Below are 72089 nucleotides of genomic sequence, written 5' to 3'. Positions count from 1 at the left end.
CTTTTTACAAACCATGGTTGGACTTTCACACCTTCTTTTAGCCAAACAACTCCGCTCCCGCTATTGATTGTGTAGAGTCGGGTATTTTAACCTTTTCTTACCCGCTTTTTACCAACTATGGTCGGACATTCACACCTTCTTACAGCGGAACACCTCCGCTCCCTCTTTTGATGGTGTATGTTCTGGCATTCGAACCTTTTCTTACCCACTTTTTACAAACTATGCTCGGACATTCACACCTTCTTGCAGCGAAACACCTCCGCTCCCTCTTTTGATTGTGTATGTTCGGGCATTCAAACCTTTTCTTACCCGCCTTTTACAAACTATGGTCGGACATTCAAACCTTCTTGTGGCCGAACACATCCACTTCTGCTTGTGATGATGTATAGTTGGGCATTCACACCTTTTCTTACCCATTTCTCAGTAATTATTGGTGGACATTCAGACCTTCTTGCAGCTGAACACCTCTGCCCCCGCTTTTGATGGTGTATAGTCGGGCTTTCGAGGCTTTTCTTCAACGGTGTTTACAAATTATGGTTGGAAATTCAGACCTTGCAGCCGAACACCTCCGCTCCCTCTTTTGATCATACATTGTCGGGCATTCGCACCTTGTCTTACCCGCATTTTACAAACCATGGTCGGACTTTCACACCTTCTTGTAGCCGAACAACTCCGCTCCCGCTATTGATTGTGTACAGTCGGGTATTTTAACCTTTTCTTACCCGCTTTTTACCAATTATGGTCGGACATTCACACCTTTTTACAGCGGAACACCTCCGCTCCCTGTTTTGATCATTTATGGTCTGGCAATACTACCTTTTCTTACCCGTTTTTGAGTAATTATGGCTGGACATTCACAGCTTCTTGCAGCCGAACACCTCTTCTCCCGCTTTTGATGATGAATGGTACGGCATTCTTACCTTTTCTAACACATTTTTCAGCAATTATTGTCGGTCATTCACACCTTTCTCATCAGCTTTTTGCAAATTATGATCTGACATTCACACCTACTTGCAGCCGAACACCTCGGCTTCCGCTTTTGATGGTATATATTCGGGCATTCGAACCTTTTCTTACCCGCTTTTTACCAATTATGGTCGGACATTCACACCGTCTTACAGCGGAACACCTCCGCTCCCTCTTTTGATGGTGTATGTTCGGGCATTCGAACTTTTTCTTACCCACTTTTTACAAACTATGGTCGGACATTCAAACCTTCTTGTAGCAGAACACATCCACTTCTTCTTTTGATGATGTATGGTTGGGCATTCGCACCTTTTCTTACCCATTTTTCAGGAATTATGGGTGGACATTCACAACTACTTGCAGTCGAAAAGCTCTGCTCCCACTTTTGATTATGTTTGGTTGGATATTCGAACCTTTTCTTAACTGCTTTTTACAAACTTTGGTCGGACGTTCACACCTTCTTGCAGCCGAACACCTCAGCTTCCGCTTTTGATGGTATATATTCGGGCATTCGAACCTTTTCTTACCCGCTTTTTACCAACTATGGTCGGACATTCGCACCATCTTACAGCGGAACACCTCCGCTCCCTCTTTTGATGGTGTATATTCGGGCATTCGCACCTTTTCTTACCTGCTTTTTACAAAATTTGGTCGGACGTTCACACCTTCTTGCGGCCGAACACCTCCGCTTCCGCTTTTGATGGTATATATTCGGGCATTCGAACCTTTTCTTACCCGCTTTTTACCAACTATGGTCGGACATTCGCACCATCTTAAAGCCGAACACCTCTTCTCCCGCTTTTGATGATGAATGGTCCGGCATTCTTACCTTTTCTAACACATTTTTCAGCAATTATTGTCGGTCATTCACACCTTTCTCATCAGCTTTTTGCAAATTATGATCTGACATTCACACCTACTTGCAGCCGAACACCTCGGCTTCCGCTTTTGATGGTGTATATTTTGGCATTCGAACCTTTTCTTACCCGCTTTTTACAAACCATGGTCGGACTTTCACACCTTCTTTTAGCCGAACAACTCCGCTCCCGCTATTGATTGTGTAGAGGTAGGTATTTTAACCTTTTCTTAACCGCTTTTTACCAACTATGGTCGGACATTCACACCTTCAACATGCCCTTCAATGTCCACAATTTTGGCGTCACGAACAGGATCCCTCGACTGGTGTCTCTGGACCGGACCGCAGTGCATGGCCAGCCTGGACTGAAGTAGCTGTTCCAGCCTCATACCTCCAAGGCCTTTTCTGAGAGAGAGGACCCTCAGGTCCTTTTCCTGAATACCAGCGCTGGGATCATTTTTTAAATATGATAGTCTGAGACGATAGGACTGCTTTTTAGTTTTTATTTGAATAAAAGAGGGTTTCCCGGTTGTGTCATTAGTGAGACAGAGATTTCATGGGTAAGTGAAACTTTTGAAGCAGTCCGAAGAAGTGTGAGTACAGATTAAGGTCCTCATTGGAGACGTCCTTTGAGTGAAGGAATATATTTCCCCATTCCAAGTCTGAGAATGGGAAACAGTAGGTCTCAGACTTTTGACCCTACCGGGGGACCTAAGCATGTTGAAATGAAAAAGAAATATGGTCCAGAGGTTTTCCACCTGAAGGTTCTTTTAGTATGTTAGAAATAAGAAAATTAGAAGAAAAGTTTTGCAAATATGAGAAAGAGATGAAGCAAAAAAAAATAATTAAGTTTAAATAAGAAGTAAGAAAGGTATAGAATGTTGGAAAAAATAAAGTGTATTAAGAGAAAGAAAGGAAAATGTTAAACAAATGCCATGACGGAATGATGATAATAATTTAGTATGTGGACGAAAAGATAATTCAGCTCTGATTAAGACTGAATCTTCTTTTAAACCACCACCATATTCCACTGATAACACTTTTTCTCCTTCTGCACCTCTTTACCCCACCCTGAGCGCTCTCGCTGTGCCGGATCCAGGCCTGGACTCCTGCCCTCCACGTCGCCTGCAACAACAACAGCCAGCCCTGCCACAAGCCTCTGGCTCTCGGGAAGAAGGGACTTCTTCCATCCACCCTCGGGAAGAAATTCCATCATCCTCACAACATCAGCTACATAGGTCTGATGATGAGGAAAAGGAAGACGTTTGGTTCTCCAGCGTACCTGCCCAAGAACTTTTAACGCAAGTGACAAAAATCCTTTACCCACAATCTGGACTTCAGAGATCTAAACGTGAGAAAAAACAAAACCAGATTCAAACCATGCCTATGGTTAAAGTTGCAGTTCCCACTGGACCATTACTGGTTTATCGACCCTGGACTGAGACTGACATCATGGAAGCATAACAATGCTTACCAGATCCAGAGATTTCTGGACCCCATTTTGCTGACGAGTTGCGAGATTTCTGCGCACAATTCTGCCCGACCGGGGTTGAATTGCGTCGCATATTGGCAAAAAAGTTCAAACTGACCGACCTCTGCAAAATAGAGGCCCGTATGCTACAACTGGATTTGCGACCTACCAACAGTGAACGAGGACATAATGTTAACGCTCAATATGAAGCAGCCATCCAAAGACTGTGTCAAGCCATCACCACTCAATTTCCAACCAAAATCAATATGTCCCACATTTACACCTGCAAACAGAAACCCGGTGAAGGGACTGATGATTTTGTACACCGCATCCTTGAGGAAGTCAGCAAGCACAGCGGTCATCAGAGACCAAGGGATTTGGGTAATGAATCAGGACCATGGGAGAGTATTGCATGCAATGCAATAATTAAAGGCCTCATGCCAGATGTCGCCACTGAAGTAAAGAACATTTACGTGGGATGGTGTGAGGGTCCTCGTTTGGCTGACGTTCGCCAATATGCTCGCCATGCTCAGAACCAAGTTGAGACGCGTAAGATATAGGACAAGTGTGAAAAGGAGCTGCATTTGGCAGCCATGACCATGTATTACGCAGTTGGTGTAAACAGAGGACGAGGCCGAAGTCGAAGACGTGGACGTGTGGGAGAGGAGGTCGAAATGGGCCACGCCAGAGCTATGATCCGAATATTTGTTTTTACTGTGGCTGTGTCCACAGCTGAAAAGTGATGAAATTGAGCAAAAGGCTGACTGAGGGTGGGAGGCAGGTTCTGGACGTCACGCGGCAGCGGAGCCTCCACTAATGGGTGATAGCACAAACACACTCACACATTTTTCCTGCTCTGTGTAGTGAAGAAACGCTTGCCGACTGTGATTCACGTAGTAAAGTTTTGCATGCTATTTCCGTCCTAGAGCAAAGATATTTCTCTCAGAATATAGGAACTTATGTTCATCAGTAGTGACGTCAGGGGAGTTTGATTGTCCTCCAAAGTTAAGTGGAAACCACGTTTACTCTATGTCTGCATCAGGCCAGGTTGTGAAGGAGAAAATGACATCGCCCATTGCGTGTGTCACTCCCGATGGGCTCTCCTTCAAACACTCATTTTTGTTATCAGAGTTGTGTCCCATTAACCTGATGGGCCGTGATCTCATGTGTAAATTAGGCATTATTTTAACTTCTACACCAGAGGGTGTTAACGTTATGTTACAGCCTGACAAAGTTTTCACAGCAGTGCAGTTTGATTCATCTGCACTTACATATGCTTATGAGTGGAAACTTCCCAGCTCTCCTTTTTCACAACAACTAGTGGAAGAAGCAAAAGCGTTAGTTTCAGCCCTTTCTGATTTCATGCAACCTGCTGATTTGCACTGCACATCACACATTTCTTTGGGGCCTGACAATGACAATGAGAAGAAGTGAAAAAATATGTGCGCCTACTTTATTGGCTGTGTCGCTCACTCCAGAGCAATGTTTGTGGTACTCGCCCTCACATTTCCTTGGCCAAACCTACACACTGGCATTGACAAGGTGTGGGAGAGTTTGTTGCTACATGTCAGAAAGAAACAGATTGGACCGTTTCACCTGCTGATCCAAATTTGATGTTTTCTGAACAATTGTCAGCATACAAAAAAACATTTTTGAGTACAATGCATTGTCAAAGAACTGTGGAATTAATTCCTACCACAGAATCACATTTTGAAGCATGTTTTTAATCTGAAAAAGATTTGTCTTCGATACCCATGTTGGCTGAAGTGCCCAATGATCTTTGGGCGAAGAGCAAATATGATGTGGGGTTGTTTATTGTTGAAACTAGATTAGAAGTAGATAAATATGAAGGACAAAGCAGTTTGAACTTGGTTTGAGAGAAGGAATTAATTTTATTGCAAAATCCGAATTCATGCATAACTCGTCAAATAGATAGTGATGTGTCGTTCGTGAGCGATTCGTTCGATATGAACAAATTTTTTATATGACTCGGGAGTAACGAGTTGTCTCAGTGAGTGATTCGTTCATTTTCATGCAGTACCCTTCCTCACCACATGGCAGGCGGCAGCTTCATAAGCTCAGTCAGCAGGACAGGAAACAGTATTGATTCGTTCATGACTCAACTCCTCGACTGACGGGTCCTCGCACAGGAAACAGTATTGATTAGTTTACGACTCAACTCCTTGGGTCTTCGTTCATTTGTCACGTTTTAAATTCTACGTTTCATTTGACAGGCTGAAGAGCAGTAGGCACAACAGTTCGTTCACAAACCGGATCATTAATCTCATAGACTATTCTACCATCAACAACTTGGAAACCACAATCGACTCTCTAGATGCAGAAAAGGCATTTAATGGAGTGAACTGGAAATTTTTATTCGCAGCATAAAACAAATTCGGGTTTGGGTCACACTTCATCAACTGGATAAGGATATTATATAGCTCCCCAAATGCAAGTGTCAGGACAAATGATCAAACTTCTCCAAGCTTCAGTCTGCAGAGAGGTACAAGACAGGGTTGCTCACTTTCTCCCTCACTTTTTTCTATTTTCATCAAACCTTTAGCAGCTGCTATCAGACAAGATAGAAATATTAAAGGCATCCAACCCCAAAATATTGAGCATAAAATAAGTCTTTATGCTGATGATGTATTATTTTTCCTTCAGAACTCAGAGACGTCTCTCACTCACACGATCACACTCATAAATAAATTCTCGGCACTTTCTGACTACTCTATCAACTGGTCTAAGACCACAGTTCTGCCCATTAACTGTAGGGTCCAGAATATACCTGCGATCACTTTACAGTCAGGAAATATTAGATATTTAGGCATAAAAATTTCCTCCAGGCTCTCAGAGCTAACAAAGCTAAATTATGTGCAATTATTAAAGAGAGTAGAGGACGATCTCTCTCGTTGGAAGTCCTTACCTATATCACTTATGGGGAGAGTTACAACCATTAAAATGATGATACTACCAAAAGTTAACTATTTGTTCTCAATGATCCCCATAAAACCATCTGCTACTTTAAGTAGCTAGATTCATGCATCACTAGATTCATGCATCTCCAAATTTCTGTGGAAAAACAAACCACCACGTATTAGTTTAAAAACCCTACAGAAGACCAAGGACAGTGGTGGATTAGATTTACCTCATTTTCAGCACTATTCCTTAGCCAATAGGTTACAATATATATCAAAATGGTTTAAACCTTGTTGTTGTCACAGTTCCCAGAGACGTTGTAATCGTTGAGGATTCTATATTCACCCCCTCATTAGAGGCACGTGTTGCAGATTGATGACACTGAATCTTCTTCTCTGTTCATTGCTGGCATCATTCCCAGCATCGTAAGTGTTCGTGGCATTGTTAGCCTCTTCTTCTGGATCTTGATATCGAGCATCCTTTTGTATTTCTGGTTTGTAAGTCCTCTCTCTTCGTTCACCGGAGTCTTCGTCTCTTTGTCCTTGAGTTTGGTGATTTTTTCTTCTTTTGATGCCTTGACACAGTGTGACAGGTGATACCACATGGGAGATCCTTTAACTTGGACTGCTGTCCCTGTGCTGCGAAATGGCTGTGCTGCTCAAATGGTCTCTCCTTCATCATATACACAGTTATTTATACATCACCTTCCACCATGAAGCGTTGTCCCTTTTTGTTTCTCTCTTTGTTCTTAAAATGCTGTTATGCATGTCTAAACCAATCCATTAAACTAGATCATTTTGGCAGTAAAGCGATCTACAATGTGCTTGGTCGCAAAGCTGCTCATCTGTGGTAAACAGCTCTTCAGAAAGGCATTCTTCAATTGATTTCACTAATTTTATGTAATAATTTTGTGATTTCCTACAAAACTACACTTCTTCTCCCATCTGTCTGAGTATTTAATATTGTCTGGGTCCCGTTAAAACATGTATTTTTCCCATCTAATTCCTTGTTTGCTTTAAAACAAGTATTCCCCATTTTCTATCCCTTCAGTAGCCAACCAGTTTGTATGGAGTACACTGGAGTAACTTGACTGATCAGTAAAACACTGCTTTTGTTGTCACCGCAAGGCTTCCCCCGTCGGTTGTTTCATTGAGACACTACTGAGTAACTACAACTCAACACAGTTTATACACATAACATTCATATACATACTAACAAACAAACAAACAATAATTTATCGCAATTTTCTCATCTCTGTTTGAACGTACACCCAGGTAAATATTCCTGTAGTCTTCTCATACCGACTATGGACCCATTCATTGTTTAACTTCACTGTTTTGCAAATCCTAATTGAATATTACACATTGACATTGAACTTTACTGGATAAGCAGGTCTTCATTGCATTCAGCAGCCTATATGTGAGCATTTATGTGTAAGCTGTTCTTCTTTGCATTTATCAGCAGCAAGCAATTCTTCACTGCACATGCATATGTAAATAGTGAAACAATTCCAATGTGTTAGCGAAACCTTCTATATCACAGTGGTTTCTAAGGTCTATTTTAAGTTCTTTGCCATCAGCGAGATGACATTGTTTACAAAGTGTGTCAAATTATCACTGAAGATCTTTTCAGGAATTTCAAATCTAGAAATGAGTTATTTTACGCGTGATTTTGCTACTGAGAGTGCATCTGCTTGTGCACATGGAAATATTTCAGACCATTTGGTAAAAACCTCTGTTGTCACTGAGCAGAATCGTTTCCCTTAACATTAATTTAGTTCAATGAAATCTACAAAATAATGAAATAATGAAATCCAAACAAATATGTTGAAAAAGATACACTGGCTTAGGGAGTTATGGTGCAGTTATTTCCATTCTAGAAAATAAGAGTAATCACTACCATTCATATAAATTCTGCATATTCTAACAATCTGAATCTTTTTTAAATGTTCGATGAAGCCCTTTGCTGTTCTGTTTAGAGACTCAGCTGATCATAAACCAAGTTTTGCTCTCGCACCAAGCTTCTAAACTCTTCACCTTTTTCATTTCTCAGTTAGTATTCACTTTAAAACTGATTAAAAGAAAAATTAAATGAATGCCTATCAACAAATGTGGGATCTAAACTCTAGTGCTTCCTCTAAAATAATTTCCTTTCTCAATTCAGAAATGTGTGTGTGTAAGTCACAACACCCGTGACACCAAAACGGCTTTCTTTTCTCTCTTTTCTCTACACTCTGCACTGTGAGCACACACAACAAATCAGAAAGGCTTTTTTCTCTCTTTTCTACATTATGGACTGTGGGGACACAAAACCGCTCTCTCTTTTTTTTTTTTTGATTGTGTGCCAGGGTGTTGTCTCACGTATTAGATTATGCTTAAGATACGAATGGGTTTATCAGTCACATCAGAATCCATACATACTGATCCTCCCGTAATAAAATGGTCGGATCTTATCAAACACACTTTGTTTCTTGTGACAAGTCAGCGAAACAGCGTATACACGTCAAGACACTGAATCAAGTTTGCCACAAGAACTCATAAGTTTGGCAGTATTGCTCTGCCGTCAGCAATCATACACCCATTTTATTTTCATGAGACATGTGCAGGCACCTGTTCATCTACTGTTCTATCACTATAAATTAGTTTATCTATTATCAATAAGGATACTTCTACAACTACTATCAAAGTATGTCCGGACTTCTTATGTTGTCAGTTGCTATATATGAATAAGTGGGTTGCTACTGAAAAGCATTAAGCATGTCACACAGCCCAAACATATAACATTTCAGGACACACCACACAGTTAACAACCACAGTGAAGCGTGTCAAAGCCCAAACATGTAACATTCAACAGGACACTTACACAACACATTCAAATCAAACAGTCAGACAACATACAAGAACCTATACCCCAGCCGGCATTGCTCCCTGCCTATTTTCCTACAACTCACTATGTGTGCGCACACCTTTATTCACAAACTCTTCAACTTATACTCTTTTACCGAAGCTGCTACAGCTCGATTGGCCAAATACCCTTAGATCCTATTTCGGTGAATTTGACATCTGCCTTGCATGTAACAGATTAGCGGTTTAGCAGTTTTGATTTAGTTTGAGTGAAGGAATTCATTTTATAGCAAAATCCGAAATCGTGAAGAACTCATGGAAGTAAGCTTATTCTCGGATTCCTGAATCTTTAGATTTGCTCTTTCTTTTACTGCAAAGTATAACGTTGAGCAGCACTAATGAGTTGTTTCTATTTTTGGCAGGCTTTACCTTTGCGAATGAAGCCCTTTCTGTCTGTGCAAAAGAAATCTTGTTACTGTGCAGAGTGACTTCTCTGAGTAGAGTCGCCTTACTTGTTGCGACTGTGCCGATGTTCGAAGCTGGAGTGCAAAGTTGTTGCTTGAATGGTGCTCGCTGGAGCGTGCGGTAGTGTAAAGTTATACCATTTAAATTGGCTGAAGAGTGCTCAGTGCAGCGGATGGGCGGAGGTGCGGAATGCGAAGTAGACTTTAACACGGCTCTGGGAGCGAGCCGAGTGCGGGCTAACCAGGAGAATTGCTTGAAAGAAACGCGACACCGAATGAGCGGTCAGAACAAAGCCTCAATACGGTGTTCCTGTGGTGTTTTTATAAAATGCGGTGAAAAAAAAGGTGTGAATGCCCAATAGAAAACTAAAAGGTGGATCGGAAGTGTTCGGCTGCAAGAAGGTGGGAATGTCCGACTATATTTGGTGAAAAGCAGGTGAAGCAAGGTCTGAATGCCCAACCTTACATCATCAAAAGCGAGATCAGAGGTTTTTGGCTGCAAGAAGGCCATAGTTTGCCAAAAGCGGGTAAGGTGCGAATGACCGACTAAATATCAACAAAAGTGGGGGCGGAGGTCTTCGGATGCAAGTGGGTGTGAATATCCCACCATACAAGTATGGTGGAGAGGAAGCTGTGAATGGCCGACCATAGTTTGCAAAAAGCGGGTGAGAAAAGGTGCGAATGTCCAACCATACATGATCAAAACAGGGAGCGGAGGTGTTTGGCTGCGACAAGGTGTGAATGTCCACCCATAATTAATGAAAAGCGGGCAACAAGTAGGTTCGAATGCCCAACCATACATCATCAAAAGCAGGAGTTGATGTGTTCGGCTACAAGAAGGTTTGAATGTCCGAGCATAGTTTGTAAAAAGCGGGTAAGAAAAGGTTCGAATGCCCGAACATACACCATCAAAAGAGGGAGCGGAGGTGTTCCGCTGTAAGATGGTGTGAATGTCCGACCATAGTTGGTAAAAAGTGGGTATGAAAAGGTTCGAATGCCCAAATTCGGCTGCAAAAAACTGTGTTCGGCTGCAAAAAGGTGTGAATGTTTGACTAAAGTTTGTAAAAAGCGGGTAAGACAAGTTGTGAATGCCTGACAATGTATGATCAAAAGCGGGAGCGGAGGTGTTCAGCTGCAAGAAGGTCTAAATGTCCATAATTAATTGCTAGAAAACATGAAAGAAAATTTTCGAAAATCAATCCGCACATGATCATAAGTGGGAGAGGAGGTGTTCAGCTGCAAGAAGGTGTGAATATCCTACCATAATTGCTGAAAAATGTGTTAGAAACGGTAAGAATCCCGGACCATACCTCATCAAAAGCTAGAGAGGTGGTGTTCGGCTACAAGTAGGTGTGAATGTCTGACTAAAGTTCAAATATATTAACAAAAGCGGGAGGAGAGGTCTTCGGATGAGTGGTTGAGAATTTCCAACCATAATCTATAAAATGCGGTGAAAAAAAAGGTGTGATAGAAACCTAAAAGGTGGAGCGGAAGTGTTCGGCTGCAAGAAGGTGTGAATGTCCATCTATAGTTGGTGAAAAGCAGGAAAAGCAAGGTCTGAATGCCCAATCTTACATCATCAAAAGCGAGATCAGAGGTGTTTGGCGGCAAGAAAACGGGTAAGGTGTGAATGACCGACTAAATATCAACAAAAGTGGGGGCGGAGATCTTCGGATGCAAGTGGGTGTGAATATCCCACCATACAAGTATGGTGGAGAGGAAGCTGTGAATGGCCGACCATAGTTTGCAAAAAGCGGGTGAGAAAAGGTGCGAATGTCCAACCATACATGATCAAAACAGGGAGCGGAGGTGTTTGGCTGTGACAAGGTGTGAATGTCCACCCATAATTAATGAAAAGCGGGCAACAAGTAGGTTCGAATGCCCAACCATACATCAACAAAAGCAGGAGTGGATGTGTTTGGCTACAAGAAGGATTGAATGTCCGAGCATAGTTTGTAAAAAGCGGGTAAGAAAAGGTGCGAATGCCCGACAAAGTATGATCAAAAGAGGGAGTGGAGGTTTTCGGCTACAAGAAGGTTTGAATGTACGACCATAGTTTGTAAAAAGCGGGTAAGAAAAGGTGCGAATGCCCGAACATACACCATCAAAAGAGGGAGCGGAGGTGTTACACTTGAAAGACGGTATGAATGTCCGACCATAGTTGGTAAAAAGTGGGTAAGAAAAGGTTGGAATGCCCGAATATATACCATCAAAAGCGGAAGCGGAGGTGTTCGGCTGCAAGAAGGTGTGAACGTCCGACCAAAGTTTGTAAAAAGCAGTTAAGAAAAGGTTTGAATATCCAACCAAACATAATCAAAAGTGGGAGCAGAGCTGTTCGACTGCAAGTAGGTGTGAATATCCACCCATAATTCCTGAAAAATGGGTAAGAAAAGGTGCGAATGCCCAACCATACATCATCAAAAGAAGAAGTGGATGTGTTCTGCTACAAGAAGGTTTGAATGTCCAACCATAGTTTGTAAAAAGCGGGTAAGAAAAAGTTCAAATGCCCGAACATACACCATCAAAAGAGGGAGCGGAGGTGTTCCGCTGTAAGATGCTGCGAATGTCCGACCATAGTTGGTAAAAAGCGGGTAAGAAAAGGTTAAAAAACCGGACTGTACACAATCAATAGCGGGAGCGGAGTTTTTCGGCTACAAGAAGGTGTGAAAGTCCGACCATGGTTTGTAAAAAGCGGGTAAGACAAGGTGCGAATGCCCGACAATGTATGATCAAAAGAGGGAGCGGAGTTGTTCGGCTGCAAGGTCTGAATTTCCAACCATAATTTGTAAACACCGTTGAAGAAAAGGCTCGAAAGCCCGACTATACACCATCAAAAGCGGGAGCGGAGGTGTTCAGCTGCAAGAAGGTCTGAATGTCCACCAATAATTACTGAAAAATGGGTAAGAAAAGGTGTGAATGCCCAACTATACATCATCACAAGCAGAAGTGGATGTGTTCGGCCACAAGAAGGTTTGAATGTCCGACCATAGTTTGTAAAAGGCGGGTAAGAAAAGATTTGAATGCCCGAACATACACAATCAAAAGAGGGAGCGGAGGTGTTCCGCTGTAAGAAGGTGTGAATGTCCGACCATAGTTGGTAAAAAGCGGGTAAGAAAAGGCTAAAATACCCAACTCTACACAATCAATAGCGGGAGCGGAGTTGTTCGGCTAAAAGAAGGTATGAAAGTCCGACCATGGTTTGTAAAAAGCGGGTAAGAAAAGGTTCGAATGCCAAAATATACACCATCAAAAGCGGAAGCCGAGGTGTTCGGCTGCAAGTAGGTGTGAATGTCAGATCATAATTTGTAAAAAGCTTATGAGAAAGGTGTGAATGACCGACAATAATTGCTGAAAAATGTGTTAGAAAAGGTAAGAATGCCGGACCATTCATCATCAAAAGCCGGAGAAGAGGTGTTCGGCTGCAAGAAGCTGTGAATGTCCAGCCATAATAACTCAAAAACGGGTAAGAAAAGGTAGTATTGCCAGACCATAAATGATCAAAACAGGGAGCGGAGGTGTTCCGCTGTAAGAAGGTGTGAATGTCCCACCATAATTGGTAAAAAGCGGGTAAGAAAAGGTTAAAATACCCGACTGTACACAATCAATAGCGGGAGCGGAGTTGTTTGGCTACTAAAAGGTGTGAAAGTCCGACCATGGTTTGTAAAAAGCGGGTAAGAAAAGGTGCGAATGCCGGACAATGTATGATCAAAAGAGGGAACGGAGGTTTTCGGCTGCAAGAAGGTCTAAATGTCCAACCATAATTTGTAAAAACCGGGGAAGAAAAGGCTCGGAAGCCCGACTATACACCATCAAAATCGGGAGCGGAGGTGTTCAGCTGCAAGAAGGTCTGAATGTCCATCAATAATTGCTAGAAAACATGAAAAAAAATGTTCGAATATCCAACCGCACATGATCATAAGTGGGAGAGGAGGTGTTCAGCTGCAAGAAGGTGTGAATGTCCACCCATAATTCCTCAAAAATGGGTAAAAAAAAAAGTGCGAATGCCCAACCATACATCATCAAAAGCAGGACTGGATGTGTTCGGCTACAAGAAGGTTTGAATGTCCGAGCATAGTTTGTAAAAAGCGGGTAAGAAAAGGTTCGAATGCCCGAACCTACACCATCAAAAGAGGGAGCGGAGGTGTTCCGCCATAAGAAGGTGTGAATGTCCGACCGTAGTTGGTAAAAAGCGGGTAAGAAAAGGTTAAAATACCCAACTGTACACAATCAATAGCGGGAAGGGATGTGTTCGGCTACAAGAAAGTGTGAAAGTCCAACCATGTTTTGTAAAAAGTGGTTAAGAAAAGGTGCGAATGCTGACAATGTATGATCAAAAGAGGAAGCGGAGGTTTTCGGCTGCAAGAAGGTCTGAATGTCCAACCATAATTTGTAAAAACCGGGGAAGAAAAGGCTCGAAAGCCCAACTATACACCATCAAAAGCGGGAGCAGAGGTGTTCAGCTGCAAGAAGGTCTCAATGTCCATCAATAATTGCTAGAAAACATGAAAGAAAATTTTTCGAATATCAAACCGCACATGATCATATGCGGGAGAGGAGGTGTTCAGCTGTAAGATGGTGTGAATGTCCACCCATAATTCCTGAAAAATGGGTAAAAAAAGGTGCGAATGCCCAACCATACAACATCGAAAGCAGGTGTGAATGTCAGATCATAATTTGCAAAAACCTGATGAGAAATGGTGAGAATGCCCGACTAAACGCCATCAAATGCGGGAGCGGAGGTGTTCGGCTGTGAGTAGGTGTGAATGTCCGACCATACTTGCTGAAAAATATGACAAAGCAGTTTTCACTTGGTTTGAGTGAAGGAATTCATTTTATATCAAAATTGTGTAGAACTCGTGGAAATAAGTTTATTCTCGGATTCCTAAAGGTTTAGTGTTGTTCTTTGGTATACTGCAAAGTAATACTTTCTATTTTGTTGAAACCGATTCAGACATGGATAAATATGAAGGACAAAGCAGTTTTAACTTGGTTTGAGTGAAGGAATTCATTTTATATCAAAATCCGAAATTGTGTAGAACTGGCGATAAGAAGCTTATTCTCGGATTCCTAAAGGTTTAGTGTTGTTCTTTGGTATACTGTAAAGTAATACTTTCTTTTTTGTTGAAACCTATTCCGACATGGATAAATATTAAGGACAAAGCAGTTTTAACTTGGTTTGAGTGAAGGAATTCATTTTATATCAAAATCCGAAATTGTGTAGAACTGGCGATAAGAAGCTTATTCTCGGATTCCTAAAGGTTTAGTGTTGTTCTTTGGTATACTGTAAAGTAAAACTTTCTTTTTTGTTGAAACCTATTCAGACATGGATAAATATTAAGGACAAAGCAGTTTTAACTTGGTTTGAGTGAAGGAATTCATTTTATATCAAAATCCGAAATTGTGTAGAACTGGCGATAAGAAGCTTATTCTCGGATTCCTAAAGGTTTAGTGTTGTTCTTTGGTATACTGCAAAGTAATACTTTCTTTTTTGTTGAAACCTATTCAGACATGGATAAATATTAAGGACAAAGCAGTTTTAACTTGGTTTGAGTGAAGGAATTCATTTTATATCAAAATCCGAAATTGTGTAGAACTGGTGATAAGAAGCTTATTCTCGGATTCCTAAAGGTTTAGTGTTGTTCTTTGGTATACTGCAAATTAATACTTTCTTTTTTGTTGAAACCTATTCAGACATGGATAAATATGAAGGACAAAGCAGTTTTAACTTGGTTTGAGTGAAGGAATTCATTTTATATCAAAATCCGAAATTGTGTAGAACTGGTGATAAGAAGCTTATTCTCGGATTCCTGAAAAGGTTTAGAGTTGTTCTTTCCTATCCTGCAAAGTACAACGTTCTTTTTTGTTTAAAGCTATTATGACATGGATAAATATGAAGAACAAAGCAGTTTTAACTTAATCGGTTTCAACAAAATAGAAAGTATTACTTTGCAGTATACCAAAGAACAACACTAAACCTTTAGGAATCCGAGAATAAACTTATTTCCACGAGTTCTACACAATTTCGGATTTTGATATAAAATGAATTCCTTCACTCAAACCAAGTTAAAACTGCTTTGTCCTTGATATTTATCCATGTCTGAATCGGTTTCAACAAAATAAAAAGTATTACTTTGCAGTATACCAAAGAACAACACTAAACCTTTAGGAATCCGAGAATAAACTTATTTCCACGAGTTCTACACAATTTCGGATTTTGATATAAAATGAAATCCTTCACTCAAACCAAGTGAAAACTGCTTTGTCATATTTTTCAGCAAGTATGGTCGGACATTCACACCTACTCACAGCCGAACACCTCCGCTCCCGCATTTGATGGTGTATAGTCGGGCATTCTCACCATTTCTCATCAGGTTTTTGCAAATTATGATCTGACATTCACACCTGCTTTTGATGATGTATGGTTGGGCATTCGCACCTTTTTTTTTACCCATTTTTGAGGAATTATGGGTGGACATTCACACCTTCTTGCAGCTAAACACCTCCGCTCCCACTTATGATCATGTGCGGTTTGATATTCGAAAATTTTCTTTCATGTTTTCTAGCAATTATTGATGGACATTCAGACCTTCTTGCAGCTGAACCCCTCTGCTCCCGCTTTTGATGTTGTATAGTCGGGCTTTCAAGCCTTTTCTTCCCCGGTTTTTACAAATTATGGTTGGACATTCAGACCTTCTTTTAGCCGAAAACCTCCGCTCCCTCTTTTGATCATACATTGTCGGGCATTCGCACCTTTTCTTACCCGCTTTTTACAAAACATGGTCGGACTTTCACACCTTCTTGTAGCCGAACACATTCGCTCCCGCTATTGATTGTGTACAGTCGGGTATTTTAACCTTTTCTTACCCACTTTTTACCAACTACGGTCGGACATTCACACCTTCTTGCAGCGAAACACCTCCGCTCCCTCTTTTGATTGTGTATGTTCGGGCATTCGAACCTTTTCTTACCCACTTTTTACAAACTATGGTCGGACATTCAAACCTTCTTGTGGCCGAACACATCCACTTCTGCTTTTGATGATGTATAGTTGGGCATTCACACCTTTTCTTACCCATTTTTCAGTAATTATTGGTGGACATTCAGACCTTCTTGCAGCTGAACCCCTCTGCTCCCGCTTTTGATGGTGTATAGTCGGGCTTTCGAGGCTTTTCTTCAACGGTGTTTACAAATTATGGTTGGAAATTCAGACCTTGCAGCCGAACACCTCCGCTCCCTCTTTTGATCATACATTGTCGGGCATTCGCACCTTGTCTTACCCGCGTTTTACAAACCATGGTCGGACTTTCACACCTTCTTGTAGCCGAAAAACTCCGCTCCCGCTATTGATTGTGTACAGTCGGGTATTTTAACCTTTTCTTACCAGCTTTTTACCAATTATGGTCGGACTTTCACACCGTCTTACAGCGGAACACCTCCGCTCCCTCTTTTGATGGTGTATGTTCGGGCATTCAAACTTTTTCTTACCCACTTTTTACAAACTATGGTCGGACATTCAAACCTTCTTGTAGCAGAACACATCCACTTCTTCTTTTGATTGTGTATGGTTGGGCATTCGCACCTTTTCTTACCCATTTTTCAGGAATTATGGGTTGACATTCACACCTATTTGCAGTCGAACAGCTCTGCTCCCACTTTTGATTATGTTTGGTTGGATATTCGAACCTTTTCTTAACTGCTTTTTACAATCTTTGGTCGGACGTTCACACCTTCTTGCAGCCGAACACCTCCGTTTCCGCTTTTGATGGTATATATTCGGGCATTCGAACCTTTTCTTACCCGCTTTTTACCAACTATGGTCGGACATTCGCACCATCTTACAGCGGAACACCTCCGCTCCCTCTTTTGATGGTGTATTTTCGGGCATTCGCATCTTTTCTTACCCGCTTTTTACAAACTATGGTTGGACATTCAAACCTTCTTGTAGCCGAAAACCTCCACTCCCTCTTTTGATCATACATTGTCGGGCATTCGCACCTTTTCTTACCCGCTTTCTACAAACTGTGCTCGGACATTCAAACCTTCTTGTAGCCAAACACATCCACTCCTGCTTTTGTTGATGTATGGTTGGGCATTCGAACCTACTTGTTGCCCGCTTTTCATTAATTATGGGTGGACATTCAGACCTACTTGCAGCCGAACACCTCGGCTTCCGCTTTTGATGGTGTATATTTTTGCATTCGAACCTTTTCTTACCCGCTTTTTACAAACCATGGTCGGACTTTCACACCTTCTTTTAGCCGAACAACTCCGCTCCCGCTATTGATTGTGTAGAGTCGGATATTTTAACCTTTTCTTACCCGCTTTTTACCAACTATGGTTGTACATTCACACCTTCTTACAGCGGAACACCTCCGCTCCCTCTTTTGATGGTGTATGTTCGGGCATTCGAACCTTTTCTTACCCACTTTTTACAAACTATGCTCGGACATTCACACCTTCTTGCAGCGAAACACCTCCGCTCCCTCTTTTGATTGTGTATGTTCGGGCATTCGAACCTTTTCTTACCCGCCTTTTACAAACTATGGTCGGACATTCAAACCTTCTTGTGGCCGAACACATCCACTTCTGCTTTTGATGATGTATAGTTGGGCATTCATACCTTTTCTTACCCATTTTTCAGTAATTATTGGTGGACATTCAGACCTTCTTGCAGCTGAACACCTCTGCTCCCGCTTTTGATGGTGTATAGTCGGGCTTTCGAGGCTTTTCTTCAACGGTGTTTACAAATTATGGTTGGAAATTCAGACCTTGCAGCCGAACACCTCCGCTCCCTCTTTTGATCATACATTGTCGGACATTCGCACCTTGTCTTACCCGCGTTTTACAAACCATGGTCGGACATTCACAGCTTCCTCTCCACCATACTTGTATGGTGGGATATTCACACCCACTTTCATCCGAAGACCTCCGCCCCCACTTTTGTTGATATTTAGTCGGTCATTCACACCTTACCCGTTTTCTTGCAGCCAAACACCTCTGATCTCGCTTTTGATGATGTAAGATTGGGCATTCAGACCTTGCTTTTCCTGCTTTTCACCAACTATAGACGGACATTCACACCTTCTTGCAGCCGAACACTTCCGCTCCACCTTTTAGGTTTCTATCACACCTTTTTTTTCACCGCATTTTATAGATTATGGTTGGAAATTCTCAACCACTCATCCGAAGACCTCTCCTCCCGCTTTTGTTAATATATTTGAACTTTAGTCAGACATTCACACCTACTTGCAGCCGAACACCACCTCTCTAGCTTTTGATGATGTATGGTCCGGCATTCCTACCGTTTCTAACACATTTTTCAGCAATTATGGTAGGACATTCACACCTTCTTGCAGCTGAACACCTCCTCTCCCACTTATGATCATATGCAGATTGATTTTCGAAAATTTTCTTTCATGTTTTCTAGCAATTAATGATGGACATTTAGACCTTCTTGCAGCTGAATACCTCCGCTCCCGCTTTTGATCATACATTGTCAGGCATTCGAACCTTACAAACTTTAGTCAAACATTCACACCTTTTTGCAGCCGAACACAGTTTTTTTCAGCCGATTTTGGGCATTCGAACCTTTTCATACCCACTTTTTACCAACTATGGTCGGACATTCAAACCTTCTTGTAGCCGAACACATCCAGTCCTGCTTTTGATGATGTATGTTCAGACATTCGAACCTTTTCTTACCCGCTTTTTACAAACTATGCTCGGACATTCAAACCTTCTTGTAGCCGAACACATCCACTCCTGCTTTTGATGATGTATGGTTGGGCATTCGAACCTACTTGTTGCCCGCTTTTCATTAATTATGGGTGGACATTCACACCTTGTCGCAGCCAAACACCTCCGCTCCCTGTTTTGATCATGTATGGTTGGACATTCGCACCTTTTCTCACCCGCTTTTTGCAAACTATGGTCGGCCATTCACAGCTTCCTCTCCACCATACTTCTATGGTGGGATATTCACACCCACTTGCATCCGAAGACCTCCGCCCCCACTTTTGTTGATATTTAGTCGGTCATTCGCACCTTACCCACTTTTGGCAAACTATGGCCTTCTTGCAGCCAAAAACCTCTGATCTCGCTTTTGATGATGTAAGGTTGGGAATTCAGACCTTGCTTCACCTGCTTTTCACCAAATATAGTTGGACATTCACACCTTCTTGCAGCCGAACACTTCCGCTCCACCTTTTAGTTTTCTATGGGGCATTCACACCTTTTTTTTCACCGCATTTTATAAAAACACCACAGGAACACCGTATTGAGGCTTTGTTCTGACCGCTCATTCGGTGTCGCGTTTCTTTCAAGCAATTCTCCTGGTTAGCCCGCACTCGGCTCGCTCCCAGAACCGTGTTAAAGTCTACTTCGCATTCACTCTCTTTTCTCAGCAGACTAAAAGAAAGTTTCATCTTGGGCTCCCTGAAACTTCCATCCTGCACCGCTGTTTGCTTTTTCACAAGAGCAGAGGAGAGCGCACCGTTCCCAGGGGCACTACAGTACCGGGTCGATGCTTGGAGTGAACGGAGCAAGCTCCTTTTTCAACTCCTATTGATACAAATCCATTTAATATGTAGTCCTCGCATAGAGGACACATCAGACATTAAACTAATAAGAACAGATACTACACTTGATCTTAGCCAAAAGGCCGAGAAGCGATAACTGTCCACTGGTTCACGTCCGAGGGCCCTTCCTGGCACAATGCGCACTTGTAGCGGTGTTCTTTTTATGGCCATAGTGTCACTTTGCACCTCGGCCCACCCGCTGCACTGAGCACTCTTCAGCCATTTTAAATGGTATAACTTTACACTACCGCATGCTCCAGCGAGCACCATTCAAGCAACAACTTTGCACTCCAGCTTCGAACATCGGCACAGTCGCAACAAGTAAGGCGACTCTACTCAGAGAAGTCACTCTGCACAGTAACAAGATTTCTTTTGCACAGACAGAAAGGGCTTCATCCGCAAAGGTAAAGCCTGCCAAAAATAGAAACAACTCATTAGTGCTGCTCAACGTTGTACTTTGCAGTAAAACAAAGAGCAAATCTAAAGATTCAGGAATCCGAGAATAAGCTTACTTCCATGAGTTCTTCACGATTTCGGATTTTGCTATAAAATGAATTCCTTCACTCAAACTAAATTAAAACTGCTAAACCGCTAATCTGTTACATGCAAGGCAGATGTCAAATTCACCGAAATAGGATCCAAGGGTATTTGGCCAATCGAGCTGTAGCAGCTTCGGTAAAAGAGTATAAGTTGAAGAGTTTGTGAATAAAGGTGTGCGCACACATAGTGAGTTGTAGGAAAATAGGCAGGGAGCAATGCCGGCTGGGGTATAGGTTCTTGTATGTTGTCTGACTGTTTGATTTGAATGTGTTGTGTAAGTGTCCTGTTGAATGTTACATGTTTGGGCTTTGACACGCTTCACTGTGGTTGTTAACTGTGTGGTGTGTCCTGAAATGTTATATGTTTGGGCTGTGTGACATGCTTAATGCTTTTCAGTAGCAACCCACTTATTCATATATAGCAACTGACAACATAAGAAGTCCGGACATACTTTGATAGTAGTTGTAGAAGTATCCTTATTGATAATAGATAAACTAATTCATAGTGATAGAACAGTAGATGAACAGGTGCCTGCACATGTCTCATGAAAATAAAATGGGTGTATGATTGCTGACGGCAGAGCAATACTGCCAAACTTATGAGTTCTTGTGGCAAACTTGATTCAGTGTCTTGACGTGTATACGCTGTTTCGCTGACTTGTCACAAGAAACAAAGTGTGTTTGATAAGATCCGACCATTTTATTACGGGAGGATCAGTATGTATGGATTCTGATGTGACTGATAAACTCATTCGTATCTTAAGCATAATCTAATACGTGAGACAACGCCCTGGCACACAATCAAAAAAAAAAAAAAAGAGAGAGCGGTTTTGTGTCCCCACAGTCCATAATGTAGAAAAGAGAGAAAAAAGCCTTTCTGATTTGTTGTGTGTGCTCACAGTGCAGAGTGTAGAGAAAAGAGAGAAAAGAAAGCCGTTTTGGTGTCACGGGTGTTGTGACTTACACACACACATTTCTGAATTGAGAAAGGAAATTATTTTAGAGGAAGCACTAGAGTTTAGATCCCACATTTGTTGATAGGCATTCATTTAATTTTTCTTTTAATCAGTTTTAAAGTGAATACTAACTGAGAAATGAAAAAGGTGAAGAGTTTAGAAGCTTGGTTCAAGAGCAAAACTTGGTTTATGATCAACTGAGTCTCTAAACAGAACAGCAAAGGGCTTCATCGAACATTTAAAAAAGATTCAGATTGTTAGAATATCCAGAATTTATAGGAATGGTGGTGATTACTCTTATTTTCTAGAATGGAAATAACTGCACCATGTCTGTTTTATGAATTTAAGGGGCTAAAAAGTTTTGTTCTCGTTTTTCTATGATTAACCGAATGTATGTGAGAGTCCAAACAGACAGAAGGGTTACGGCCGAGCGCTGGACCTTCCAAAAAAGATGAGACAGGCTGGACCCGTGCCATACTAGTTAAGGCCTGCCTGTGGATAACAGGTTCTTTAAACTCTCACACACACAAACTCACACACGTTCGCACACATACACCCATACACACACACATTCTTGAACTTGCTGCAAGATTAAACCTTTGCATTAACTGACTCCAGCAACTCTGAGTCTCATTGAGAGACTTTTCTCAACAATTGGGTCCTCAAACCAGATCTCAACGTTTTTTCCGCTGTCCAGGGTCGGAGCTGAAACCGTGCACGGGGGAGTCCAGTACTCCTAATGAAAGACCCCCTGCTGAATTGCGGTAATTAGGGGCCAGTGTCCACTGAAAGGGGGAAAAAGGGACGAGATCGTACTTTTGAATCAATGGCCAGAAGCCATTGGCAGTGCAGGCATCAACAATAATGGTGTTATTTCACCCATTAACACTTAAGGTACCTCATGCAGTGGCTGTGATATGGTTACTTAACAAAATATCTTTACCAGACATCTCTCCTACATAACAGTTCTTCTTTCACAGCCACACCTTGTTGTCGAGAGATGTGCTACACTTAATCCATCCACACTGCTACCTACCCCACAGATGGAAAGCCTCATGATTGCATGTCAGAAATAACCATCAGTGTTTTACCCAGGCCAGACTTAACTGATATACATTATGAAAATGCAGAAATAACTATATTTATTCAACAGATCAAGGAAAAAAACCCTGATGGCACAAATGCTACAGGATTTGCAGTAGTAACAGAAACTGAAGTTTTCTTAAAACAACCACTACCAAAAAATTACTCTGTTCAAGCAGTCGAATTGGTAGCTTTAACTGAAGCTTGTAAATTAAATAACAAAAAGGTTGTTAACGTTTACACTGACAGTCAGTATGCCTTCTCAACTGTACATGTGTTAACACAGCATTGGAAAAACAGGTATGTTGACATCCACAGCTAAATGTATAAACTACAAATATTTTAGCATTATTAGATGTTATTCAATTGCCATCTACAATAGACTCGTATGAATGACCGGAAGGAAAACCATACTGCCAAAGAATTTGTTTAAATATGCTGCAGTATTGAGCCACGGACCATGTCATGTCTCAACAGGAGGGATGGAAGCAATAATGAACCAGGTTTTTACAGCATATGGTTTTACTAATTATTAAAAACATTTCTTTAGAATAAATAAATGAATAAAGTTTTGTCTAGCAGGTCAAATATGTGCAAAATACATTCCACAGGGCAATCTAAGACCAAAACGAAGATAATTCCCTAAGCCAGTGTATCTTTTTCAACATATTTGTTTGGATTTCATTATTTCATTATTTTGTAGATTTCATTTAACTAAATTAATGTTAAGGGAAACGATTCTGCTCAGTGACAACAGAGGTTTTTACCAAATGGTCTGAAATATTTCCATGTGCACAAGCAGATGCACTCTCAGTAGCAAAATCACGCGTAAAATAACTCATTTCTAGATTTGAAATTCCTGAAAATATCTTCAGTGATAATTTGACACACTTTGTAAACAATGTCATCTCACTGATGGCAAAGAACTTAAAATAGACCTTAGAAACCACTGTGATATAGAAGGTTTCGCTAACACATTGGAATTGTTTTACTATTTACATATGTATGTGCAGTGAAGAATTGCTTGCTGCTGATAAATGCAAAGAAGAACAGCTTACACATAAATGCTCACATATAGGCTGCTGAATGCAATGAAGACCTGCTTATCCAGTAAAGTTCAATGTCAATGTGCAATATTCAATTAGGATTTGCAAAACAGTGAAGTTAAACAATGAATGGGTCCATAGTCGGTATGAGAAGACTACAGGAATATTTACCTGGGTGTACGTTCAAACAGAGATGAGAAAATTGCGATAAATTATTGTTTGTTTGTTTGTTAGTATGTATATGAATGTTATGTATATAAACTGTGTTGAGTTGTAGTTACTCAGTAGTGTCTCAGTGAAACAACCGACGGGGGAAGCCTTGCGGTGACAACAAAAGCAGTGTTTTACTGATCAGTCAAGTTGCTCCAGTGTACTCCATACAAACTGGTTGGCTACTGAAGGGATAGAAAATGGGGAATACTTGTTTTAAAGCAAACAAGTAATTAGATGGGAAAAATACATGTTTTAACGGGACCCAGACAATATTAAATACTCAGACAGATGGGAGAAGAAGTGTAGTTTTGTAGGAAATCACAAAATTATTACATAAAATTAGTGAAATCAATTGAAGAATGCCTTTCTGAAGAGCTGTTTACCACAGATGAGCAGCTTTGCGACCAAGCACATTGTAGATCGCTTTACTGCCAAAATGATCTAGTTTAATGGATTGGTTTAGACATTTATAACAGCATTTTAAGAACAAAGAGAGAAACAAAAAGGGACAACGCTTCATGGTGGAAGGTGATGTATAAATAACTGTGTATATGATGAAGGAGAGACCATTTGAGCAGCACAGCCATTTCGCAGCACAGGGACAGCAGTCCAAGTTAAAGGATCTCCCATGTGGTATCACCTGTCACACTGTGTCAAGGCATCAAAAGAAGAAAAAATCACCAAACTCAAGGACAAAGAGACGAAGACTCCGGTGAACGAAGAGAGAGGACTTACAAACCAGAAATACAAAAGGATGCTCGATATCAAGATCCAGAAGAAGAGGCTAACAATGCCACGAACACTTACGATGCTGGGAATGATGCCAGCAATGAACAGAGAAGAAGATTCAGTGTCATCAATCTGCAACACGTGCCTCTAATGAGGGGGTGAATATAGAATCCTCAACGATTACAACGTCTCTGGGAACTGTGACAACAACAAGGTTTAAACCATTTTGATATACATTGTAACCTATTGGCTAAGGAATAGTGCTGAAAATGAGGTAAATCTAATCCACCACTGTCCTTGGTCTTCTGTAGGGTTTTTAAACTAATACGTGGTGGTTTGTTTTTCCACAGAAATTTGGAGATGCATGAATCTAGTGACTTAAACCAAGTAGCAGATGGTTTTATGGGGATCATTGAGAACAAATAGTTAACTTTTGGTAGTATCATCATTTTAATGGTTGTAACTCTCCCCATAAGTGATATAGGTAAGGACTTCCAACGAGAGAGATCGTCCTCTACTCTCTTTACTAATTGCACATAATCCATCTGTACTTATCAGTTTAATATGTGATATGTCTATGCAAGGACTACATATTAAATGGATTTTTATCAATAGGAGTTGAAAAAGGAGCTTGCTCCGTTCACTCCAAGCATCGACCCGGTACTGCAGTGCCGCTGGGAACGGTGCGCTCTCCTCTGCTCTTGTGAAAAAGCTAACAGGATGGAAGTTTCTTTTAGTCTGCTGAGAAAAGAGAGTGAATGCGAAGTAGACCTTAACACGGCTCTGGGAGCGAGCCGAGTGCGGGCTAACCAGGAGAAATGCTTGAAAGAAACGCGACACCGAATGAGCGGTCAGAACAAAGCCTCAATACGGTGTTCCTGTGGTGTTTTTATAAAATGCGGTGAAAATAAAGGTGTGAATGCCCCATAGAAAACTAAAAGGTGGAGCGGAAGTGTTCGGCTGCAAGAAGGTGTGAATGTCCGACTATATTTGGTGAAAAGCAGGTGAAGCAAGGTCTGAATGCCCAACCTTACATCATCAAAAGCGAGATCAGAGGTTTTTGGCTGCAAGAAGGCCATAGTTTGCCAAAAGCGGGTAAGGTGCGAATGACCGACTAAATATCAACAAAAGTGGGGGCGGAGGTCTTCGGATGCAAGTGGGTGTGAATATCCCACCATACAAGTATGGTGGAGAGGAAGCTGTGAATGGCCGACCATAGTTTGCAAAAAGCGGGTGAGAAAAGGTGCGAATGTCCAACCATACATGATCGAAACAGGGTGTTTGGCTGCAACAAGGTGTGAATGTCCACCCATAATTAATGAAAAGCGGGCAACAAGTAGGTTCGAATGCCATACCATACATCATCAAAAGCAGGAGTGGATGTGTTCGGCTACAAGAAGGTTTGAATGTCCGAGCATAGTTTGTAAAAAGCGGGTAAGAAAAGGTTCGAATGCCCGAACATACACCATCAAAAGAGGGAGCGGAGGTGTTCCGCTGTAAGACGGTGTGAATGTCCGACCATAGTTGGTAAAAAGTGGGTATGAAAAGGTGCGAATGCCCAAATTCGGCTGCAAAAAACTGTGTTCGGCTGCAAAAAGGTGTGAATGTTCGACTAAAGTTTGTAAAAAGCGGGTAAGACAAGGTGCGAATGCCTGACAATGTATGATCAAAAGCGGGAGCGGAGGTGTTCAGCTGCAAGAAGGTCTAAATGTCCATAATTAATTGCTAGAAAACATGAAAGAAAATTTTCGAAAATCAATCCGCACATGATCATAAGTGGGAGAGGAGGTGTTCAGCTGCAAGAAGGTGTGAATATCCTACCATAATTGCTGAAAAATGTGTTAGAAACGGTAAGAATCCCGGACCATACCTCATCAAAAGCTAAAGAGGTGGTGTTCGGCTACAAGTAGGTGTGAATGTCTGACTAAAGTTCAAATATATTAACAAAAGCGGGAGGAGAGGTCTTCGGATGAGTGGTTGAGAATTTCCAACCATAATCTATAAAATGCGGTGAAAAAAAAGGTGTGATAGAAACCTAAAAGGTGGAGCGGAAGTGTTCGGCTGCAAGAAGGTGTGAATGTCCATCTATAGTTGGTGAAAAGCAGGAAAAGCAAGGTCTGAATGCCCAATCTTACATCATCAAAAGCGAGATCAGAGGTGTTTGGCGGCAAGAAAACGGGTAAGGTGTGAATGACCGACTAAATATCAACAAAAGTGGGGGCGGAGATCTTCGGATGCAAGTGGGTGTGAATATCCCACCATACAAGTATGGTGGAGAGGAAGCTGTGAATGGCCGACCATAGTTTGCAAAAAGCGGGTGAGAAAAGGTGCGAATGTCCAACCATACATGATCAAAACAGGGAGCGGAGGTGTTTGGCTGTGACAAGGTGTGAATGTCCACCCATAATTAATGAAAAGCGGGCAACAAGTAGGTTCGAATGCCCAACCATACATCAACAAAAGCAGGAGTGGATGTGTTTGGCTACAAGAAGGTTTGAATGTCCGAGCATAGTTTGTAAAAAGCGGGTAAGAAAAGGTGCGAATGCCCGACAAAGTATGATCAAAAGAGGGAGTGGAGGTTTTCGGCTACAAGAAGGTTTGAATGTACGACCATAGTTTGTAAAAAGCGGGTAAGAAAAGGTGCGAATGCCCGAACATACACCATCAAAAGAGGGAGCGGAGGTGTTACACTTGAAAGACGGTGTGAATGTCCGACCATAGTTGGTAAAAAGTGGGTAAGAAAAGGTTCGAATGCCCGAATATATACCATCAAAAGCGGAAGCGGAGGTGTTCGGCTGCAAGAAGGTGTGAACGTCCGACCAAAGTTTGTAAAAAGCAGTTAAGAAAAGGTTCGAATATCCAACCAAACATAATCAAAAGTGGGAGCAGAGCTGTTCGACTGCAAGTAGGTGTGAATATCCACCCATAATTCCTGAAAAATGGGTAAGAAAAGGTGCGAATGCCCAACCATACATCATCAAAAGAAGAAGTGGATGTGTTCTGCTACAAGAAGGTTTGAATGTCCAACCATAGTTTGTAAAAAGCGGGTAAGAAAAAGTTCGAATGCCCGAACATACACCATCAAAAGAGGGAGCGGAGGTGTTCCGCTGTAAGATGCTGCGAATGTCCGACCATAGTTGGTAAAAAGCGGGTAAGAAAAGGTTAAAAAACCGCACTGTACACAATCATTAGCGGGAGCGGAGTTGTTCGGCTACAAGAAGGTGTGAAAGTCCGACCATGGTTTGTAAAAAGCGGGTAAGACAAGGTGCGAATGCCCGACAATGTATGATCAAAAGAGGGAGCGGAGTTGTTCGGCTGCAAGGTCTGAATTTCCAACCATAATTTGTAAACACCGTTGAAGAAAAGGCTCGAAAGCCCGACTATACACCATCAAAAGCGGGAGCGGAGGTGTTCAGCTGCAAGAAGGTCTGAATGTCCACCAATAATTACTGAAAAATGGGTAAGAAAAGGTGTGAATGCCCAACTATACATCATCACAAGCAGAAGTGGATGTGTTCGGCCACAAGAAGGTTTGAATGTCCGACCATAGTTTGTAAAAGGCGGGTAAGAAAAGGTTCGAATGCCCGAACATACACAATCAAAAGAGGGAGCGGAGGTGTTTCACTGCAAGAAGGTGTGAATGTCCGAGCATAGTTTGTAAAAAGTGGGTAAGAAAAGGTTCGAATGCCAGAACATACACCATCAAAAGAGGGAGCGGAGGTGTTCCGCTGTAAGAAGGTGTGAATGTCCGACCATAGTTGGTAAAAAGCGGGTAAGAAAAGGCTAAAATACCCAACTCTACACAATAAATAGCGGGAGCGGAGTTGTTCGGCTAAAAGAAGGTATGAAAGTCCGACCATGGTTTGTAAAAAGCGGGTAAGAAAAGGTTCGAATGCCAAAATATACACCATCAAAAGCGGAAGCCGAGGTGTTCGGCTGCAAGTAGGTGTGAATGTCAGATCATAATTTGTAAAAAGCTGATGAGAAAGGTGTGAATGACCGACAATAATTGCTGAAAAATGTGTTAGAAAAGGTAAGAATGCCGGACCATTCATCATCAAAAGCGGGAGAAGAGGTGTTCGGCTGCAAGAAGCTGTGAATGTCCAGCCATAATAACTCAAAAACGGGTAAGAAAAGGTAGTATTGCCAGACCATAAATGATCAAAACAGGGAGCGGAGGTGTTCCGCTGTAAGAAGGTGTGAATGTCCCACCATAATTGGTAAAAAGCGGGTAAGAAAAGGTTAAAATACCCGACTGTACACAATCAATAGCGGGAGCGGAGTTGTTTGGCTACTAAAAGGTGTGAAAGTCCGACCATGGTTTGTAAAAAGCGGGTAAGAAAAGGTGCGAATGCCGGACAATGTATGATCAAAAGAGGGAACGGAGGTTTTCGGCTGCAAGAAGGTCTAAATGTCCAACCATAATTTGTAAAAACCGGGGAAGAAAAGGCTCGGAAGCCCGACTATACACCATCAAAAGCGGGAGCGGAGGTGTTCAGCTGCAAGAAGGTCTGAATGTCCATCAATAATTGCTAGAAAACATGAAAAAAAATGTTCGAATATCCAACCGCACATGATCATAAGTGGGAGAGGAGGTGTTCAGCTGCAAGAAGGTGTGAATGTCCACCCATAATTCCTCAAAAATGGGTAAAAAAAAGGTGCGAATGCCCAACCATACATCATCAAAAGCAGGACTGGATGTGTTCGGCTACAAGAAGGTTTGAATGTCCGACCATAGTTTGTAAAAAGCGGGTAAGAAAAGGTTCGAATGCCCGAACCTACACCATCAAAAGAGGGAGCGGAGGTGTTCCGCCATAAGAAGGTGTGAATGTCCGACCGTAGTTGGTAAAAAGCGGGTAAGAAAAGGTTAAAATACCCGACTGTACACAATCAATAGCGGGAAGGGATGTGTTCGGCTACAAGAAAGTGTGAAAGTCCAACCATGTTTTGTAAGAAGTGGTTAAGAAAAGGTGCGAATGCCCGACAATGTATGATCAAAAGAGGGAGCGGAGGTTTTCGGCTGCAAGAAGATCTGAATGTCCAACGATAATTTGTAAAAACCGGGGAAGAAAAGGCTCGAAAGCCCAACTATACACCATCAAAAGCGGGAGCAGAGGTGTTCAGCTGCAAGAAGGTCTCAATGTCCATCAATAATTGCTAGAAAACATGAAAGAAAATTTTTCGAATATCAAACCGCACATGATCATATGCGGGAGAGGAGGTGTTCAGCTGTAAGATGGTGTGAATGTCCACCCATAATTCCTGAAAAATGGGTAAAAAAAGGTGCGAATGCCCAACCATACAACATCAAAAGCAGGTGTTCGGCTGTGAGTAGGTGTGAATGTCCGACCATACTTGCTGAAAAATATGACAAAGCAGTTTTCACTTGGTTTGAGTGAAGGAATTCATTTTATATCAAAATCCAAAATTGTGTAGAACTCGTGGAAATAAGTTATTCTCGGATTCCTAAAGGTTTAGTGTTGTTCTTTGGTATACTGCAAAGTAATACTTTCTATTTTGTTGAAACCGATTCAGACATGGATAAATATGAAGGACAAAGCAGTTTTAACTTGGTTTGAGTGAAGGAATTCATTTTATATCAAAATCCAAAATTGTGTAGAACTGGTGAAAAGAAGCTTATTCTCGGATTCCTAAAGGTTTAGTGTTGTTCTTTGGTATACTGCAAAGTAATACTTTCTATTTTGTTGAAACCCATTCAGACATGGATAAATATGAAGGACAAAGCAGTTTTAACTTGGTTTGAGTGAAGGAATTCATTTTATATCAAAATCCGAAATTGTGTAGAACTGGTGATAAGAAGCTTATTCTCGGATTCCTAAAGGTTTAGTGTTGTTCTTTGGTATACTGCAAAGTAATACTTTCTTTTTTGTTGAAACCTATTCAGACATGGATAAATATTAAGGACAAAGCGGTTTTAACTTGGTTTAAGTGAAGGAATTCATTTTATATCAAAATCCGAAATTGTGTAGAACTGGTGATAAGAAGCTTATTCTCGGATTCCTAAAGGTTTAGTGTTGTTCTTTGGTATACTGCAAAGTAATACTTTCTTTTTTGTTGAAACCGATTCAGACATGGATAAATATGAAGGACAAAGCAGTTTTAACTTGGTTTGAGTGAAGGAATTCATTTTATATCAAAATCCGAAATTGTGTAGAACTGGCGATAAGAAGCTTATTCTCGGACTCCTAAAGGTTTAGTGTTGTTCTTTGGTATACTGCAAAGTAATACTTTCTTTTTTGTTGAAACCTATTCAGACATGGATAAATATGAAGGACAAAGCAGTTTTAACTTGGTTTGAGTGAAGGAATTCATTTTATATCAAAATCCGAAATTGTGTAGAACTGGTGATAAGAAGCTTATTCTCGGATTCCTGAAAAGGTTTAGAGTTGTTCTTTCCTATCCTGCAAAGTACAACGTTCTTTTTTGTTTAAAGCTATTATGACATGGATAAATATGAAGAACAAAGCAGTTTTAACTTGGTTTGAGTGAAGGAATTCATTTTATATCAAAATCCGAAATTGTGTAGAACTCGTGAAAAGAAGATTATTCTCGGATTCCTAAAGGTTTAGTGTTGTTCTTTCCTATCCTGCAAAGTACAACGTTCTTTTTTGTTGAAAGCTATTATGACATGGATAAATATGAAGGACAAAGCAGTTTTAACTTTATCGGTTTCAACAAAATAGAAAGTATTACTTTGCAGTATACGAAAGAACAACACTAAACCTTTAGGAATCCGAGAATAAACTTATTTCCACGAGTTCTACACAATTTCGGATTTTGATATAAAATGAATTCCTTCACTCAAACCAAGTGAAAACTGCTTTGTCATATTTTTCAGCAAGTATGGTCGGACATTCACACCTACTCACAGCCGAACACCTCCGCTGCCGCATTTGATGGTGTATAGTCGGGCATTCTCACCATTTCTCATCAGGTTTTTGCAAATTATGATCTGACATTCACACCTGCTTTTGATGATGTATGGTTGGGCATTCGCACCTTTTTTTTTACCCATTTTTGAGGAATTATGGGTGGACATTCACACCTTCTTGCAGCTAAACACCTCCGCTCCCACTTATGATCATGTGCGGTTTGATATTCGAAAATTTTCTTTCATGTTTTCTAGCAATTATTGATGGACATTTCAGACCTTCTTGCAGCTGAACCCCTCTGCTCCCGCTTTTGATGGTGTATAGTCGGGCTTTCAAGCCTTTTCTTCCCCGGTTTTTACAAATTATGGTTGGACATTCAGACCTTCTTTTAGCCGAAAACCTCCACTCCCTCTTTTGATCATACATTGTCGGGCATTCGCACCTTTTCTTACCCGCTTTTTACAAAACATGGTCGGACTTTCACACCTTCTTTTAGCCGAACAACTCCGCTCCCGCTATTGATTGTGTAGAGTCGGGTATTTTAACCTTTTCTTACCTGCTTTTTACCAACTATGGTTGGACATTCACACCTTCTTACAGCGGAACACCTCCGCTCCCTCTTTTGATGGTGTATGTTCGGGCATTCGAACCTTTTCTTACCCGCTTTTTACAAACTATGCTCGGACATTCAAACCTTCTTGTAGCCGAACACATCCACTCCTGCTTTTGATGATGTATGGTTGGGCATTCGAACCTACTTGTTGCCCGCTTTTCATTAATTATGGGTGGACATTCACACCTTGTCGCAGCCAAACACCTCCGCTCCCTGTTTTGATCATGTATGGTTGGACATTCGCACCTTTTCTCACCCGCTTTTTGCAAACTATGGTCGGCCATTCACAGCTTCCTCTCCACCATACTTCTATGGTGGGATATTCACACCCACTTGCATCCGAAGACCTCCGCCCCCACTTTTGTTGATATTTAGTCGGTCATTCGCACCTTACCCACTTTTGGAAAACTATGGCCTTCTTGCAGCCAAAAACCTCTGATCTCGCTTTTGATGATGTAAGGTTGGGCATTCAGACCTTGCTTCACCTGCTTTTCACCAAATATAGTCGGACATTCACACCTTCTTGCAGCCGAACACTTCCGCTCCACCTTTTAGTTTTCTATGGGGCATTCACACCTTTTTTTTCACCGCATTTTATAAAAACACCACAGGAACACCGTATTGAGGCTTTGTTCTGACCGCTCATTCGGTGTCGCGTTTCTTTCAAGCAATTCTCCTGGTTAGCCCGCACTCGGCTCGCTCCCAGAACTGTGTTAAAGTCTACTTCGCATTCACTCTCTTTTCTCAGCAGACTAAAAGAAAGTTTCATCTTGGGCTCCCTGAAACTTCCATCCTGCACTGCTGTTTGCTTTTTCACAAGAGCAGAGGAGAGCGCACCGTTCCCAGGGGCACTACAGTACCGGGTCGATGCTTGGAGTGAACGGAGCAAGTTCCTTTTTCAACTCCTATTGATACAAATCCATTTAATATGTAGTCCTCGCATAGAGGACACATCAGACATTAAACTAATAAGAACAGATACTACACTTGATCTTAGCCAAAAGGCCGAGAAGCGATAACTGTCCACTGGTTCACGTCCGAGGGCCCTTCCTGGCACAATGCGCACTTGTAGCGGTGTTCTTTTTATGGCCATAGTGTCACTTTGCACCTCGGCCCACCCGCTGCACTGAGCACTCTTCAGCCCTTTTAAATGGTATAACTTTACACTACCGCACGCTCCAGCGAGCACCATTCAAGCAACAACTTTGCACTCCAGAGTGCCTGCCAAAAATAGAAACAACTCATTAGTGCTGCTCAACGTTGTACTTTGCAGTAAAACAAAGAGCAAATCTAAAGATTCAGGAATCCGAGAATAAGCTTACTTCCATGAGTTCTTCACGATTTCGGATTTTGCTATAAAATGAATTCCTTCACTCAAACTAAATTAAAACTGCTAAACCGCTAATCTGTTACATGCAAGGCAGATGTCAAATTCACCGAAATAGGATCTAAGGGTATTTGGCCAATCGAGCTGTAGCAGCTTCGGTAAAAGAGTATAAGTTGAAGAGTTTGTGAATAAAGGTGTGCGCACACATAGTGAGTTGTAGGAAAATAGGCAGGGAGCAATGCCGGCTGGGGTATAGGTTCTTGTATGTTGTCTGACTGTTTGATTTGAATGTGTTGTGTAAGTGTCCTGTTGAATGTTACATGTTTGGGCTTTGACACGCTTCACTGTGGTTGTTAACTGTGTGGTGTGTCCTGAAATGTTATATGTTTGGGCTGTGTGACATGCTTAATGCTTTTCAGTAGCAACCCACTTATTCATATATAGCAACTGACAACATAAGAAGTCCGGACATACTTTGATAGTAGTTGTAGAAGTATCCTTATTGATAATAGATAAACTAATTCATAGTGATAGAACAGTAGATGAACAGGTGCCTGCACATGTCTCATGAAAATAAAATGGGTGTATGATTGCTGACGGCAGAGCAATACTGCCAAACTTATGAGTTCTTGTGGCAAACTTGATTCAGTGTCTTGACGTGTATACGCTGTTTCGCTGACTTGTCACAAGAAACAAAGTATGTTTGATAAGATCCGACCATTTTATTACGGGAGGATCAGTATGTATGGATTCTGATGTGACTGATAAACTCATTCGTATCTTAAGCATAATCTAATACGTGAGACAACGCCCTGGCACACAATCAAAAAAAAAAAAAGAGAGAGCGGTTTTGTGTCCCCACAGTCCATAATGTAGAAAAGAGAGAAAAAAGCCTTTCTGATTTGTTGTGTGTGCTCACAGTGCAGAGTGTAGAGAAAAGAGAGAAAAGAAAGCCGTTTTGGTGTCACGGGTGTTGTGACTTACACACACACATTTCTGAATTGAGAAAGGAAATTATTTTAGAGGAAGCACTAGAGTTTAGATCCCACATTTGTTGATAGGCATTCATTTAATTTTTCTTTTAATCAGTTTTAAAGTGAATACTAACTGAGAAATGAAAAAGGTGAAGAGTTTAGAAGCTTGGTTCAAGAGCAAAACTTGGTTTATGATCAGCTGAGTCTCTAAACAGAACAGCAAAGGGCTTCATCGAACATTTAAAAAAGATTCAGATTGTTAGAATATCCAGAATTTATAGGAATGGTGGTGATTACTCTTATTTTCTAGAATGGAAATAACTGCACCATGTCTGTTTTATGAATCTAAGGGGCTAAAAAGTTTTGTTCTCGTTTTTCTATGATTAACCGAATGTATGTGAGAGTCCAAACAGACAGAAGGGTTACGGCCGAGCGCTGGACCTTCCAAAAAAGATGAGACAGGCTGGACCCGTGCCATACTAGTTAAGGCCTGCCTGTGGATAACAGGTTCTTTAAACTCTCACACACACAAACTCACACACGTTCGCACACATACACCCATACACACACACATTCTTGAACTTGCTGCAAGATTAAACCTTTGCATTAACTGACTCTAGCAACTCTGAGTCTCATTGAGAGACTTTTCTCAACAATTGGGTCCTCAAAACCAGATCTCAACGTTTTTTCCGCTGTCCAGGGTCGGAGCTGAAACCGTGCACGGGGGAGTCCAGTACTCCTAATGAAAGACCCCCTGCTGAATTGCGGTAATTAGGGGCCAGTGTCCACTGAAAGGGGGAAAAAGGGACGAGATCGTACTTTTGAATCAATGGCCAGAAGCCATTGGCAGTGCAGGCATCAACAATAATGGTGTTATTTCACCCATTAACACTTAAGGTACCTCATGCAGTGGCTGTGATATGGTTACTTAACAAAATATCTTTACCAGACATCTCTCCTACATAACAGTTCTTCTTTCACAGCCACACCTTGTTGTCGAGAGATGTGCTACACTTAATCCATCCACACTGCTACCTACCCCACAGATGGAAAGCCAGAAATAACCATCAGTGTTTTACCCAGGCCAGACTTAACTGATATACGTTATGAAAATGCAGAAATAACTATATTTATTCAACAGATCAAGGAAAAAAACCCTGATGGCACAAATGCTACAGGATTTGCAGTAGTAACAGAAACTGAAGCTTTCTTAAAACAACCACTACCAAAAAATTACTCTGTTCAAGCAGTCGAATTGGTAGCTTTAACTGAAGCTTGTAAATTAAATAACAAAAAGGTTGTTAACGTTTACACTGACAGTCAGTATGCCTTCTCAACTGTACATGTGTTAACACAGCATTGGAAAAACAGGTATGTTGACATCCACAGCTAAATGTATAAACTACAAATATTTTAGCATTATTAGATGTTATTCAATTGCCATCTACAATAGACTCGTATGAATGACCGGAAGGAAAACCATACTGCCAAAGAATTTGTTTAAATATGCTGCAGTATTGAGCCACGGACCATGTCATGTCTCAACAGGAGGGATGGAAGCAATAATGAACCAGGTTTTTACAGCATATGGTTTTACTAATTATTAAAAACATTTTTTTAGAATAAATAAATGAATAAAGTTTTGTCTAGCAGGTCAAATATGTGCAAAATACATTCCACAGGGCAATCTAAGACCAAAACGAAGATAATTCCCTAAGCCAGTGTATCTTTTTCAACATATTTGTTTGGATTTCATTATTTCATTATTTTGTAGATTTCATTGAACTAAATTAATGTTAAGGGAAACGATTCTGCTCAGTGACAACAGAGGTTTTTACCAAATGGTCTGAAATATTTCCATGTGCACAAGCAGATGCACTCTCAGTAGCAAAATCACGCGTAAAATAACTCATTTCTAGATTTGAAATTCCTGAAAAGATCTTCAGTGATAATTTGACACACTTTGTAAACAATGTCATCTCGCTGATGGCAAAGAACTTAAAATAGACCTTAGAAACCACTGTGATATAGAAGGTTTCGCTAACACATTGGAATTGTTTTACTATTTACATATGCATGTGCAGTGAAGAATTGCTTGCTGCTGATAAATGCAAAGAAGAACAGCTTACACATAAATGCTCACATATAGGCTGCTGAATGCAATGAAGACCTGCTTATCCAGTAAAATTCAATGTCAATGTGTAATATTCAATTAGGATTTGCAAAACAGTGAAGTTAAACAATGAATGGGTCCATAGTCGGTATGAGAAGACTACAGGAATATTTACCTGGGTGTACGTTCAAACAGAGATGAGAAAATTGCGATAAATTATTGTTTGTTTGTTTGTTAGTATGTATATGAATGTTATGTGTATAAACTGTGTTGAGTTGTAGTTACTCAGTAGTGTCTCAGTGAAACAACCGACGGGGGAAGCCTTGCGGTGACAACAAAAGCAGTGTTTTACTGATCAGTCAAGTTGCTCCAGTGTACTCCATACAAACTGGTTGGCTACTGAAGGGATAGAAAATGGGGAATACTTGTTTTAAAGCAAACAAGTAATTAGATGGGAAAAATACATGTTTTAACGGGACCCAGACAATATTAAATACTCAGACAGATGGGAGAAGAAGTGTAGTTTTGTAGGAAATCACAAAATTATTACATAAAATGAGTGAAATCAATTGAAGAATGCCTTTCTGAAGAGCTGTTTACCACAGATGAGCAGCTTTGCGACCAAGCACATTGTAGATCGCTTTACTGCCAAAATGATCTAGTTTAATGGATTGGTTTAGACATTTATAACAGCATTTTAAGAACAAAGAGAGAAACAAAAAGGGACAACGCTTCATGGTGGAAGGTGATGTATAAATAACTGTGTATATGATGAAGGAGAGACCATTTGAGCAGCACAGCCATTTCGCAGCACAGGGACAGCAGTCCAAGTTAAAGGATCTCCCATGTGGTATCACCTGTCACACTGTGTCAAGGCATCAAAAGAAGAAAAAATCACCAAACTCAAGGACAAAGAGACGAAGACTCCGGTGAACGAAGAGAGAGGACTTACAAACCAGAAATACAAAAGGATGCTCGATATCAAGATCCAGAAGAAGAGGCTAACAATGCCACGAACACTTACGATGCTGGGAATGATGCCAGCAATGAACAGAGAAGAAGATTCAGTGTCATCAATCTGCAACACGTGCCTCTAATGAGGGGGTGAATATAGAATCCTCAACGATTACAACGTCTCTGGGAACTGTGACAACAACAAGGTTTAAACCATTTTGATATATATTGTAACCTACTGGCTAAGGAATAGTGCTGAAAATGAGGTAAATCTAATCCACCACTGTCCTTGGTCTTCTGTAGGGTTTTTAAACTAATACGTGGTGGTTTGTTTTTCCACAGAAATTTGGAAATGCATGAATCTAGTGACTTAAACCAAGTAGCAGATGGTTTTATGGGGATCATTGAGAACAAATAGTTAACTTTTGGTAGTATCATCATTTTAATGGTTGTAACTCTCCCCATAAGTGATATAGGTAAGGACTTCCAACGAGAGAGATCGTCCTCTACTCTCTTTACTAATTGCACATAATCCATCTGTACTTATCAGTTTAATATGTGATATGTCTATGCAAGGACTACATATTAAATGGATTTTTATCAATAGGAGTTGAAAAAGGAGCTTGCTCCGTTCACTCCAAGCATCGACTCGGTACTGCAGTGCCGCTGGGAATGGTGCGCTCTCCTCTGCTCTTGTGAAAAAGCTAACAGCGGTGCAGGATGGAAGTTTCTTTTAGTCTGCTGAGAAAAGAGAGTGAATGCGAAGTAGACTTTAACACGGCTCTGGGAGCGAGCCGAGTGCGGGCTAACCAGGAGAAATGCTTGAAAGAAACGCGACACCGAATGAGCGGTCAGAACAAAGCCTCAATACGGTGTTCCTGTGGTGTTTTTATAAAATGCGGTGAAAATAAAGGTGTGAATGCCCCATAGAAAACTAAAAGGTGGAGCGGAAGTGTTCGGCTGCAAGAAGGTGTGAATGTCCGACTATATTTGGTGAAAAGCAGGTGAAGCAAGGTCTGAATGCCCAACCTTACATCATCAAAAGCGAGATCAGAGGTTTTTGGCTGCAAGAAGGCCATAGTTTGCCAAAAGCGGGTAAAGTGCGAATGACCGACTAAATATCAACAAAAGTGGGGGCGGAGGTCTTCGGATGCAAGTGGGTGTGAATATCCCACCATACAAGTATGGTGGAGAGGAAGCTGTGAATGGCCGACCATAGTTTGCAAAAAGCGGGTGAGAAAAGGTGCGAATGTCCAACCATACATGATCGAAACAGGGTGTTTGGCTGCGACAAGGTGTGAATGTCCACCCATAATTAATGAAAAGCGGGCAACAAGTAGGTTCGAATGCCATACTATACATCATCAAAAGCAGGAGTGGATGTGTTCGGCTACAAGAAGGTTTGAATGTCCGAGCATAGTTTGTAAAAAGCGGGTAAGAAAAGGTTCGAATGCCCGAACATACACCATCAAAAGAGGGAGCGGAGGTGTTCCGCTGTAAGACGGTGTGAATGTCCGACCATAGTTGGTAAAAAGTGGGTATGAAAAGGTGCGAATGCCCAAATTCGGCTGCAAAAAACTGTGTTCGGCTGCAAAAAGGTGTGAATGTTCGACTAAAGTTTGTAAAAAGCGGGTAAGACAAGGTGCGAATGCCTGACAATGTATGATCAAAAGCGGGAGCGGAGGTGTTCAGCTGCAAGAAGGTCTAAATGTCCATAATTAATTGCTAGAAAACATGAAAGAAAATTTTCGAAAATCAATCCGCACATGATCATAAGTGGGAGAGGAGGTGTTCAGCTGCAAGAAGGTGTGAATATCCTACCATAATTGCTGAAAAATGTGTTAGAAACGGTAAGAATCCCGGACCATACCTCATCAAAAGCTAGAGAGGTGTTGTTCGGCTACAAGTAGGTGTGAATGTCTGACTAAAGTTCAAATATATTAACAAAAGCGGGAGGAGAGGTCTTCGGATGAGTGGTTGAGAATTTCCAACCATAATCTATAAAATGCGGTGAAAAAAAAGGTGTGATAGAAACCTAAAAGGTGGAGCGGAAGTGTTCGGCTGCAAGAAGGTGTGAATGTCCATCTATAGTTGGTGAAAAGCAGGAAAAGCAAGGTCTGAATGCCCAATCTTACATCATCAAAAGCGAGATCAGAGGTGTTTGGCGGCAAGAAAACGGGTAAGGTGTGAATGACCGACTAAATATCAACAAAAGTGGGGGCGGAGATCTTCGGATGCAAGTGGGTGTGAATATCCCACCATACAAGTATGGTGGAGAGGAAGCTGTGAATGGCCGACCATAGTTTGCAAAAAGCGGGTGAGAAAAGGTGCGAATGTCCAACCATACATGATCAAAACAGGGAGCGGAGGTGTTTGGCTGTGACAAGGTGTGAATGTCCACCCATAATTAATGAAAAGCGGGCAACAAGTAGGTTCGAATGCCCAACCATACATCAACAAAAGCAGGAGTGGATGTGTTTGGCTACAAGAAGGTTTGAATGTCCGAGCATAGTTTGTAAAAAGCGGGTAAGAAAAGGTGCGAATGCCCGACAAAGTATGATCAAAAGAGGGAGTGGAGGTTTTCGGCTACAAGGTTTGAATGTACGACCATAGTTTGTAAAAAGCGGGTAAGAAAAGGTGCGAATGCCCGAACATACACCATCAAAAGAGGGAGCGGAGGTGTTACACTTGAAAGACGGTGTGAATGTCCGACCATAGTTGGTAAAAAGTGGGTAAGAAAAGGTTCGAATGCCCGAATATATACCATCAAAAGCGGAAGTGGAGGTGTTCGGCTGCAAGAAGGTGTGAACGTCCGACCAAAGTTTGTAAAAAGCAGTTAAGAAAAGGTTCGAATATCCAACCAAACATAATCAAAAGTGGGAGCAGAGCTGTTCGACTGCAAGTAGGTGTGAATATCCACCCATAATTCCTGAAAAATGGGTAAGAAAAGGTGCGAATGCCCAACCATACATCATCAAAAGAAGAAGTGGATGTGTTCTGCTACAAGAAGGTTTGAATGTCCAACCATAGTTTGTAAAAAGCGGGTAAGAAAAAGTTCGAATGCCCGAACATACACCATCAAAAGAGGGAGCGGAGGTGTTCCGCTGTAAGATGCTGCGAATGTCCGACCATAGTTGGTAAAAAGCGGGTAAGAAAAGGTTAAAAAACCGGACTGTACACAATCAATAGCGGGAGCGGAGTTGTTCGGCTACAAGAAGGTGTGAAAGTCCGACCATGGTTTGTAAAAAGCGGGTAAGACAAGGTGCGAATGCCCGACAATGTATGATCAAAAGAGGGAGCGGAGTGTTTCGGCTGCAAGGTCTGAATTTCCAACCATAATTTGTAAACACCGTTGAAGAAAAGGCTCGAAAGCCCGACTATACACCATCAAAAGCGGGAGCGGAGGTGTTCAGCTGCAAGAAGGTCTGAATGTCCACCAATAATTACTGAAAAATGGGTAAGAAAAGGTGTGAATGCCCAACTATACATCATCACAAGCAGAAGTGGATGTGTTCGGCCACAAGAAGGTTTGAATGTCCGACCATAGTTTGTAAAAGGCGGGTAAGAAAAAGTTCGAATGCCCGAACATACACAATCAAAAGAGGGAGCGGAGGTGTTTCACTGCAAGAAGGTGTGAATGTCCGAGCATAGTTTGTAAAAAGTGGGTAAGAAAAGGTTCGAATGCCAGAACATACACCATCAAAAGAGGGAGCGGAGGTGTTCCGCTGTAAGAAGGTGTGAATGTCCGACCATAGTTGGTAAAAAGCGGGTAAGAAAAGGCTAAAATACCCAACTCTACACAATCAATAGCGGGAGCGGAGTTGTTCGGCTAAAAGAAGGTATGAAAGTCCGACCATGGTTTGTAAAAAGAGGGTAAGAAAAGGTTCGAATGCCAAAATATACACCATCAAAAGCGGAAGCCGAGGTGTTCGGCTGCAAGTAGGTGTGAATGTCAGATCATAATTTGTAAAAAGCTGATGAGAAAGGTGTGAATGACCAACAATAATTGCTGAAAAATGTGTTAGAAAAGGTAAGAATGCCGGACCATTCATCATCAAAATCGGGAGAAGAGGATTTCGGCTGCAAGAAGCTGTGAATGTCCAGTCATAATAACTCAAAAACGGGTAAGAAAAGGTAGTATTGCCAGACCATAAATGATCAAAACAGGGAGCGGAGGTGTTCCGCTGTAAGAAGGTGTGAATGTCCCACCATAATTGGTAAAAAGCGGGTAAGAAAAGGTTAAAATACCCGACTGTACACAATCAATAGCGGGAGCGGAGTTGTTTGGCTACTAAAAGGTGTGAAAGTCCGACCATGGTTTGTAAAAAGCGGGTAAGAAAAGTTGCGAATGCCGGACAATGTATGATCAAAAGAGGGAACGGAGGTTTTCGGCTGCAAGAAGGTCTAAATGTCCAACCATAATTTGTAAAAACCGGGGAAGAAAAGGCTCGGAAGCCCGACTATACACCATCAAAAGCGGGAGCGGAGGTGTTCAGCTGCAAGAAGGTCTGAATGTCCATCAATAATTGCTAGAAAACATGAAAAAAAATGTTCGAATATCCAACCGCACATGATCATAAGTGGGAGAGGAGGTGTTCAGCTGCAAGAAGGTGTGAATGTCCACCCATAATTCCTCAAAAATGGGTAAAAAAAAAAGGTGCGAATGCCCAACCATACATCATCAAAAGCAGGACTGGATGTGTTCGGCTACAAGAAGGTTTGAATGTCCGAGCATAGTTTGTAAAAAGCGGGTAAGAAAAGGTTCGAATGCCCGAACCTACACCATCAAAAGAGGGAGCGGAGGTGTTCCGCCATAAGAAGGTGTGAATGTCCGACCGTAGTTGGTAAAAAGCGGGTAAGAAAAGGTTAAAATACCCGACTGTACACAATCAATAGCGGGAAGGGATGTGTTCGGCTACAAGAAAGTGTGAAAGTCCAACCATGTTTTGTAAAAAGTGGTTAAGAAAAGGTGCGAATGCCCGACAATGTATGATCAAAAGAGGGAGCGAAGGTTTTCGGCTGCAAGAAGGTCTGAATGTCCAACCATAATTTGTAAAAACCGGGGAAGAAAAGGCTCGAAAGCCCGACTATACACCATCAAAAGCGGGAGCAGAGGTGTTCAGCTTCAAGAAGGTCTCAATGTCCATCAATAATTGCTAGAAAACATGAAAGAAAATTTTCGAATATCAAACCGCCCATGATCATATGCGGGAGAGGACGTGTTCAGCTGCAAGATGGTGTGAATGTCCACCCATAATTCCTGAAAAATGGGTAAAAAAAGGTGCGAATGCCCAACCATACAACATCAAAAGCAGGTGTGAATGTCAGATCATAATTTGCAAAAACCTGATGAGAAATGGTGAGAATGCCCGACTATACACCATCAAATGCGGGAGCGGAGGTGTTCGGCTGTGAGTAGGTGTGAATGTCCGACCATACTTGCTGAAAAATATGACAAAGCAGTTTTCACTTGGTTTGAGTGAAGGAATTCATTTTATATCAAAATCCGAAATTGTGTAGAACTCGTAGAAATAAGTTTATTCTCGGATTCCTAAAGGTTTAGTGTTGTTCTTTGGTATACTGCAAAGTAATACTTTCTATTTTGTTGAAACCCATTCAGACATGGATAAATATGAAGGACAAAGCAGTTTTAACTTGGTTTGAGTGAAGGAATTCATTTTATATCAAAATCCAAAATTGTGTAGAACTGGTGAAAAGAAGCTTATTCTCGGATTCCTAAAGGTTTAGTGTTGTTCTTTGGTATACTGCAAAGTAATACTTTCTTTTTTGTTTAAAGCTATTTAGACATGAATAAATATGAAGGACAAAGCAGTTCTAACTTGGTTTGAGTGAAGGAATTCATTTTATATCAAAATCCGAAATTGTGTAGAACTGGTGAAAAGAAGCTTATTCTCGGATTCCTAAAGGTTTAGTGTTGTTCTTTGGTATACTGCAAAGTAATACTTTCTTTTTTGTTGAAACCTATTCAGACATGTATAAATATTAAGGACAAAGCAGTTTTAACTTAATCGGTTTCAACAAAATAGAAAGTATTACTTTGCAGTATACCAAAGAACAACACTAAACCTTTAGGAATCCGAGAATAAACTTATTTCCACGAGTTCTACACAATTTCGGATTTCTATATAAAATAAAATCCTTCACTCAAACCAAGTGAAAACTGCTTTGTCATATTTTTCAGCATGTATGGTCGGACATTCACACCTACTCACAGCCGAACACCTCCGCTGCCGCATTTGATGGTGTATAGTCGGGCATTCTCACCATTTCTCATCAGGTTTTTGCAAATTATGATCTGACATTCACACCTGCTTTTGATGATGTATGGTTGGGCATTCGCACCTTTTTGTACCCATTTTTCAGGAATTATGGGTGGACATTCACACCTTCTTGCAGCTGAACACCTCCTCTCCCGCATATGATCATGTGCGGTTTGATATTCGAAAATTTTCTTTCATGTTTTTTAGCAATTATTGATGGACATTGAGACCTTCTTGCAGCTGAACACCTCTGCTCCCGCTTTTGATGGTGTATAGTCGGGCTTCCGAGCCTTTTCTTCCCCGGTTTTTACAAATTATGGTTGGACATTCAGACCTTCTTGCAGCCGAAAACCTCCGCTCCCTCTTTTGATCATACATTGTCGGGCATTCACACCTTTTCTTAACCGCTTTTTACAAAACATGGTCTGACTTTCACACCTTCTTGTAGCCGAACACATCCCTTCCCGCTATTGATTGTGTACAGACGGCCATTTTAACCTTTTCTTACCCGCTTTTTACCAACTACGGTCGGACATTCACACCTTCTTATGGCGGAAAACCTCCGCTCCCTCTTTTGATGGTGTATGTTCGGGCATTCGAACCTTTTCTTACCCGCTTTTAACAAACTATGCTCGGACATTCAAACCTTGTAGCCGAACACATCCAGTCCTGCTTTTGATGATGTATGGTTGGGCATTCGCACCTTTTTTTTTTACCCATTTTTGAGGAATTATGGGTGGACATTCACACCTTCTTGCAGCTAAACACCTCCGCTCCCACTTATGATCATGTGCGGTTTGATATTCGAAAATTTTCTTTCATGTTTTCTAGCAATTATTGATGGACATTCAGACCTTCTTGCAGCTGAACCCCTCTGCTCCCGCTTTTGATGGTGTATAGTCGGGCTTTCGAGCCTTTTCTTCCCCGGTTTTTACAAATTATGGTTGGACATTCAGACCTTCTTTTAGCCGAAAACCTCCGCTCCCTCTTTTGATCATACATTGTCGGGCATTCGCACCTTTTCTTACCCGCTATTTACAAAACATGGTCGGACTTTCACACCTTCTTGTAGCCGAACACATTCGCTCCCGCTATTGATTGTGTACAGTCGGGTATTTTAACCTTTTCTTACCCACTTTTTAGCAACTACGGTCGGACATTCACACCTTATGGCGGAACACCTCCGCTCCCTGTTTTGATCATTTATGGTCTGGCAATACTACCTTTTCTTACCCGTTTTTGAGTAATTATGGCTGGACATTCACAGCTTCTTGCATCCGAACACCTCTTCTCTGCTTTTGATGATGAATAGTCCGGCATTCTTACCTTTTCTAACACATTTTTCAGTAATTATTGTCGGTCATTCACACCTTTCTCATCAGCTTTTTGCAAATTATGATCTGACATTCACACCTACTTGCAGCCAAACACCTCGGCTTCCGTTTTTGATGGTGTATATTTTGGCATTCGAACCTTTTCTTACCCACTTTTTACAAACTATGCTCGGACATTCACACCTTCTTGCAGCGAAACCCCTCCGCTCCCTCTTTTGATTGTGTATGTTCGGGCATTCGAACCTTTTCTTACCCGCTTTTTACAAACTATGGTCGGACATTCAAACCTTCTTGTGGCTGAACACATCCACTTCTGCTTTTTATGATGTATAGTTGGGCATTCACACCTTTTCTTACCCATTTTTCAGTAATTATTGGTTGGAAATTCAGACCTTGCAGCCGAACACCTCCGCTCCCTCTTTTGATCATACATTGTCGGGCATTCGCACCTTGTCTTACCCGCGTTTTACAAAACATGGTCTGACTTTCACACCTTCTTGTAGCCGAACAACTCCGCTCCCGCTATTGATTGTGTAGAGTCGGGTATTTTAACCTTTTTTTACCCGCTTTTTACCAATTATGGTCGGACTTTCACACCGTCTTACAGCGGAACACCTCCGCTCCCTCTTTTGATGGTGTATGTTCGGGCATTCGAACTTTTTCTTACCCACTTTTTACAAACTATGGTCGGACATTCAAACCTTCTTGTAGCAGAACACATCCACTTCTTCTTTTGATGATGTATGGTTGGGCATTCGCACCTTTTCTTACCCATTTTTCAGGAATTAATCGGTGGACATTCACACCTACTTGCAGTCGAACAGCTCTGCTCCCACTTTTGATTATGTTTGGTTGGATATTCGAACCTTTTCTTAACTGCTTTTTACAAACTTTGGTCGGACGTTCACACCTTCTTGCAGCCGAACACCTCCGTTTCCGCTTTGGATGGTATATATTCGGGCATTCGAACCTTTTCTTACCCGCTTTTTACCAACTATGGTCGGACATTCGCACCATCTTACAGCGGAACACCTCCGCTCCCTCTTTTGATGGTGTATTTTCGGGCATTCGCACCTTTTCTTACCCGCTTTTTACAAACTATGGTTGGACATTCAAACCTTCTTGTAGCCGAAAACCTCCACTCCCTCTTTTGATTATACATTGTCGGGCATTCGCACCTTTTCTTACCCGCTTTTTACAAACTATGCTCGGACATTCAAACCTTCTTGTAGCCAAACACATCCACTCCTGCTTTTGTTGATGTATGGTTGGGCATTCGAACCTACTTGTTGCCCGCTTTTCATTAATTATGGGTGGACATTCACACCTACTTGCAGCCGAACACCTCGGCTTCCGCTTTTGATGGTGTGTATTTTTGCATTCGAACCTTTTCTTACCCGCTTTTTACAAACCATGGTCGGACTTTCACACCTTCTTTTAGCCGAACAACTCTGCTCCCGCTATTGATTGTGTAGAGTCGGGTATTTTAACCTTTTCTTACCCGCTTTTTACCAACTATGGTCGGACATTCACACCTTCTTACAGCGGAAAACCTCCGCTCCCTCTTTTGATGGTGTATGTTCTGGCATTCGAACCTTTTCTTACCCACTTTTTACAAACTATGCTCGGACATTCACACCTTCTTGCAGCGAAACACCTCCGCTCCCTCTTTTGATTGTGTATGTTCGGGCATTCAAACCTTTTCTTACCCGCCTTTTACAAACTATGGTCGGACATTCAAACCTTCTTGTGGCCGAACACATCCACTTCTGCTTGTGATGATGTATAGTTGGGCATTCACACCTTTTCTTACCCATTTCTCAGTAATTATTGGTGGACATTCAGACCTTCTTGCAGCTGAACACCTCTGCTCCCGCTTTTGATGGTGTATAGTCGGGCTTTCGAGGCTTTTCTTCAACGGTGTTTACAAATTATGGTTGGAAATTCAGACCTTGCAGCCGAACACCTCCGCTCCCTCTTTTGATCATACATTGTCGGGCATTCGCACCTTGTCTTACCCGCGTTTTACAAACCATGGTCGGACTTTCACACCTTCTTGTAGCCGAACAACTCCGCTCCCGCTATTGATTGTGTACAGTCGGGTATTTTAACCTTTTCTTACCCGCTTTTTACCAATTATGGTCGGACATTCACACCGTCTTACAGCGGAACACCTCCGCTCCCAATTTTGATGGTGTATGTTCAAGCATTCGAACTTTTTCTTACCCACTTTTTACAAGCTATGGTCGGACATTCAAACCTTCTTGTAGCAGAACACATCCACTTCTTCTTTTGATGATGTATGGTTGGGCATTCGCACCTTTTCTTACCCATTTTTCAGGAATTATGGGTGGAAATTCACACCTACTTGCAGTCGAACAGCTCTGCTCCCACTTTTGATTATGTTTGGTTGGATATTCGAACCTTTTCTTAACTGCTTTTTACAAACTTTGGTCGGACGTTCACACCTTCTTGCAGCCGAACACCTCCGCTTCCGCTTATGATGGTATATATTCGGGCATTCGAACCTTTTCTTACCCGCTTTTTACCAACTATGGTCGGACATTCGCACCATCTTACAGCGGAACACCTCCGCTCCGTCTTTTGATGGTGTATTTTCGGGCATTCGCACCTTTTCTTACCCGCTTTTTACAAACTATGGTTGGACATTCAAACCTTCTAGTAGCCGAAAACCTCCACTCCCTCTTTTGATCATACATTGTCGGGCATTCGCACCTTTTCTTACCCGCTTTTTACAAACTATGCTCGGACATTCAAACCTTCTTGTAGCCAAACACATCCACTCCTGCTTTTGTTGATGTATGGTTGGGCATTCGAACCTACCTGTTGCCCGCTTTTCATTAATTATGGGTGGACATTCAGACCTACTTGCAGCCGAACACCTCTGCTTCCGCTTTTGATGGTGTATATTTTTGCATTCGAACCTTTTCTTACCCGCTTTTTACAAACCATGGTCGGACTTTCACACCTTCTTTTAGCCGAACAACTCCGCTCCCGCTATTGATTGTGTAGAGTCGGGTATTTTAACCTTTTCTTACCCGCTTTTTACCAACTATGGTTGGACATTCACACCTTCTTACAGCGGAACACCTCCGCTCCCTCTTTTGATGGTGTATGTTCGGGCATTCGAACCTTTTCTTACCCGCTTTTTACAAACTATGCTTGGACATTCACACCTTCTTGCAGCGAAACACCTCCGCTCCCTCTTTTGATTGTGTATGTTCGGGCATTCAAACCTTTTCTTACCCGCCTTTTACAAACTATGGTCGGACATTCAAACCTTCTTGTGGCCGAACACATCCACTTCTGCTTTTGATGATGTATAGTTGGGCATTCACACCTCTTCTTACCCATTTTTCAGTAATTATTGGTGGACATTCAGACCTTCTTGCAGCTGAACACCTCTGCTCCCGCTTTTGATGGTGTATAGTCGGGCTTTCGAGGCTTTTCTTCAACGGTGTTTACAAATTATGGTTGGAAATTCAGACCTTGGAGCCGAACACCTCCGCTCCCTCTTTTGATCATACATTGTCGGACATTCGCACCTTGTCTTACCCGCGTTTTACAAACCATGGTCGGACATTCACAGCTTCCTCTCCACCATACTTGTATGGTGGGATATTCACACCCACTTGCATCCGAAGACCTCCGCCCCCACTTTTGTTGATATTTAGTCGGTCATTCGCACCTTACCCGCTTTTGGCAAACTATGGCCTTCTTGCAGCCAAAAACCTCTGATCTCGCTTTTGATGATGTAAGGTTGGGCATTCAGACCTTGCTTCACCTGCTTTTCACCAAATATAGTCGGACATTCACACCTTCTTGCAGCCGAACACTTCCGCTCCACCTTTTAGTTTTCTATGGGGCATTCACACCTTTTTTTTCACCGCATTTTATAAAAACACCACAGGAACACCGTATTGAGGCTTTGTTCTGACCGCTCATTCGGTGTCGCGTTTCTTTCAAGCAATTCTCCTGGTTAGCCCGCACTCGGCTCGCTCCCAGAGCCGTGTTAAAGTCTACTTCGCATTCACTCTCTTTTCTCAGCAGACTAAAAGAAAGTTTCATCTTGGGCTCCCTGAAACTTCCATCCTGCACCGCTGTTTGCTTTTTCACAAGAGCAGAGGAGAGCGCACCGTTCCCAGGGGCACTACAGTACCGGGTCGATGCTTGGAGTGAACGGAGCAAGTTCCTTTTTCAACTCCTATTGATACAAATCCATTTAATATGTAGTCCTCGCATAGAGGACACATCAGACATTAAACTGATAAGAACAGATACTACACTTGATCTTAGCCAAAAGGCCGAGAAGCGATAACTGTCCACTGGTTCACGTCCGAGGGCCCTTCCTGGCACAATGCGCACTTGTAGCGGTGTTCTTTTTATGGCCATAGTGTCACTTTGCACCTCGGCCCACCCGCTGCACTGAGCACTCTTCAGCCCTTTTAAATGGTATAACTTTACACTACCGCACGCTCCAGCGAGCACCATTCAAGCAACAACTTTGCACTCCAGCTTCGAACATTGGCACAGTCGCAACAAGTAAGGCGACTCTACTCAGAGAAGTCACTCTGCACAGTAACAAGATTTCTTTTGCACAGACAGAAAGGGCTTCATCCGCAAAGGTAAAGCCTGCCAAAAATAGAAACAACTCATTAGTGCTGCTCAACGTTGTACTTTGCAGTAAAAGAAAGAGCAAATCTAAAGATTCAGGAATCCGAGAATAAGCTTACTTCCATGAGTTCTTCACGATTTCGGATTTTGCTATAAAATGAATTCCTTCACTCAAACTAAATTAAAACTGCTAAACCGCTAATCTGTTACATGCAAGGCAGATGTCAAATTCACCGAAATAGGATCTAAGGGTATTTGGCCAATCGAGCTGTAGCAGCTTCGGTAAAAGAGTATAAGTTGAAGAGTTTGTGAATAAAGGTGTGCGCACACATAGTGAGTTGTAGGAAAATAGGCAGGGAGCAATGCCGGCTGGGGTATAGGTTCTTGTATGTTGTCTGACTGTTTGATTTGAATGTGTTGTGTAAGTGTCCTGTTGAATGTTACATGTTTGGGCTTTGACACGCTTCACTGTGGTTGTTAACTGTGTGGTGTGTCCTGAAATGTTATATGTTTGGGCTGTGTGACATGCTTAATGCTTTTCAGTAGCAACCCACTTATTCATATATAGCAACTGACAACATAAGAAGTCCGGACATACTTTGATAGTAGTTGTAGAAGTATCCTTATTGATAATAGATAAACTAATTCATAGTGATAGAACAGTAGATGAACAGGTGCCTGCACATGTCTCATGAAAATAAAATGGGTGTATGATTGCTGACGGCAGAGCAATACTGCCAAACTTATGAGTTCTTGTGGCAAACTTGATTCAGTGTCTTGACGTGTATACGCTGTTTCGCTGACTTGTCACAAGAAACAAAGTGTGTTTGATAAGATCCGACCATTTTATTACGGGAGGATCAGTATGTATGGATTCTGATGTGACTGATAAACTGATAAACGCCCTGGCACACAATCAAAAAAAAAAAAAGAGAGAGCGGTTTTGTGTCCCCACAGTCCATAATGTAGAAAAGAGAGAAAAAAGCCTTTCTGATTTGTTGTGTGTGCTCACAGTGCAGAGTGTAGAGAAAAGAGAGAAAAGAAAGCCGTTTTGGTGTCACGGGTGTTGTGACTTACACACACACATTTCTGAATTGAGAAAGGAAATTATTTTAGAGGAAGCACTAGAGTTTAGATCCCACATTTGTTGATAGGCATTCATTTAATTTTTCTTTTAATCAGTTTTAAAGTGAATACTAACTGAGAAATGAAAAAGGTGAAGAGTTTAGAAGCTTGGTTCAAGAGCAAAACTTGGTTTATGATCAGCTGAGTCTCTAAACAGAACAGCAAAGGGCTTCATCGAACATTTAAAAAAGATTCAGATTGTTAGAATATCCAGAATTTATAGGAATGGTGGTGATTACTCTTATTTTCTAGAATGGAAATAACTGCACCATGTCTGTTTTATGAATTTAAGGGGCTAAAAAGTTTTGTTCTCGTTTTTCTATGATTAACCGAATGTATGTGAGAGTCCAAACAGACAGAAGGGTTACGGCCGAGCGCTGGACCTTCCAAAAAAGATGAGACAGGCTGGACCCGTGCCATACTAGTTAAGGCCTGCCTGTGGATAACAGGTTCTTTAAACTCTCACACACACAAACTCACACACGTTCGCACACATACACCCATACACACACACATTCTTGAACTTGCTGCAAGATTAAACCTTTGCATTAACTGACTCCAGCAACTCTGAGTCTCATTGAGAGACTTTTCTCAACAATTGGGTCCTCAAACCAGATCTCAACGTTTTTTCCGCTGTCCAGGGTCGGAGCTGAAACCGTGCACGGGGGAGTCCAGTACTCCTAATGAAAGACCCCCTGCTGAATTGCGGTAATTAGGGGCCAGTGTCCACTGAAAGGGGGAAAAAGGGACGAGATCGTACTTTTGAATCAATGGCCAGAAGCCATTGGCAGTGCAGGCATCAACAATAATGGTGTTATTTCACCCATTAACACTTAAGGTACCTCATGCAGTGGCTGTGATATGGTTACTTAACAAAATATCTTTACCAGACATCTCTCCTACATAACAGTTCTTCTTTCACAGCCACACCTTGTTGTCGAGAGATGTGCTACACTTAATCCATCCACACTGCTACCTACCCCACAGATGGAAAGCCTCATGATTGCATGTCAGAAATAACCATCAGTGTTTTACCCAGGCCAGACTTAACTGATATACGTAATGAAAATGCAGAAATAACTATATTTATTCAACAGATCAAGGAAAAAAACCCTGATGGCACAAATGCTACAGGATTTGCAGTAGTAACAGAAACTGAAGTTTTCTTAAAACAACCACTACCAAAAAATTACTCTGTTCAAGCAGTCGAATTGGTAGCTTTAACTGAAGCTTGTAAATTAAATAACAAAAAGGTTGTTAACGTTTACACTGACAGTCAGTATGCCTTCTCAACTGTACATGTGTTAACACAGCATTGGAAAAACAGGTATGTTGACATCCACAGCTAAATGTATAAACTACAAATATTTTAGCATTATTAGATGTTATTCAATTGCCATCTACAATAGACTCGTATGAATGACCGGAAGGAAAACCATACTGCCAAAGAATTTGTTTAAATATGCTGCAGTATTGAGCCACGGACCATGTCATGTCTCAACAGGAGGGATGGAAGCAATAATGAACCAGGTTTTTACAGCATATGGTTTTACTAATTATTAAAAACATTTTTTTAGAATAAATAAATGAATAAAGTTTTGTCTAGCAGGTCAAATATGTGCAAAATACATTCCACAGGGCAATCTAAGACCAAAACGAAGATAATTCCCTAAGCCAGTGTATCTTTTTCAACATATTTGTTTGGATTTCATTATTTCATTATTTTGTAGATTTCATTGAACTAAATTAATGTTAAGGGAAACGATTCTGCTCAGTGACAACAGAGGTTTTTACCAAATGGTCTGAAATATTTCCATGTGCACAAGCAGATGCACTCTCAGTAGCAAAATCACGCGTAAAATAACTCATTTCTAGATTTGAAATTCCTGAAAAGATCTTCAGTGATAATTTGACACACTTTGTAAACAATGTCATCTCACTGATGGCAAAGAACTTAAAATAGACCTTAGAAACCACTGTGATATAGAAGGTTTCGCTAACACATTGGAATTGTTTTACTATTTACATATGCATGTGCAGTGAAGAATTGCTTGCTGCTGATAAATGCAAAGAAGAACAGCTTACACATAAATGCTCACATATAGGCTGCTGAATGCAATGAAGACCTGCTTATCCAGTAAAGTTCAATGTCAATGTGTAATATTCAATTAGGATTTGCAAAACAGTGAAGTTAAACAATGAATGGGTCCATAGTCGGTATGAGAAGACTACAGGAATATTTACCTGGGTGTACGTTCAAACAGAGATGAGAAAATTGCGATAAATTATTGTTTGTTTGTTTGTTAGTATGTATATGAATGTTATGTGTATAAACTGTGTTGAGTTGTAGTTACTCAGTAGTGTCTCAGTGAAACAACCGACGGGGGAAGCCTTGCGGTGACAACAAAAGCAGTGTTTTACTGATCAGTCAAGTTGCTCCAGTGTACTCCATACAAACTGGTTGGCTACTGAAGGGATAGAAAATGGGGAATACTTGTTTTAAAGCAAACAAGGAATTAGATGGGAAAAATACATGTTTTAACGGGACCCAGACAATATTAAATACTCAGACAGATGGGAGAAGAAGTGTAGTTTTGTAGGAAATCACAAAATTATTACATAAAATTAGTGAAATCAATTGAAGAATGCCTTTCTGAAGAGCTGTTTACCACAGATGAGCAGCTTTGCGACCAAGCACATTGTAGATCGCTTTACTGCCAAAATGATCTAGTTTAATGGATTGGTTTAGACATGCATAACAGCATTTTAAGAACAAAGAGAGAAACAAAAAGGGACAACGCTTCATGGTGGAAGGTGATGTATAAATAACTGTGTATATGATGAAGGAGAGACCATTTGAGCAGCACAGCCATTTCGCAGCACAGGGACAGCAGTCCAAGTTAAAGGATCTCCCATGTGGTATCACCTGTCACACTGTGTCAAGGCATCAAAAGAAGAAAAAATCACCAAACTCAAGGACAAAGAGACGAAGACTCCGGTGAACGAAGAGAGAGGACTTACAAACCAGAAATACAAAAGGATGCTCGATATCAAGATCCAGAAGAAGAGGCTAACAATGCCAAAAACACTTACGATGCTGGGAATGATGCCAGCAATGAACAGAGAAGAAGATTCAGTGTCATCAATCTGCAACACGTGCCTCTAATGAGGGGGTGAATATAGAATCCTCAACGATTACAACGTCTCTGGGAACTGTGACAACAACAAGGTTTAAACCATTTTGATATATATTGTAACCTATTGGCTAAGGAATAGTGCTGAAAATGAGGTAAATCTAATCCACCACTGTCCTTGGTCTTCTGTAGGGTTTTTAAACTAATACGTGGTGGTTTGTTTTTCCACAGAAATTTGGAGATGCATGAATCTAGTGACTTAAACCAAGTAGCAGATGGTTTTATGGGGATCATTGAGAACAAATAGTTAACTTTTGGTAGTATCATCATTTTAATGGTTGTAACTCTCCCCATAAGTGATATAGGTAAGGACTTCCAACGAGAGAGATCGTCCTCTACTCTCTTTACTAATTGCACATAATCCATCTGTACTTATCAGTTTAATATGTGATTTGTCTATGCAAGGACTACATATTAAATGGATTTTTATCAATAGGAGTTGAAAAAGGAGCTTGCTCCGTTCACTCCAAGCATCGACCCGGTACTGCAGTGCCGCTGGGAACGGTGCGCTCTCCTCTGCTCTTGTGAAAAAGCTAACAGCGGTGCAGGATGGAAGTTTCTTTTAGTCTGCTGAGAAAAGAGAGTGAATGCGAAGTAGACTTTAACACGGCTCTGGGAGCGAGCCGAGTGCGGGCTAACCAGGAGAAATGCTTGAAAGAAACGCGACACCGAATGAGCGGTCAGAACAAAGCCTCAATACGGTGTTCCTGTGGTGTTTTTATAAAATGCGGTGAAAATAAAGGTGTGAATGCCCCATAGAAAACTAAAAGGTGGAGCGGAAGTGTTCGGCTGCAAGAAGGTGTGAATGTCCGACTATATTTGGTGAAAAGCAGGTGAAGCAAGGTCTGAATGCCCAACCTTACATCATCAAAAGCGAGATCAGAGGTTTTTGGCTGCAAGAAGGCCATAGTTTGCCAAAAGCGGGTAAGGTGCGAATGACCGACTAAATATCAACAAAAGTGGGGGCGGAGGTCTTCGGATGCAAGTGGGTGTGAATATCCCACCATACAAGTATGGTGGAGAGGAAGCTGTGAATGGCCGACCATAGTTTGCAAAAAGCGGGTGAGAAAAGGTGCGAATGTCCAACCATACATGATCGAAACAGGGAGCGGAGGTATTTGGCTGCGACAAGGTGTGAATGTCCACCCATAATTAATGAAAAGTGGGCAACAAGTAGGTTCGAATGCCATACCATACATCATCAAAAGCAGGAGTGGATGTGTTCGGCTACAAGAAGGTTTGAATGTCCGAGCATAGTTTGTAAAAAGCGGGTAAGAAAAGGTTCGAATGCCCGAACATACACCATCAAAAGAGGGAGCGGAGGTGTTCCGCTGTAAGACGGTGTGAATGTCCGACCATAGTTGGTAAAAAGTGGGTATGAAAAGGTGCGAATGCCCAAATTCGGCTGCAAAAAACTGTGTTCGGCTGCAAAAAGGTGTGAATGTTCGACTAAATATCAACAAAAGTGGGGGCGGAGATCTTCGGATGCAAGTGGGTGTGAATATCCCACCATACATGTATGGTGGAGAGGAAGCTGTGATTGGCCGACCATAGTTTGCAAAAAGCGGGTGAGAAAAGGTGCGAATGTCCAACCATACATGATCAAAACAGGGAGCGGAGGTGTTTGGCTGTGACAAGGTGTGAATGTCCACCCATAATTAATGAAAAGCGGGCAACAAGTAGGTTCGAATGCCCAACCATACATCAACAAAAGCAGGAGTGGATGTGTTTGGCTACAAGAAGGTTTGAATGTCCGATCATAGTTTGTAAAAAGCGGGTAAGAAAAGGTGCGAATGCCCGACAAAGTATGATCAAAAGAGGGAGTGGAGGTTTTCGGCTACAAGAAGGTTTGAATGTACGACCATAGTTTGTAAAAAGCGGGTAAGAAAAGGTGCGAATGCCCGAACATACACCATCAAAAGAGGGAGCGGAGGTGTTACACTTGAAAGACGGTGTGAATGTCCGACCATAGTTGGTAAAAAGTGGGTAAGAAAAGGTTCGAATGCCCGAATATATACCATCAAAAGCGGAAGCGGAGGTGTTCGGCTGCAAGAAGGTGTGAACGTCCGACCAAAGTTTGTAAAAAGCAGTTAAGAAAAGGTTCGAATATCCAACCAAACATAATCAAAAGTGGGAGCAGAGCTGTTCGACTGCAAGTAGGTGTGAATATCCACCCATAATTCCTGAAAAATGGGTAAGAAAAGGTGCGAATGCCCAACCATACATCATCAAAAGAAGAAGTGGATGTGTTCTGCTACAAGAAGGTTTGAATGTCCAACCATAGTTTGTAAAAAGCGGGTAAGAAAAAGTTCGAATGCCCGAACATACACCATCAAAAGAGGGAGCGGAGGTGTTCCGCTGTAAGATGCTGCGAATGTCCGACCATAGTTGGTAAAAAGCGGGTAAGAAAAGGTTAAAAAACCGGACTGTACACAATCAATAGCGGGAGCGGAGTTGTTCGGCTACAAGAAGGTGTGAAAGTCCGACCATGGTTTGTAAAAAGCGGGTAAGACAAGGTGCGAATGCCCGACAATGTATGATCAAAAGAGGGAGCAGAGCTGTTCGACTGCAAGTAGGTGTGAATATCCACCCATAATTCCTGAAAAATGGGTAAGAAAAGGTGCGAATGCCCAACCATACATCATCAAAAGAAGAAGTGGATGTGTTCTGCTACAAGAAGGTTTGAATGTCCAACCATAGTTTGTAAAAAGCGGGTAAGAAAAGGTTCGAATGCCAGAACATACACCATCAAAAGAGGGAGCGGAGGTGTTCCGCTGTAAGAAGGTGTGAATGTCCGACCATAGTTGGTAAAAAGCGGGTAAGAAAAGGCTAAAATACCCAACTCTACACAATCAATAGCGGGAGCGGAGTTGTTCGGCTAAAAGAAGGTATGAAAGTCCGACCATGGTTTGTAAAAAGCGGGTAAGAAAAGGTTCGAATGCCAAAATATACACCATCAAAAGCGGAAGCCGAGGTGTTCGGCTGCAAGTAGGTGTGAATGTCAGATCATAATTTGTAAAAAGCTGATGAGAAAGGTGTGAATGACCGACAATAATTGCTGAAAAATGTGTTAGAAAAGGTAAGAATGCCGGACCATTCTACATCAAAAGCGGGAGAAGAGGTGTTCGGCTGCAAGAAGCTGTGAATGTCCAGCCAGAATAACTCAAAAACGGGTAAGAAAAGGTAGTATTGCCAGACCATAAATGATCAAAACAGGGAGCGGAGGTGTTCCGCTGTAAGAAGGTGTGAATGTCCCACCATAATTGGTAAAAAGCGGGTAAGAAAAGGTTAAAATACCAGATTGTACACAATCAATAGCGGGAGCGGAGTTGTTTGGCTACTAAAAGGTGTGAAAGTCCGACCATGGTTTGTAAAAAGCGGGTAAGAAAAGGTGCGAATGCCGGACAATGTATGATCAAAAGAGGGAACGGAGGTTTTCGGCTGCAAGAAGGTCTGAATGTCCAACGATAATTTGTAAAAACCGGGGAAGAAAAGGCTCGAAAGCCCAACTATACACCATCAAAAGCGGGAGCAGAGGTGTTCAGCTGCAAGAAGGTCTCAATGTCCATCACTAATTGCTAGAAAACATGAAAGAAAATTTTTCGAATATCAAACCGCACATGATCATATGCGGGAGAGGAGGTGTTCAGCTGTAAGATGGTGTGAATGTCCACCCATAATTCCTGAAAAATGGGTAAAAAAAGGTGCGAATGCCCAACCATACAACATCAAAAGCAGGTGTGAATGTCAGATCATAATTTGCAAAAACCTGATGAGAAATGGTGAGAATGCCCGACTATACACCATCAAATGCGGGAGCGGAGGTGTTCGGCTGTGAGTAGGTGTGAATGTCCGACCATACTTGCTGAAAAATATGACAAAGCAGTTTTCACTTGGTTTGAGTGAAGGAATTCATTTTATATCAAAATCCGAAATTGTGTAGAACTCGTGGAAATAAGTTTATTCTCGGATTCCTAAAGGTTTAGTGTTGTTCTTTGGTATACTGCAAAGTAATACTTTCTATTTTGTTGAAACCGATTCAGACATGGATAAATATGAAGGACAAAGCAGTTTTAACTTGGTTTGAGTGAAGGAATTCATTTTATATCAAAATCCAAAATTGTGTAGAACTGGTGAAAAGAAGCTTATTCTCGGATTCCTAAAGGTTTAGTGTTGTTCTTTGGTATACTGCAAAGTAATACTTTCTATTTTGTTGAAACCAATTCAGACATGGATAAATATGAAGGACAAAGCAGTTTTAACTTGGTTTGAGTGAAGGAATTCATTTTATATCAAAATCCGAAATTGTGTAGAACTGGTGATAAGAAGCTTATTCTCGGATTCCTAAAGTTTTAGTGTTGTTCTTTGGTATACTGCAAAGTAATACTTTCTTTTTTGTTGAAACCTATTCAGACATGGATAAATATTAAGGACAAAGCAGTTTTAACTTGGTTTGAGTGAAGGAATTCATTTTATATCAAAATCCGAAATTGTGTAGAACTGGTGATAAGAAGCTTATTCTCGGATTCCTAAAGGTTTAGTGTTGTTCTTTGGTATACTGCAAATTAATACTTTCTTTTTTATTGAAACCTATTCAGACATGGATAAATATGAAGGACAAAGCAGTTTTAACTTGGTTTGAGTGAAGGAATTAATTTTATATCAAAATCCGAAATTGTGTAGAACTGGTGATAAGAAGCTTATTCTCGGATTCCTGAAAAGGTTTAGAGTTGTTCTTTCCTATCCTGCAAAGTACAACGTTCTTTTTTGTTTAAAGCTATTTAGACATGAATAAATATGAAGGACAAAGCAGTTTTAACTTGGTTTGAGTGAAGGAATTCATTTTATATCAAAATCCGAAATTGTGTAGAACTCGTGAAAAGAAGATTATTCTCGGATTCCTAAAGGTTTAGTGTTGTTCTTTCCTATCCTGCAAAGTACAACGTTCTTTTTTGTTTAAAGCTATTATGACATGGATAAATATGAAGGACAAAGCAGTTTTAACTTAATCGGTTTCAACAAAATAGAAAGTATTACTTTGCAGTATACCAAAGAACAACACTAAACCTTTAGGAATCCGAGAATAAACTTATTTCCACGAGTTCTACACAATTTCGGATTTTGATATAAAATGAATTCCTTCACTCAAACCAAGTGAAAACTGCTTTGTCATATTTTTCAGCAAGTATGGTCGGACATTCACACCTACTCACAGCCGAAAACCTCCGCTCCCGCATTTGATGGTGTATAGTCGGGCATTCTCACCATTTCTCATCAGGTTTTTGCAAATTATGATCTGACATTCACACCTGCTTTTGATGATGTATGGTTGGGCATTCGCACCTTTTTTTTTACCCATTTTTGAGGAATTATGGGTGGACATTCACACCTTCTTGCAGCTAAACACCTCCGCTCCCACTTATGATCATGTGCGGTTTGATATTCGAAAATTTTCTTTCATGTTTTCTAGCAATTATTGATGGACATTTCAGACCTTCTTGCAGCTGAACCCCTCTGCTCCCGCTTTTGATGGTGTATAGTCGGGCTTTCAAGCCTTTTCTTCCCCGGTTTTTACAAATTATGGTCGGACATTCACACCTTCTTATGGCGGAACACCTCCGCTCCCTCTATTGATGGTGTATGTTTGGGCATTCGAACCTTTTCTTACCCGCTTTTTACAAACTATGGTCGGACATTCAAACCTTCTTGTAGCCGAACACATCCAGTTCTGCTTTTGAGGATGTATGGTCGGACTTTCACACCTTTTAGTAGCCAAACAACTCCGCTCCCGCTATTGATTGTGTACAGTCGGGTATTTTAACCTTTTCTTACCCGCTTTTTACCAATTATGGTCGGACATTCACACCTTCTTACAGCGGAACACCTCCGCTCCCTGTTTTGATCATTTATGGTCTGGCAATACTACCTTTTCTTACCCGTTTTTGAGTAATTATGGCTGGACATTCACAGCTTCTTGCATCCGAACACCTCTTCTCTGCTTTTGATGATGAATAGTCCGGCATTCTTACCTCTTCTAACACATTTTTCAGTAATTATTGTCGGTCATTCACACTTTCTCATCAGCTTTTTGCAAATTATGATCTGACATTCACACCTACTTGCAGCCGAACACCTCGGCTTCCGTTTTTGATGGTGTATATTTTGGCATTCGAACCTTTTCTTACCCACTTTTTACAAACTATGCTCGGACATTCACACCTTCTTGCAGCGAAACACCTCCGCTCCCTCTTTTGATTGTGTATGTTCGGGCATTCGAACCTTTTCTTACCCGCTTTTTACAAACTATGGTCGGACATTCAAACCTTCTTGTGGCCGAACACATCCACTTCTGCTTTTGATGATGTATAGTTGGGCATTCACACCTTTTCTTACCCATTTTTCAGTAATTATTGGTGGACATTCAGACCTTCTTGCAGCTGAACCCCTCTGCTCCCGCTTTTGATGGTGTATAGTCGGGCTTTCGAGGCTTTTCTTCAACGGTGTTTACAAATTATGGTTGGAAAATCAGACCTTGCAGCCGAACACCTCCGCTCCCTCTTTTGATCATACATTGTCGGGCATTCGCACCTTGTCTTACCCGCGTTTTACAAACCATGGTCGGACTTTCACACCTTCTTGTAGCCGAACAACTCCGCTCCCGCTATTGATTGTGTACAGTTGGGTATTTTAACCTTTTCTTACCCGCTTTTTACCAATTATGGTCCGACTTTCACACCGTCTTACAGCGGAACACCTCCGCTCCCTCTTTTGATGGTGTATGTTCGGGCATTCGAACTTTTTCTTACCCACTTTTTACAAACTATGGTCGGACATTCAAACCTTCTTGTAGCAGAACACATCCACTTCTTCTTTTGATGATGTATGGTTGGGCATTCGCACCTTTTCTTACCCATTTTTCAGGAATTATGGGTGGACATTCACACCTATTTGCAGTCGAACAGCTCTGCTCCCACTTTTGATTATGTTTGGTTGGATATTCGAACCTTTTCTTAACTGCTTTTTACAAACTTTGGTCGGACGTTCACACCTTCTTGCAGCCGAACACCTCCGTTTCCGCTTTTGATGGTATATATTCAGGCATTCGAACCTTTTCTTACCCGCTTTTTACCAACTATGGTCGGACATTCGCACCATCTTACAGCGGAACACCTCCGCTCCCTCTTTTGATGGTCTATGTTCGGGCATTCGCACCTTTTCTTACCCGCTTTTTACAAACTATGGTTGGACATTCAAACCTTCTTGTAGCCGAAAACCTCCACTCCCTCTTTTGATCATACATTGTCGGGCATTCGCACCTTTTCTTTCCCGCTTTCTACAAACTATGCTCGGACATTCAAACCCTCTTGTAGCCAAACACATCCACTCCTGCTTTTGTTGATGTATGGTTGGGCATTCGAACCTACTTGTTGCCCGCTTTTCATTAATTATGGGTGGACATTCAGACCTACTTGCAGCCGAACACCTCGGCTTCCGCTTTTAATGGTGTATATTTTTGCATTCGAACCTTTTCTTACCCGCTTTTTACAAACCATGGTCGGACTTTCACACCTTCTTTTAGCCGAACAACTCCGCTCCCGCTATTGATTGTGTAGAGTCGGGTATTTTAACCTTTTCTTACCCGCTTTTTACCAACTATGGTTGGACATTCACACCTTCTTACAGCGGAACACCTCCGCTCCCTCTTTTGATGGTGTATGTTCTGGCATTCGAACCTTTTCTTACCCACTTTTTACAAACTATGCTCGGACATTCACACCTTCTTGCAGCGAAACACCTCCGCTCCCTCTTTTGATTGTGTATGTTCGGGCATTCAAACCTTTTCTTACCCGCCTTTTACAAACTATGGTCGGACATTCAAACCTTCTTGTGGCCGAACACATCCACTTCTGCTTTTGATGATGTATAGTTGGGCATTCACACCTTTTCTTACCCATTTTTCAGTAATTATTGGTGGACATTCAGACCTTCTTGCAGCTGAACACCTCTGCTCCCGCTTTTGATGGTGTATAGTCGGGCTTTCGAGGCTTTTCTTCAACGGTGTTTACAAATTATGGTTTGAAATTCAGACCTTGCAGCCGAACACCTCCGCTCCCTCTTTTGATCATACATTGTCGGACATTCGCACCTTGTCTTACCCGCGTTTTACAAACCATGGTCGGACATTCACAGCTTCCTCTCCACCATACTTGTATGGTGGGATATTCACACCCACTTGCATCCGAAGACCTCCGCCCCCACTTTTGTTGATATTTAGTCGGTCATTCACACCTTACCCGTTTTCTTGCAGCCAAACACCTCTGATCTCGCTTTTGATGATGTAAGATTGGGCATTCAGACCTTGCTTTTCCTGCTTTTCACCAACTATAGACGGACATTCACACCTTCTTGCAGCCGAACACTTCCGCTCCACCTTTTAGGTTTCTATCACACCTTTTTTTTCACCGCATTTTATAGATTATGGTTGGAAATTCTCAACCACTCATCCGAAGACCTCTCCTCCCGCTTTTGTTAATATATTTGAACTTTAGTCAGACATTCACACCTACTTGCAGCCGAACACCACCTCTCTAGCTTTTGATGATGTATGGTCCGGCATTCCTACCGTTTCTAACACATTTTTCAGCAATTATGGTAGGACATTCACACCTTCTTGCAGCTGAACACCTCCTCTCCCACTTATGATCATATGCAGATTGATTTTCGAAAATTTTCTTTCATGTTTTCTAGCAATTAATGATGGACATTTAGACCTTCTTGCAGCTGAATACCTCCGCTCCCGCTTTTGATCATACATTGTCAGGCATTCGAACCTTGTCTTACAAACTTTAGTCAAACATTCACACCTTTTTGCAGCCGAACACAGTTTTTTTCAGCCGATTTTGGGCATTCGAACCTTTTCATACCCACTTTTTACCAACTATGGTCGGACATTCAAACCTTCTTGTAGCCGAACACATCCAGTCCTGCTTTTGATGATGTATGTTCAGGCATTCGAACCTTTTCTTACCCGCTTTTTACAAACTATGCTCGGACATTCAAACCTTCTTGTAGCCGAACACATCCACTCCTGCTTTTGATGATGTATGGTTGGGCATTCGAACCTACTTGTTGCCCGCTTTTCATTAATTATGGGTGGACATTCACACCTTGTCGCAGCCAAACACCTCCGCTCCCTGTTTTGATCATGTATGGTTGGACATTCGCACCTTTTCTCACCCGCTTTTTGCAAACTATGGTCGGCCATTCACAGCTTCCTCTCCACCATACTTCTATGGTGGGATATTCACACCCACTTGCATCCGAAGACCTCCGCCCCCACTTTTGTTGATATTTAGTCGGTCATTCGCACCTTACCCACTTTTGGCAAACTATGGCCTTCTTGCAGCCAAAAACCTCTGATCTCGCTTTTGATGATGTAAGGTTGGGCATTCAGACCTTGCTTCACCTGCTTTTCACCAAATATAGTCGGACATTCACACCTTCTTGCAGCCGAACACTTCCGCTCCACCTTTTAGTTTTCTATGGGGCATTCACACCTTTTTTTTCACCGCATTTTATAAAAACACCACAGGAACACCGTATTGAGGCTTTGTTCTGACCGCTCATTCGGTGTCGCGTTTCTTTCAAGCAATTCTCCTGGTTAGCCCGCACTCGGCTCGCTCCCAGAACCGTGTTAAAGTCTACTTCGCATTCACTCTCTTTTCTCAGCAGACTAAAAGAAAGTTTCATCTTGGGCTCCCTGAAACTTCCATCCTGCACCGCTGTTTGCTTTTTCACAAGAGCAGAGGAGAGCGCACCGTTCCCAGGGGCACTACAGTACCGGGTCGATGCTTGGAGTGAACGGAGCAAGCTCCTTTTTCAACTCCTATTGATACTAATCCATTTAATATGTAGTCCTCGCATAGAGGACACATCAGACATTAAACTAATAAGAACAGATACTACACTTGATCTTAGCCAAAAGGCCGAGAAGCGATAACTGTCCGCTGGTTCACGTCCGAGGGCCCTTCCTGGCACAATGCGCACTTGTAGCGGTGTTCTTTTTATGGCCATAGTGTCACTTTGCACCTCGGCCCACCCGCTGCACTGAGCACTCTTCAGCCCTTTTAAATGGTATAACTTTACACTACCGCACGCTCCAGCGAGCACCATTCAAGCAACAACTTTGCACTCCAGCTTCGAACATTGGCACAGTCGCAACAAGTAAGGCGACTCTACTCAGAGAAGTCACTCTGCACAGTAACAAGATTTCTTTTGCACAGACAGAAAGGGCTTCATCCGCAAAGGTAAAGCCTGCCAAAAATAGAAACAACTCATTAGTGCTGCTCAACGTTGTACTTTGCAGTAAAACAAAGAGCAAATCTAAAGATTCAGGAATCCGAGAATAAGCTTACTTCCATGAGTTCTTCACGATTTCGGATTTTGCTATAAAATGAATTCCTTCACTCAAACTAAATTAAAACTGCTAAACCGCTAATCTGTTACATGCAAGGCAGATGTCAAATTCACCGAAATAGGATCTAAGGGTATTTGGCCAATCGAGCTGTAGCAGCTTCGGTAAAAGAGTATAAGTTGAAGAGTTTGTGAATAAAGGTGTGCGCACACATAGTGAGTTGTAGGAAAATAGGCAGGGAGCAATGCCGGCTGGGGTATAGGTTCTTGTATGTTGTCTGACTGTTTGATTTGAATGTGTTGTGTAAGTGTCCTGTTGAATGTTACATGTTTGGGCTTTGACACGCTTCACTGTGGTTGTTAACTGTGTGGTGTGTCCTGAAATGTTATATGTTTGGGCTGTGTGACATGCTTAATGCTTTTCAGTAGCAACCCACTTATTCATATATAGCAACTGACAACATAAGAAGTCCGGACATACTTTGATAGTAGTTGTAGAAGTATCCTTATTGATAATAGATAAACTAATTCATAGTGATAGAACAGTAGATGAACAGGTGCCTGCACATGTCTCATGAAAATAAAATGGGTGTATGATTGCTGACGGCAGAGCAATACTGCCAAACTTATGAGTTCTTGTGGCAAACTTGATTCAGTGTCTTGACGTGTATACGCTGTTTCGCTGACTTGTCACAAGAAACAAAGTGTGTTTGATAAGATCCGACCATTTTATTACGGGAGGATCAGTATGTATGGATTCTGATGTGACTGATAAACTCATTCGTATCTTAAGCATAATCTAATACGTGAGACAACGCCCTGGCACACAATCAAAAAAAAAAAAAAGAGAGAGCGGTTTTGTGTCCCCACAGTCCATAATGTAGAAAAGAGAGAAAAAAGCCTTTCTGATTTGTTTTGTGTGCTCACAGTGCAGAGTGTAGAGAAAAGAGAGAAGTAAGTCACGGGTGTTGTGACTTACACACACACATTTCTGAATTGAGAAAGGAAATTATTTTAGAGGAAGCACTAGAGTTTAGATCCCACATTTGTTGATAGGCATTCATTTAATTTTTCTTTTAATCAGTTTTAAAGTGAATACTAACTGAGAAATGAAAAAGGTGAAGAGTTTAGAAGCTTGGTTCAAGAGCAAAACTTGGTTTATGATCAGCTGAGTCTCTAAACAGAACAGCAAAGGGCTTCATCGAACATTTAAAAAAGATTCAGATTGTTAGAATATCCAGAATTTATAGGAATGGTGGTGATTACTCTTATTTTCTAGAATGGAAATAACTGCACCATGTCTGTTTTATGAATTTAAGGGGCTAAAAAGTTTTGTTCTCGTTTTTCTATGATTAACCGAATGTATGTGAGAGTCCAAACAGACAGAAGGGTTACGGCCGAGCGCTGGACCTTCCAAAAAAGATGAGACAGGCTGGACCCGTGCCATACTAGTTAAGGCCTGCCTTGTTCTTTAAACTCTCACACACACAAACTCACACACGTTCGCACACATACACCCATACACACACACATTCTTGAACTTGCTGCATGATTAAACCTTTGCATTAACTGACTCCAGCAACTCTGAGTCTCATTGAGAGACTTTTCTCAACAATTGGGTCCTCAAACCAGATCTCAACGTTTTTTCCGCTGTCCAGGGTCGGAGCTGAAACCGTGCACGGGGGAGTCCAGTACTCCTAATGAAAGACCCCCTGCTGAATTGCGGTAATTAGGGGCCAGTGTCCACTGAAAGGGGGAAAAAGGGACGAGATCGTACTTTTGAATCAATGGCCAGAAGCCATTGGCAGTGCAGGCATCAACAATAATGGTGTTATTTCACCCATTAACACTTAAGGTACCTCATGCAGTGGCTGTGATATGGTTACTTAACAAAATATCTTTACCAGACATCTCTCCTACATAACAGTTCTTCTTTCACAGCCACACCTTGTTGTCGAGAGATGTGCTACACTTAATCCATCCACACTGCTACCTACCCCACAGATGGAAAGCCAGAAATAACCATCAGTGTTTTACCCAGGCCAGACTTAACTGATATACGTTATGAAAATGCAGAAATAACTATATTTATTCAACAGATCAAGGAAAAAAACCCTGATGGCACAAATGCTACAGGATTTGCAGTAGTAACAGAAACTGAAGTTTTCTTAAAACAACCACTACCAAAAAATTACTCTGTTCAAGCAGTCGAATTGGTAGCTTTAACTGAAGCTTGTAAATTAAATAACAAAAAGGTTGTTAACGTTTACACTGACAGTCAGTATGCCTTCTCAACTGTACATGTGTTAACACAGCATTGGAAAAACAGGTATGTTGACATCCACAGCTAAATGTATAAACTACAAATATTTTAGCATTATTAGATGTTATTCAATTGCCATCTACAATAGACTCGTATGAATGACCGGAAGGAAAACCATACTGCCAAAGAATTTGTTTAAATATGCTGCAGTATTGAGCCACGGACCATGTCATGTCTCAACAGGAGGGATGGAAGCAATAATGAACCAGGTTTTTACAGCATATGGTTTTACTAATTATTAAAAACATTTTTTTAGAATAAATAAATTAATAAAGTTTTGTCTAGCAGGTCAAATATGTGCAAAATACATTCCACAGGGCAATCTAAGACCAAAACGAAGATAATTCCCTAAGCCAGTGTATCTTTTTCAACATATTTGTTTGGATTTCATTATTTCATTATTTTGTAGATTTCATTGAACTAAATTAATGTTAAGGGAAACGATTCTGCTCAGTGACAACAGAGGTTTTTACCAAATGGTCTGAAATATTTCCATGTGCACAAGCAGATGCACTCTCAGTAGCAAAATCACGCGTAAAATAACTCATTTCTAGATTTGAAATTCCTGAAAAGATCTTCAGTGATAATTTGACACACTTTGTAAACAATGTCATCTCACTGATGGCAAAGAACTTAAAATAGACCTTAGAAACCACTGTGATATAGAAGGTTTCGCTAACACATTGGAATTGTTTTACTATTTACATATGCATGTGCAGTGAAGAATTGCTTGCTGCTGATAAATGCAAAGAAGAACAGCTTACACATAAATGCTCACATATAGGCTGCTGAATGCAATGAAGACCTGCTTATCCAGTAAAGTTCAATGTCAATGTGTAATATTCAATTAGGATTTGCAAAACAGTGAAGTTAAACAATGAATGGGTCCATAGTCGGTATGAGAAGACTACAGGAATATTTACCTGGGTGTACGTTCAAACAGAGATGAGAAAATTGCGATAAATTATTGTTTGTTTGTTTGTTAGTATGTATATGAATGTTATGTGTATAAACTGTGTTGAGTTGTAGTTACTCAGTAGTGTCTCAGTGAAACAACCGACGGGGGAAGCCTTGCGGTGACAACAAAAGCAGTGTTTTACTGATCAGTCAAGTTGCTCCAGTGTACTCCATACAAACTGGTTGGCTACTGAAGGGATAGAAAATGGGGAATACTTGTTTTAAAGCAAACAAGGAATTAGATGGGAAAAATACATGTTTTAACGGGACCCAGACAATATTAAATACTCAGACAGATGGGAGAAGAAGTGTAGTTTTGTAGGAAATCACAAAATTATTACATAAAATGAGTGAAATCAATTGAAGAATGCCTTTCTGAAGAGCTGTTTACCACAGATGAGCAGCTTTGCGACCAAGCACATTGTAGATCGCTTTACTGCCAAAATGATCTAGTTTAATGGATTGGTTTAGACATTTATAACAGCATTTTAAGAACAAAGAGAGAAACAAAAAGGGACAACGCTTCATGGTGGAAGGTGATGTATAAATAACTGTGTATATGATGAAGGAGAGACCATTTGAGCAGCACAGCCATTTCGCAGCACAGGGACAGCAGTCCAAGTTAAAGGATCTCCCATGTGGTATCACCTGTCACACTGTGTCAAGGCATCAAAAGAAGAAAAAATCACCAAACTCAAGGACAAAGAGACGAAGACTCCGGTGAACGAAGAGAGAGGACTTACAAACCAGAAATACAAAAGGATGCTCGATATCAAGATCCAGAAGAAGAGGCTAACAATGCCACGAACACTTACGATGCTGGGAATGATGCCAGCAATGAACAGAGGAGAAGATTCAGTGTCATCAATCTGCAACACGTGCCTCTAATGAGGGGGTGAATATAGAATCCTCAACGATTACAACGTCTCTGGGAACTGTGACAACAACAAGGTTTAAACCATTTTGATATATATTGTAACCTATTGGCTAAGGAATAGTGCTGAAAATGAGGTAAATCTAATCCACCACTGTCCTTGGTCTTCTGTAGGGTTTTTAAACTAATACGTGGTGGTTTGTTTTTCCACAGAAATTTGGAGATGCATGAATCTAGTGACTTAAACCAAGTAGCAGATGGTTTTATGGGGATCATTGAGAACAAATAGTTAACTTTTGGTAGTATCATCATTTTAATGGTTGTAACTCTCCCCATAAGTGATATAGGTAAGGACTTCCAACGAGAGAGATCGTCCTCTACTCTCTTTACAAATTGCACATAATCCATCTGTACTTATCAGTTTAATATGTGATATGTCTATGCAAGGACTACATATTAAATGGATTTTTATCAATAGGAGTTGAAAAAGGAGCTTGCTCCGTTCACTCCAAGCATCGACCCGGTACTGCAGTGCCGCTGGGAACGGTGCGCTCTCCTCTGCTCTTGTGAAAAAGCTAACAGCGGTGCAGGATGGAAGTTTCTTTTAGTCTGCTGAGAAAAGAGAGTGAATGCGAAGTAGACTTTAACACGGCTCTGGGAGCGAGCCGAGTGCGGGCTAACCAGGAGAAATGCTTGAAAGAAACGCGACACCGAATGAGCGGTCAGAACAAAGCCTCAATACGGTGTTCCTGTGGTGTTTTTATAAAATGCGGTGAAAATAAAGGTGTGAATGCCCCATAGAAAACTAAAAGGTGGAGCGGAAGTGTTCGGCTGCAAGAAGGTGTGAATGTCCGACTATATTTGGTGAAAAGCAGGTGAAGCAAGGTCTGAATGCCCAACCTTACATCATCAAAAGCGAGATCAGAGGTTTTTGGCTGCAAGAAGGCCATAGTTTGCCAAAAGCGGGTAAGGTGCGAATGACCGACTAAATATCAACAAAAGTGGGGGCGGAGGTCTTCGGATGCAAGTGGGTGTGAATATCCCACCATACAAGTATGGTGGAGAGGAAGCTGTGAATGGCCGACCATAGTTTGCAAAAAGCGGGTGAGAAAAGGTGCGAATGTCCAACCATACATGATCGAAACAGGGAGCGGAGGTGTTTGGCTGCGACAAGGTGTGAATGTCCACCCATAATTAATGAAAAGCGGGCAACAAGTAGGTTCGAATGCCATACCATACATCATCAAAAGCAGGAGTGGATGTGTTCGGCTACAAGAAGGTTTGAATGTCCGAGCATAGTTTGTAAAAAGCGGGTAAGAAAAGGTTCGAATGCCCGAACAGACACCATCAAAAGAGGGAGCGGAGGTGTTCCGCTGTAAGACGGTGTGAATGTCCGACCATAGTTGGTAAAAAGTGGGTATGAAAAGGTGCGAATGCCCAAATTCGGCTGCAAAAAACTGTGTTCGGCTGCAAAAAGGTGTGAATGTTCGACTAAAGTTTGTAAAAAGCGGGTAAGACAAGGTGCGAATGCCTGACAATGTATGATCAAAAGCGGGAGCGGAGGTGTTCAGCTGCAAGAAGGTCTAAATGTCCATAATTAATTGCTAGAAAACATGAAAGAAAATTTTCGAAAATCAATCCGCACATGATCATAAGTGGGAGAGGAGGTGTTCAGCTGCAAGAAGGTGTGAATATCCTACCATAATTGCTGAAAAATGTGTTAGAAACGGTAAGAATCCCGGACCATACCTCATCAAAAGCTAGAGAGGTGGTGTTCGGCTACAAGTAGGTGTGAATGTCTGACTAAAGTTCAAATATATTAACAAAAGCGGGAGGAGAGGTCTTCGGATGAGTGGTTGAGAATTTCCAACCATAATCTATAAAATGCGGTGAAAAAAAAGGTGTGATAGAAACCTAAAAGGTGGAGCGGAAGTGTTCGGCTGCAAGAAGGTGTGAATGTCCATCTATAGTTGGTGAAAAGCAGGAAAAGCAAGGTCTGAATGCCCAATCTTACATCATCAAAAGCGAGATCAGAGGTTTTTGGCGGCAAGAAAACGGGTAAGGAGTGAATGACCGACTAAATATCAACAAAAGTGGGGGCGGAGATCTTCGGATGCAAGTGGGTGTGAATATCCCACCATACAAGTATGGTGGAGAGGAAGCTGTGAATGGCCGACCATAGTTTGCAAAAAGCGGGTGAGAAAAGGTGCGAATGTCCAACCATACATGATCAAAACAGGGAGCGGAGGTGTTTGGCTGTGACAAGGTGTGAATGTCCACCCATAATTAATGAAAAGCGGGCAACAAGTAGGTTCGAATGCCCAACCATACATCAACAAAAGCAGGAGTGGATGTGTTTGGCTACAAGAAGGTTTGAATGTCCGAGCATAGTTTGTAAAAAGCGGGTAAGAAAAGGTGCGAATGCCCGACAAAGTATGATCAAAAGAGGGAGTGGAGGTTTTCGGCTACAAGAAGGTTTGAATGTACGACCATAGTTTGTAAAAAGCGGGTAAGAAAAGGTGCGAATGCCCGAACATACACCATCAAAAGAGGGAGCGGAGGTGTTACACTTGAAAGACGGTGTGAATGTCCGACCATAGTTGGTAAAAAGTGGGTAAGAAAAGGTTCGAATGCCCGAATATATACCATCAAAAGCGGAAGCGGAGGTGTTCGGCTGCAAGAAGGTGTGAACGTCCGACCAAAGTTTGTAAAAAGCAGTTAAGAAAAGGTTCGAATATCCAACCAAACATAATCAAAAGTGGGAGCAGAGCTGTTCGACTGCAAGTAGGTGTGAATATCCACCCATAATTCCTGAAAAATGGGTAAGAAAAGGTGCGAATGCCCAACCATACATCATCAAAAGAAGAAGTGGATGTGTTCTGCTACAAGAAGGTTTGAATGTCCAACCATAGTTTGTAAAAAGCGGGTAAGAAAAAGTTCGAATGCCCGAACATACACCATCAAAAGAGGGAGCGGAGGTGTTCCGCTGTAAGATGCTGCGAATGTCCGACCATAGTTGGTAAAAAGCGGATAAGAAAAGGTTAAAAAACCGGACTGTACACAATCAATAGCGGGAGCGGAGTTGTTCGGCTACAAGAAGGTGTGAAAGTCCGACCATGGTTTGTAAAAAGCGGGTAAGACAAGGTGCGAATGCCCGACAATGTATGATCAAAAGAGGGAGCGGAGTTGTTCGGCTGCAAGGTCTGAATTTCCAACCATAATTTGTAAACACCGTTGAAGAAAAGGCTCGAAAGCCCGACTATACACCATCAAAAGCGGCAGCGGAGGTGTTCAGCTGCAAGAAGGTCTGAATGTCCACCAATAATTACTGAAAAATGGGTAAGAAAAGGTGTGAATGCCCAACTATACATCATCACAAGCAGAAGTGGATGTGTTCGGCCACAAGAAGGTTTGAAT

At 41.5% G+C, this 72089-nt stretch overlaps 4 non-coding genes and 4 pseudogenes across 4 annotated transcripts; 4 read left to right on the top strand and 4 right to left on the bottom strand.

The window, feature by feature from the left end:
- Nucleotides 1–20000: 20000 nt before the first annotated feature.
- LOC140283305 (U2 spliceosomal RNA) lies at nt 20001–20191 on the bottom strand. The gene has a single exon (XR_011910013.1). It is a non-coding gene; the product is annotated as a U2 spliceosomal RNA (small nuclear RNA).
- A 4988-nt stretch (nt 20192–25179) lies between these two features.
- Nucleotides 25180–25356, top strand: LOC140283454 (U2 spliceosomal RNA; annotated as a pseudogene).
- Nucleotides 25357–32994: 7638 nt separating this feature from the next.
- Nucleotides 32995–33185, bottom strand: LOC140283328 (U2 spliceosomal RNA). Its single transcript, XR_011910034.1, has one exon. It is a non-coding gene; the product is annotated as a U2 spliceosomal RNA (small nuclear RNA).
- Nucleotides 33186–38045: 4860 nt separating this feature from the next.
- LOC140283468 (U2 spliceosomal RNA) lies at nt 38046–38222 on the top strand (annotated as a pseudogene).
- An 11075-nt stretch (nt 38223–49297) lies between these two features.
- On the bottom strand, nt 49298–49488 carry LOC140283318 (U2 spliceosomal RNA). Its single transcript, XR_011910025.1, has one exon. It is a non-coding gene; the product is annotated as a U2 spliceosomal RNA (small nuclear RNA).
- A 4955-nt stretch (nt 49489–54443) lies between these two features.
- On the top strand, nt 54444–54620 carry LOC140283478 (U2 spliceosomal RNA; annotated as a pseudogene).
- A 9292-nt stretch (nt 54621–63912) lies between these two features.
- Nucleotides 63913–64103, bottom strand: LOC140283320 (U2 spliceosomal RNA). The gene has a single exon (XR_011910026.1). It is a non-coding gene; the product is annotated as a U2 spliceosomal RNA (small nuclear RNA).
- Nucleotides 64104–69052: 4949 nt separating this feature from the next.
- Nucleotides 69053–69229, top strand: LOC140283465 (U2 spliceosomal RNA; annotated as a pseudogene).
- Nucleotides 69230–72089: the final 2860 nt, after the last annotated feature.

This window comes from Leuresthes tenuis, unplaced genomic scaffold (assembly GCF_036924035.1).
Source record: "Leuresthes tenuis unplaced genomic scaffold, fLeuTen1.0.hap1 SCAF_23, whole genome shotgun sequence".
Classification (NCBI taxonomy): domain Eukaryota; kingdom Metazoa; phylum Chordata; class Actinopteri; order Atheriniformes; family Atherinopsidae; genus Leuresthes; species Leuresthes tenuis.
Note: the sequence above shows the minus strand (reverse complement) of the source record. Positions and strands in the feature narration are given on the sequence as shown.